This window comes from Mixophyes fleayi, chromosome 1 (assembly GCF_038048845.1).
Source record: "Mixophyes fleayi isolate aMixFle1 chromosome 1, aMixFle1.hap1, whole genome shotgun sequence".
Taxonomy (NCBI): Eukaryota; Metazoa; Chordata; class Amphibia; order Anura; family Limnodynastidae; genus Mixophyes; species Mixophyes fleayi.
Window position 1 is genome coordinate 157,193,589 of NC_134402.1, and position 72,089 is coordinate 157,265,677.

General features: G+C 40.5%; 1 protein-coding gene across 2 annotated transcripts; it reads left to right on the forward strand.

Moving 5' to 3' along the window:
• Positions 1–2,527: 2,527 nt before the first annotated feature.
• Positions 2,528–38,509, forward strand: COX18 (cytochrome c oxidase assembly factor COX18). 2 transcript variants are annotated; one of them, XM_075202307.1, is made up of 7 exons: positions 2,528–2,651; positions 5,195–5,678; positions 11,458–11,558; positions 13,249–13,415; positions 36,464–36,585; positions 37,649–37,756; positions 38,280–38,509. In XM_075202307.1, the coding sequence occupies exons 1-7, from the start codon at positions 2,533–2,535 to the stop codon at positions 38,451–38,453; spliced, it is 1,275 nt and encodes a 424-aa protein (XP_075058408.1). In that variant the 5' UTR covers positions 2,528–2,532; the 3' UTR covers positions 38,454–38,509. The 2 variants fall into 2 exon arrangements, with proteins under 2 accessions (XP_075058408.1, XP_075058417.1); XM_075202316.1 differs by lacking the exon at positions 2,528–2,651 and adding an exon at positions 2,655–2,739.
• Positions 38,510–72,089: the final 33,580 nt, after the last annotated feature.

Genomic DNA, 72,089 nt, shown 5'->3' on the forward strand with positions numbered 1-72,089 from the left:
GGGGTTGTTGAGCATTCAAGTGCAACAAAAGCACCAGGCATGCCCCTTGGCATGACCCGCCACTCCTCTGCCAGTTATGGATTATAGGTGCAGTAAAAAGTACAGCTTGGTTTTATCATTGAAGGTGCTGAAGTGTCTACGCAACAGAGGCAACATTAGCGATGTTACTTATATGAAATCTCAACAATTAATAGAGACAATGTAATGTCATAGGGGGGTCTTAAAAAGCCAACACCTAAATATGGTCCATGTTGATATGCATTACATACTTCTTTTATTTATAAGCAATATTTTTTATTTATTTTCACAGTAATTAAAAAAGTATCAGACAATAGATAACAAATCGGAGTCATGTACAGCATAATGCATAGGGACATCAGAGTCATGAAAATACTCTAATTAATAACATTTCTTGGGTCAGACAGTCAGTGGTATTATATTAAACTTGGGTAAGGGGTCTTATCTAAAGTAAGCACTACATGAGTTAATCCTGTTCACAAAAACATGGCTTGTACAGATAATATCATACATCGGTCATAGGTCTCTCACACTTTAAATATGACATATTAACATAGTACCAAGTTATATGTACAGTTATAAAGCTTATCCTAAACTTTACGATAATTCCATAGCATGCCCTGCCCACATGCTTGGATTTGTAGTTCCACATCAGGAGACAGAACATATTTGGACTTGTAGTTTTTCAATTGCTAGATTAAGGTTATATTATCTCAAGTACAACACACAGGGCTCCCTTTTCTGATGAGATTGCAATGTAATGCAAACAGAGCTGCAAATTACATCAGTGGTAACCAACTCCAACTGATATTAACTGTACAAGCCAGTGGTTCCCAAACTTTTGCAATTCGCGGTACCCTTAGAGTCTCCAAATTTTTTCAAGGCACCCCTCCAAAATAATTACTGAGCAGTCCTGTTTTAGAAGTAGTTGGGTCAAAAAATTGTAATAAGTATTTAGGTCACGACAGAAATACTAATTTAGTTGTATGCAAAAATGCCCCTCTGCCCCCAGACACTCTGTCCCCTCTGCATCCAGGCACACTGCCCTCTGTCATGCTGTCCCCTCCACTGCCCTCTCTCATGCTGTCCCCCTCCTCTGCCCTCTCTCACGCTGTCCCCCTTCTCTGCTGTCACACTGTCCCCCTCCTCTGCCACGCTGCCCCCCTCAACTGCCCACTGTCCCCCTCCTCTGCCACGCTGCCCCCCTCAACTGCCCACTGTCCCCCTCCTCTGCCACGCTGTCCCCCTCCTCTGCCCTCTCTCACGCTGTCCCTCTCCTCTGCCCCCCTCCTCTGCCATGCTGCCCCCCTCCTCTGCCCACTGTCCCCCTCCTCTGCCACGATCCCTCTGACTCTGCCCCGCGCCAGCCATAGAAAAAAGAAAGAACACAGAAACTTCCCAATCCGCGCGGTGCCGGGACCCAGCTTCCACCTCTCTCCCGCAGCTATCACTGACGTCGATATTCAGTGACAGCTGCGGGAGAGAGGTGGATGCTGGTTCCCGGCGCCGAGCGGATTGGCAAGTTTCTGTGTTCTTTCTTTTTTCTATGTCTGGCCCGCGGAACCCCAGTGACAGCGCCGCGGCACCCCTGGAAACCGCCGGTACAAGCCATGTTTTTGTGAGCAGGATTAACTCATGTAGTGCTTACTTTAGATAAGACCCCTTACCCAAGTGTAATATAATACCACTGACTGTCTGACCCAAGAAATGTTTTTTTATTAGGGACTTTTCATGACTGATGTACCTATGCAAATTGTAATATTGTAATGAGGTACAGGTGTGGGGGAGCGTATATGCAAAGGGTTTAGTGTGTGTGATTAGGGGATGTGGGAGAAATGCAAGTTTTTACTGATAATTCTGCATTGACATGGTGTATAAAACAGCTGTCGTTCCATAGTAATCGGCTGTCATTCCATATATAAAACATGCCCAACTACCTTAGCAATAAGTGTGTGGAAGATATAATTTAGAAGATTTTTTAAAAATATACATAAAATTTCAATTTGCTATCATCATAGTAGTCTATTGGTATTCCTTTTAGTACACCCCAAGACATAATCAATGGAACAAAGTAAAAAGGCGAATGAAATAAACAGAAAGAATGAACAAAATGACATCCCTCAAATGGTATGGGCTGTCCATTACAGCTCCTGTTGCCTATAGAGTGAAGAAAGTCATAATGTTAGCAGAGGTAACAATCAATAGAATGCCGCTTCTCAATTTATTTTGAACTGGTGATATCACTGCCAAGTTCCTTCAGTAAAGCTACTAATTTCTAGTTAATCGGTAAACTGCGTTCCCCTGAATACTGTTTCAGTCTACAAAATATGTGCTTCCAGTGTATGAATTTAACAGGTGCACTTTAACTGTAGGAAGCTGGAAACAGGAAGTTGTTATGGTGGCACTAAAATGTATCCCTCCTCCTAACTTGTGCGAATACAGCGTTTGGTGCCTCTGGGAACCTCCCGAGATCATAGAGTTGGAAAAGCAAAGACCGAAATTGCTAGTCTCATAATGTGCTGTCTAGCAAGGTCAGCAATGTACTTTTTTAAAATTAGTTCAGCTCCATCTGCCGGCAAAAGGTTAGAATTGCTGACATACTGTGTGCGATTGAATGGACGTATTTCCTACTTGTGAGTATGCCCTGAATTTCCTTCATTACAGTTCTGTAATTTGCCTGTTGTAAAACCAGACATCGTTGCACGTTAGAGGAAAAAGGCGGTGAGTGTACTGGAAACTGTGTCACACTTGCTGTGAAATCTGTTGTCGAGACAGTGTTCAGTGCTTTGAGGCTTCCTATACACTGAAGTAGATTCTAATGCTACATTTTCATATTTTTATGCGAAAACATGGAGTTTTCCTACGTAGTTTTTTGGCAATAATAATGAATCATATTGAGGATTATATTGGGACTGACAGGCAGATAAGTAGCAAAATGGTCTATCAGAGCTGCCGCATTAGGACGAGAAAGTATATGTCAAAACCTGTCATGAAGACTGGGCTTACATGTATGATAGACTAGCACCTACTTCAGTAATAACTTGCCTAAGGAACCATACATAGATGGCGTGATCTGTATCAGTCAATTATTAATAGCTGCAATTCAGTGCTCAACAGCGCAGGTTTACACATTGGAATTGGCTTCAGTATCAGTCACATTTATAAACATAAAACTGAGAGAAAATTCTTAATGAAATTAATAGTGAGCACCTACTAGATTCTCATGTGTAGGCTACCTTGTGGTTAGCAGGGTTGTAGCCAATTATTTAATTGCAGCATTTCCAACCCAGTTAAACTTAATTTGAATGAAAAAAAAAAAGCATCAATTGAAAACAATACTGCATAGTTAGCCCTTTTTCCTAGGGCTCTTATGTTCTTCTCAGCCTGCCCAAAATCCGAGTCCCAAGTTGCAATCAAGAGAATCTGCAGCTTGTGATTGTTACATCCACTGGTGGAGTGTTTAAAGTGCTAGTCCATCCCCAATACCTCATCCTTACATGCACCAGAGTTAGCTGGGAGTGGCACCCGCTCATCATGGTGATGTCTGACAGGGCAGTCTCCCCTTAAGTGTGATATGTCACAACTAAATCAGGACAGTTCAGAGATAGGTAGAAGCGCTTTTTTTTGTCTCCAGCCACACACACAAACATGAGTTTCAAAATATATGGATATGTAGTTTTTTTTTGGGAGGGTCAATTAAGGAACAATTATACCCCCTAATTGAAATGTTCATACATGAATATGCTGTTCAGTGTTAACAAGGAAACTATTACAAAGTTAAGTGGCATCAAATATTTCCTCTTCCTTTTATAAGACACAGCTGAAACCATATCCTGTATCGAATTTGGTTTCAATAGTTATCAGGTATTTTTGTAGTTGTAAGTGATTGCAGATCTCGCCATTGGCCTTTGAATGTTATATTTCAATCTCACAATTTGCCCATTTACATGTGTGTCCAAAATAGACTTTATTAATTTTGGTAGGACTGAGTAACAGGCTTGTACTGTGTTGTTAGCATAACTTGCACTAGACAAATGATATGCAATGGTTTTAGTGCAGATTTGCAGCTTTGAGCAATGATGGTAAACAACCATTACTTTCCTGCTGTATATCATCATCACCATTTATTTATAGAGCGCCACTGATTCCACAGCGCTGTACAGAGAACTCGCTCACATCAGTCCCTGCCCCATTGGAGCTTACAGTCTAAATTCCGTAACATACACACACAGACGGACACACAGAGACTAGGGTCAATTTTGATAGCAGCCAATTCACTTACTAGTATGTTTTTGGAGTGTGGGAGGAAACTGGAGCACCCGGAGGAAACCCACACAAACACGGGGAGAACATACAAACTCCACACAGATAAGGCCATGGTCGGGAATTGAACTCATGACCCCAGTGCAGTGAGGCAGAAGTGCTAACCACTAGGCCACCGTGCTGCCCATGGTATATCTGGTATAGTACAAATATTTCTAAGATGCAAAGCACTTGTGTTGCAGTGATATCCCTAATCCTGCCCCTGTATATCTGCCCATCACTATTCAGCCTTTATGGAACATTTATTACTCTAGATATCTGTTGTCCAATCCTAGCTGGTCTGGGTTTGCAATGCTGCAAGTTAAAGAAGCACCACTCTTTGACTGCAATTTCTGAAGGATAGAACCAACAGCATGTTGGACGGAATTAATCAAGCGTGGTCTGGCATTGTTAGTATTGTTACTCCATTTGCCATAATGATCATTATTCTGACAAGCTTTTAAGGTGCGTTAATATTTCAGTGAATGCAGAAAACCAGGGGCAATCGGTGAGCTAATAGTAATAGCTTGCCTAAGGAACCATAGGCTGTGTTATGTGTCAGTCAATTATTAATAGCTTTACACTGCACCCCCTAGAAAACTTATTCATTGAATTTAGCAGACAATTTGGAAATGGCCTCAGTATCGGTCACATTTCTAAACATAAAACTCAGAGAAAAATCTTAATGAAACAGGCCCTAACTAATAGTAATTATTAAAATATAGTTTAGGTATTGCTAAAATATAACATAGTAGCCATACCCACATGTAGTTTAGTTTTTCAAAAAATATAGACATTGAAATTGCCTAGCTTTTTATCATGCAAAGCTGAAAATTGTGGATTTTAATTTGTATAATGGTATTTTCTTGTTTAGATTTGTGGCAATGTTTTGTCAATATGTGAAGAACTCCATGATTTGGATCAAAAGCAATGAATTCCTTTCGTGCCAAAAACTGTTCCCAAGAAGATGGCAGTATGCAAGTTTTTTTGGGACTGTTAATTTCAAAAGCCAAAATCAAGGACGAAGAAAACATGTGCAAATCTTACCAGGTGTCCATAGATCTGGTGGTGGTTATAGCAAGAGTTCTTTCCTTGCACCAAGTCTGCCTCCGTCCAACAGGACTGTTATATCTGCAGCCTCTCTTGCAGCAGCATCTCCAGGGCAGCTAAATGACGATCATGGTGTGTATGCAAAACTAGCAGATTCTACTCCAGTTCATTTAGCCGAGAATGTGCTTATATCTGTACAAGAAGCTACAGGGTTGCCATGGTGGGCCAATATTTTGTGCACAACAATATTGCTCAGAACAGCAGTAACCCTCCCTCTGTCAATATATCAGATGCACATTCTAGAAAAGGTGCGTATTCTACCTGTCAGTACTTGTTTTTGTTTTTTTCCTTTTTTCATTTTAAAATGTATTCTATTTCTTCAGTTGCATTAAAGTTTAACTCCACCCAAAACTAAAAAAAATCAGTTTTAGGTGGAGTTTCATAAGTTAAAGGCTTTTCCCAGTTTCATGGAGTTTTTTTTTTTTATAGCAGTTACATGCACAAATTAGACCCAAAAGATCTGTTTTGCAACTAGAATCCCTATAGTGTATTTTGCACTTAACATTTCCTCAAGTGCTTGCTATTGACTGGTGGCGGGCCATCATGAGTTATGGCCGGACACATCAAACCCAATGTCATCAAGTTTGATATGAGTAGCACAATAGATCTACACACTTCTAGAAAGTGTATGAAGACAATGGTTGCTGACGAAATAGGGACTATATTTGCAAAATAGGTCTTTAGGGTCTAACCAGTAAGAGAAAAAAATGCCACAAAAGTGGAGTTGACCTTTGCCTCGCTGCTAACGCATTTTGGTTACTCCTGTTTTGAGCCTATTTTGTAGTTTTTGGGCACATCGCATTCCAACATCAATATCAGTATTTTTTTTGTACAGTACCTAAACAATTCATACCTTATGTATTTCCGAAAATACCATTGGTTTCTTTATAACCCTGCCCTTCACAGTTTTGGGCTGCATTTAGAAGACAAATCAGTTTTGGGTGAAATTAATAATTTAGTACTTCCCTGAGGAATCAGCATGCAACTTGGTGACTCTTACAGCCCCCGTCATCATAATCATATTTATTTCTCTATTAAATTAAAAGTATCACACCATGACATTATGTTGGTGCTGTCCATTAGACCTAAGCTTGGAAACATTGCTTGTTTATCATTTAAAAAGAAAAAAACGCAACCATGTTTTTCCATAAACATTGTTTTCATCTCCTGGAAAAATGTTAGTCTTATTCCCAGTGAGGTTTTTTTTTATCTGCAGATGTTTAAAATAAACTTCTTTGTACATATCAGTTCTGAACTACAACATTTAGGCCAATATTTACTAATGCTATTCATTGTGCTGTATATAAAACACATGATTTACTAAAGGCAATACTGCTGTAGCACTGCCCAGTCCTCTAGAGGGGAGTCTGAAAAAAATGAGCAGGCCACCTCACCTAGATAGTACCAGCCCAATGCTGAATAGTAATGGGCACCTTGTGTTACCTATAGGTGGTGGATACCAAAGTAATAAGTGTGTGTATGTATGTACACTGATCAGCTACAACATTAATACCACTGACAAGTGAAGTGGATAACTTTGACTATCTTATTACAATGACACTTTCCATGAGGTGGGATATGTTATGCAGTAAGTGAACAGCCAGTTATTGAAAATTGATGTGTTGGAAGCAGGAAAAATGGGCTAGCGTAATATCTGAGTGACTTTGACAATGGTGACCATGCTCATTGATGAGTGTAGGGAGCAAAAGCTAGTCGGTTTGGTCCAACTTCACAGAAGTTGACTATGATAGAAAGGTGTCTGAACAGTGCATCGCAGCTTGCTGCGTAGCTGCAGACTGCTCAGAGTGCCCATGCTCATCCCTGTACACCACTGAAAGTGCCTGCATTGGGCACATGAGTGCCAGATTTTGACCATGGAGCATTGGCAGAAGGTGGCCTGGTCTGATGAATCACTTTTTGTTTTACAACATGTGGATAGCTGGATGCGAGTGCGTTGTTTACCTGGGGGAGAAATGGCACCAGGATGCGCTATAGGAAGAAGGGAAGCCAATGGACACAGTGTGATGCTCTGGACAATGTTCTGCTGGGAAGCCTTGGGTCCAAGCATTCATGTGGATGTTACTTTGACACGTACCATATACATAAACATTATTGCAGACCGAGTAGACCCCCTTATGCCAATGGTATTCCCTGATGGCAGTGGCCTCCTTCAGCAGAATAATGGCCTCTGCCACACTGCAAAAATTGTTCAGGAATGGTTTGAGGAACATGACAGAGTTCATGTTGTTACCTTGGCCTCCAAATTCCCCAGCTCTTAATCCAATCAAGCATCTGTGGGATGTGCTGGAAAAACAAGTCCCAGCTATGGAAGACCAGCTTACAGGAATTAAAGAATCTGCTGCTTAGGTCTTAGGTGCCAGATACCACAGGACACCTTCAGAGGTCTTGTTGAGTATATGCCTGTCAGAGCTGTTTTGTTGGCACGAGGAGGGCCTACACAATAATAAGCAGGTGCTTTTAATGTTGTGACTGATTGATGTATATGTATTGTTGATATAAATATATCCTAGGAAGGATTGCATTGTGAATGTTTAAATAGTGTGAAGGTCACAGTGTCTGCCTTACACACGGAAGATCCATCCTCTGGTGAAGTTGCTATTTAAATTTTATGGGAGACATATATATATATATATATATATATATATAGATATAGATATAGATATAGATATATATATAGATATCTAGTGTGCCTAGTGCCAAGCCACTACCTCTGATGGAGTCTCTGTGATAAAATGTGTCAGACCTGACTTTGTGCACTACAGGTTTTACCTGATCGTTCTTTGGGGGGTCATAAACCAATACATTATAGTGTTCTAGTAAGCATGTCAGTTGTTTTTCATTAAAGCCGAAAGGTTGGTATAGAGCGCACCTTTTTATTGTGTTCACAGATGGTCTAAAGCCTATGAGGATTCAAGTAATTTCTAAAAGGGAAGCGTCAGACTTATCAATGAGTCTGTGTGGAAAGCACTGGAAGATATGTGTGCTAACCTGTTTAAAAAGACAGATTTGTCTTAAGTAACCAGTGATTCTTGGATCTGTGTTACTAATCTTTTAATGTTTAATTACACATGTTGAACACTTTTTTTCATTGATAATATGAAAATAGTCAGTGAAGTATTATATATAATATGTACACTCAGTGGTGTCACACGTCGGACCCGCAGACCCAATGCTCGGGGTATTGCGCATGGTTTTTATCACCTCCTCACATTCTTTGGGAGACTAATTATCCTACAGGATATTTAAGGAATCTGTTCCACAGGGAAGGTGCCTGTTCTTTGAGTCAACTCTCCCCAGTGCTCAGCCATGGCTCCCACTGTTCTCCTGCCCCTTTGACAGCAGATTATCGCTCCTGTCTCCAGCAACTCTGCAGTTATCCACAGTGGTCTCCAAATCCGCTGCAGTCTATAGCTCCTTGACTCCTGATACTCTGCAGCTGTCCTCAGTGGTTTCTATACCTTCCACAGACTATCTTACTGGGCCTTTTCCTGTCTGGGTTGGATCATCACCTATTCTCAGCCTCTGGGTACTCTCTACTTGTCTCGCCTGGCACTCACTCAGAGGAACAGAGGCTGCAAAGTCCATACCTCCATGCCGGGTGTCCCTGGCGAAAACTATATGCCTCGTTTTTCTCCACACCTCTCAGAAACTGTTGATCTCCTTGGATTGTAATGTATTACAGTCTAGAGTTTACAGAGAATGGTGCACAACACAAAAAACATACAGCGAGCTGCAGTTTTGCGGGTGAAAATACCTTTTTAATGAGAGCGGTCAGGAGAGAATGGCCAGACTGGTTCAAGCTGACAGGTAATCAACTGTACCTCAAATAACTGTGCGTTATAACACTGGTATGCAGAAGATCATCTCTGAATGCACAGCACACCGGACTTTGAGGTAGATGAGCTAAAGTAGCGGAAGACCACATAGGGTTCCACTAACTAAGAACAGGAAACTGAGGCTACCATGGGCACAGGCTCACCAAAACTGCATAGTTGAAGAGTGTAAAAACATCACCTGGTCTGACAAGTCTAGATTTCTGCTGCATCATACAGATAGTAGGTTCATAATTTCACATAAACAACATGAATCCATGGTTCATTTTGACTTGTGTCAGCGTTACAGGCTGATGATGGTATAATGGTGTGGAGAATGTTTCTTTGGCACACTTTAGGCCACTTCAAACCAATTGAGCATTGTTTAAATGCCACAACCTACCTGAGGATTGATGCTGACCATGTGCATTCCTCTATGTCCATATTCTACCCATCTTCTAATAACTATTTTCTTCAGGTTAATGTTTCATGTCACAAAGCACACTGCTGGTACCATGAACATGATAATGAGTTCAGTGTACTCAAATGTCTTCCATAGTCAAAAGATGTTAATCCAATAGATCATTTTTAGGATGTGGTGGAACTTTAGGATGTGGTGGAACGGGAGATTCACAGTGCAGTTAACAAATCTGCAGCAACGGTCATGTCATCATGGATCAGAATCTCTAGGAATGTTTCTAGCGCTTTGTTGAATCCATTCCATGAAGAATTCAGGCTGTTTTGAGCACAAAGGGCGTCACTACAAAAAGGAATCTAATAAAATGGCCCCTGAGTGAATATTTTTAAAATATATGCTCACCTAAAATCTGCTAACATTCCACAGTATGCAGTAGTCCAAAGAGAATACTTGCTCTCTGGCCAAAAACTACACATAACAAAGTCACCATGTTAAACTGGATATTTCACACCCCGTTTTACCATGCATAGTGGCCTAAACTGTATGCGGTTTAGTGGTCTTCAAATCCAAGGTATGGGGGTTTGCAAACTGCAGGCAGAACCCCCATTGGTAAGTGCCATCCAAAAGTTTATTTCTGTCCTGAATCTTTCAATTTAAAACAATGGGGGGTAAATGTATATTTATAAAATTACCCCTGGGAATGTTGCAGAAAAGTTTGCAAAGAAAAGTAACATTCACCTTGATAGTGAACAGTGTTGGGTGACAGTTGAAATTGGACTATAGGTACAGACAGGGAAGGAGAGGATAAGCAGAGAGTTTCAAGAAGGACCAGTTGGTAGATAAATGGAACTTGATGATACAGGGAATGAGATGGATAATATTGAATGGAGAGAACAGCAGGGGAGTCATGGATAAGCAGTCAGAAGCAAAGGGTCTTATTTAGGGGGAGATTTAATTAATAAAATAATATGCAACGTGTCTCTGGAACGGCTGTGGTGACGCCTCACACGTATTTTTTTTTGCGAAATACCCGCTCCTTTATGCTCGCACCTCCATAGAGCTGCGAGGAAAAATGAGCGGATATTTTTACCATACTCACAGTAAAAATGCACAGCCGCGATGTTTTGTGCACCTGCACAAACTATGTTGCGATGCAAATGCATTTTTTTTTGCATGCAGGGAACTGCCTGCTTTTGCCTGCAGCATATAAATTTTGGCCAGCTTTATATTGTGCAACCCCCTGCCCCCCCCCTTCTTCTGGCTGAATTTACTTCTATCTCTCATTGAGCCCCAAAGGGGTTAAACAGCGTTAACATGGGAGGTTAGAGAGCTATAAAAGACAATAAGCACGGCCTGGTTTCAGGTGTAGGTAAACAGGCAACGTGGCCAAAAGGGTTAACATATTAGCCAATCACACATACAGGCAAGGACAGAAGGAATCACTGACAAGACACTAAGGGCACATGGGGTCACAGTGAAACCGTTAGGGAGCAGAATGCTAAAGGAAAAAAGAATGGACTTACAAAGGCAATAAATATGTCCATGAGCCTTATAAATCTTGCAATATCTGTGTTTTGTTTTGAGAAACTGGGGAATGATCTCAATATGTTCTCTTTAACAGCCTGTCGCAAGTCTAAATGGGAAAACACACGTAATATAAATAATGTGCTTTCTTTATTAATTCTGCACAACACACTATATAACATTCTGTAATAATATACTAAGCATTTGCACATGAGTTGCTTTATCTTCACCTTTTGCTTTATCTTTAGCTAGGTGGAAAATTTACAGCCAGAAATAGATAAATTAGCCAAGCAACTGCGATATGAAGTGTCTGTTTATGGGAAGCAGCATAGCTGGAATGACAAGGTTGCCAAGTAAGTTTTTCATAATTACATTTGTAATATTTTTAGATCAATTGTTGCTGCTAAAATATGTAGTCAAAACTTTTTCTAATTTGTGTGAAATGTAAACATAAAGTTGGTTATCCATATATTTGTTAAATGTGCAATGTTAGTGTTCTTAAAGTGTAAAGAAAAAGCAAGAAACCTAGTCCTACTAATTATAAGGCTAGGATAGTTCTATATAGACACAAGATTAAATATATTGCAGAAACCAGTAAAAAAATCATTATATGATTAAATATATAGATTTATTGGCTTAATCAGGATAAAGTGGATATTTATATTAGGAATACAAAGTCCCAAAATATGAGTCATTAGGAGAGAGACACAAGCTTTTTTGAATTCAAAGATAGTCGGTTATTTCTATTGGAACATTCGTTAGTCCCTCCTGTATGTTAGCTGTCAAGTATATATAAACTGGTGTTTTATCTTTCCACGTCTATGTAATAAAGGCAGACTCTAGGATTCTTCAAATATATGCTTGTTTCTTTCCAATCTCCAATAGAAGTAGAAGAATCAGGGTACAGGACCACTTTCTTTGTAATTCAAAACGTATGCAGTCTCAATTAGTAGACAAAAACCTTGACACGTTTCTCTGATCCTATGTGACTACATAGCAACAGCTTCCTTTGTAATGACAGTGGTGCAGAAGGCCAGTTGTGGAAACTTCTGCACGTCAGAGCTATGATTCGGAGTCAAATGTGTACAATATAAATGTTGCTGGTGGTGTCTTACCTGCTAAGCCCACCCTAGCTGTTTGATTCTTGGTAAGTTAGCCTTGATTGGATGAGATGGAGGTTCTTCTCACCTCCTCAAACTCCCAGTCTATGGTGGAGGAGCCTGATGAGCCATTCTCCTCACGGGGAAAACACTATGGCTCATGGTGCAGTGACAGCTAATGCTGATAGAAAGTGACGTCATACTGCCAGTATTGGGCAGTATAAACATACCAGAAAAAAAATAAATGCATTGGATATTGAAGGTTATAGTGGAATAAAATGAGAATGTAAAGAAGATGGCATCCATTGAGAAAATAAGTATAAACACATTTTTATGAATGGGTTATATAATCTAGGACCTATTTATTGCAAATGACATGTGTTAAAGGTAGTAAACAATTTCATGTGGATATAGATAGAGCGACAATATTTAATATATCTAAAAGAGATGCTTGGTATTACCAAAACAAAGTACTATATAATTTTTTTTAGCTGTCTTCAACAGTATATTCCTTTCAAAATCTCTCTGGAGGGAAACAAGTATGGCTGCCAGACACAGACACAGACACTCAGACCTCTGCATGTCATGATTAGCCAGAAGGGGGAGAAGGTTGAAAATAGATCTGAGTAGCTTTACAAAGGCTCTCTGTTCATTGCATCATGTGCCATGTGACTGTGGTTTCCATGGTAGTCACATTATACTGTGGAAAGTTTGCAGAATTAAATATCATTAACAGTAGTTTGAAGAAACAAACCAAGGTAAAGAGTTAAATGTCAATAGCCTACCAGAGTGATTCATGTAAAAAACAAACACCTATTTTTCATGCCACTGCTGCTTAAAATTATTGTTGGGGTCAAGTGTGAATGGTGAGATCCAATGAAGAGTACAGAGCACAAAAAATATCTTTAACAACAGTGTTATTATGTTTTACTTTTAAAAACAGGTTTCATTTCCGTAAAAACTTGAAAAGGATTATAAATGAACTCTATGTGCGAGATAATTGTCATCCAATTAAGGCCAGTCTGATTATGTGGATCCAAATTCCAATGTGGATTTTTGTTTCTCTGGCTCTGAGGAATTTCAGCTTCAATACAGGTGGCTCAAGTGCAGGTACACAAACATTTATTTACCTATGAGATGTTGCTGTGCAAATGATATTGGAAATTAATAGCAAATAACAAGTTTTGCAACTATATAGTCACTCCTGTTTCTCACCCTCTGAATTCTCTTCCCCTCAACTCCATTTAACTTTGCTCGCTCTTCCTGCTAATCTCTCAGTGTCATGCTTTTTTCATCTCTTTAAACTCTCGTCATCATCAACATTTATATAGCGCCAGCAGATTTTGTAGCCCTTTACAATTGGTAACAAGCAGTAATAAAACAATACAGAGAAGTAAGAGGGCCCTGCTCGCAAGCTTACAATCTATGGGATTGCATTTTACCACTCCCTGTTCTTCTTTCCACCACTCCTGTCAGGCGTTCTCTGATGTCAGCTGTTCTCACAATTGTTAATTGGTTTGAGGCAGTTACTCATTTAAGGGCTTGATAATGATCCGATTGATTTCATTTGAATTATTGGGCATCTGGCTCATTTTCAGGCCACACTGCATTATCAGACCATTGCTGCTGACATCTCAGCATATCTGGCCAACTTTAGCTTTACAGTTACATTAATCAATTATTCAGTACATCTGAAGAACAGAAATTTAAATTACTTCCTTGCTTTCTCACCATTCATGTGGCTGACCTTTGTTATGAGCGTTTTGTCGCTATCCAATAACGATTGTCGAATCTCGATTTGTGTTTCCAACGCACAAAGATTTATTCTCAAAAAGTAGCAGTATATATATCTTAGCGAAATAATAGTAAGTACAGCCGTTACTTATCGCAGGCGCTCTGGATCCAGTGAACAGTCATTCAGTCCTGAAGTCTGTGGTCTAGGTGACTGAACACTAGATGAGGAATTGCTGCTTATATGCAAACAGAGATACAGTAAAACAATGCAAAGGTGTGGCTTGCTTCTATTGGTCCAGGCATCAGGAGGGTCCAGGGGGTAGCAGATCATAGGCTAGTTTAAGCTCAGGAATCCAAAGGAGGGGATCATCTCTCAAGGGGATGAGCTCTGATCTTCCCGCCAAGAATACTAATCCTAATAGTCCATAATTCCTTAACATTAATAACTTGCGTATGCGCTCTGCGATCCCTTCGCAGAGTGAACCGGACAGTCGCAAATGTGAAGGGGATTAGTTTGATACCACACATGACATGATTCCTTCAACGTGTACCATATGTTTTACTGATATGCATATAACTCATATTACACATAAATACTACTATATTTCGACATAAATGACTGTGTTGCAACTACCATTAATGTGTACTATTTTACAAGTGTGCGTGTTTGTGCGAATGTATGTAAAAGACTAAATACTGTTGTTGCCACGTGTTGCAGCTGCGTACGCCCTTCCACGCCGTAGCGTGCCCTTTCACGCCGTAGCGTACCGTATGCATCTTTTCAAACAAAGACAACCAAGTTTGCTCGATTTTAATTGAAATGACTTTATCCAATTTGCTGACTTCGACAGCTCCACCCTTTTGATAGTATAATAAACTCGCCTAATCACCGTTTCAAGTTCAGGGTTATACAACACTTCTTCACATACCATGATCTCGGTGTCTTGCACCACCCTTTCAGTCTCTTTCTCAGTGTTTCTCCTAGAAGACTTTTCCACACTTTAACACAGTAGGAACACATTTGACACATAAACCAATTGCTAAGATGACACCCAGTATAAGGAGAAGGAGCTTACCTACACTAGCAACCATTTCCTGTACCCACTCCCCCAGACCAGAGAAGCATTTCACAGGGTTCAACCATGAGAACCAACCTGACACCTTTTCCCCGACCTCATATAACGAAGAATTATGGTTCCTTCGAAATTCCCATTTCAGTTGCAGAATTTCATCCATCGTCCGGTCTATAACATCCTTAGGGTCATCCGTATTATTGGTGATGTACGTGCAACATTTTACACCGAACTGGGTGGCCAGTGTCACACAGTACCCACCAGTAATAGAGGTGAGATAATTTAGTACCAGTCTATGTTGCACCAACTCCTTCTTGTACGCTTGTAGCTCCCTTCCAGTATACCTGAAAGTGTCATCATACATCTCGGTGATATTGTCTATTAATTTAGCTAGGTCTTGGATATATTTAAAGTTTAACGTTCCCCGAGCGGTCCTGGTGAGATCTAGAGCGACCATAACTTGGAAATCCGCGGTTTCACTAAGCAATTTTGTAGCTATGGGTTCCTCACCAGGAATCATATTTCTCTTGTCACGGTGTTCATACTGTGTGTGTCTGTATGGTGGTGATGTAGTCTTGTGAATACCAACCATTTCTTCATTAGTAATAGTCATGATTTCAGGAACCAGTTTAGCTAAGAAACAGAAGCCCTTGGAACTCAGAGTCACCCAGGAATAAGCTTTCCTCCCACAAAGTACACATCATCAGGGAGAACATAAGGAACAGTATGTCCATTAATTATATCACACAGAGTTTCGATAAAACTACCCATGCCTAGTGTCTCCATTTGCTCAAGACACGTGTTAGCATGGATGACATTCTTACAATTATCTATAGAGACTTTTCCAATGGATACGTTCTTATGTTTGGTTACACGCCCTAATTTGTGACTTCCATCAACATTCCTGGTTATTGGTGGCCTCAGTCTCCCTCCAAAATGAGCGTGGCGAGCCATTGTCTGATCTGATAGGTCAGCTTCCCAATTCTACAGACGCTTTGCATGAGAGATATTTAGACACAGCAAAGATTTGTCTACCGAGTATTGTCAAAGCGTTAGACTAGGGAACCTAGTGTTATTGTACCTCCCCTCTATGGGCCTCCCACCCCTCAATTCGAGTACTTCGGAGATGTTTAATGGGAATAGCACTAGTCCTATGTTATGCTGCCCCTGCGGCACGTGAGAGCACACCCAGCTTGGTTTAGCAACTTACCCACCAGGGAGTGATAATCCTCCAAAGGATGCCCGCCCACATTCAGATTACCGGTGGACTGACATCGCTGGATGCATCTCTCTTCAACTAGGGAGTAACAGAACTTGCAGATACAATACTCATCAGACAATAGTCCCTCACACTGTCTCCAAGTTCCCGAGCTAGCAGACCTTTTCATAACCCCTGGACCAAGCTTAATAATTGACTGCTCTGGGTATTCTAATAACTTTTCCTCGATTTCCATTTCATCCGTATCACTGCCAGAACCTTCCTCTGTCCACCATCCTCCTTTACAAAAATAGAATATCCTAGAAAAAGTAAAAACCAGGAAAATCCTGGAACAAAAGAAAAACAAAAAACCGCCACTCCATAGCTGGAAAGATAGTTCTGATGCAACGTCTCTGGCTCAGGTGTCTTGACTGGCGGGCCTTAAGTCTCCCGGAACAGATTTACGAGTGACAGATCTGTGTCGTCGGTCTCGGTTTTATCTCGCACTTTCTCCGGGTTATTGACTCTCCTGCAGTGGGTGGAATGGACCCAAGTGTCTCTCTCTGCAACCTTCAGTGATGTAGTACTGGTCAGCAGCACTTGGTACGGGCCTTCCCAACGGTCAGTTAAACAACCTGAGCCTAAGAAATTATGGATCATAACATTGTCCACAGGTTCAACATCATGACAATTCGTTTCTGGCATACCAGGTGACAGCATTTTGAGTTTTTGTTGTTGTTTCAGCTGTCTGCTCATTTTTATAAGATATTGCACAGTCACTTCATTATTACACTTCAAGTCGTCTTGCGGACTCACGATCAAATCAGGTTGTCGTCCGAACAGTATCAAAGGGGGACAGATTAAGAGGAAGTCTAGGAGTGGTTCGAATGCTATGAAGGACTAGTGGCAAAGCTTCAGGCCATGCCAACCCAGTTTCAGCCATTATTTTACCAAGCTTGTTCTTTATAGTACCATTTACTCTTTCCACCTTACCACTGGCTTGTGGTCGGTAAGGGGTGTGAAGTCTGCTACTGATTTCCATGAGCTTACACATATTCTGGAAGATATCACCAGTAAAGTGGGTACCCCTATCACTTTCAATGATTCTAGGGATACCGAACCTACACACAAAATCTTGTACAATTTTCTTTGCAGTGAACACAGCAGTATTAGTGACTGCCGGATATGCTTCTACCCAACCGGAAAACACATCAATACACACTAACACATATTTTAGATTCCTGCACGGTGGTAATTGGATATAGTCAATTTGTATTACCTGAAAAGGTCCGTCTGTAGGAGGGATGTGGGATGGCTCAGTTGGAATAGTTTTCCCGACATTTTTCCTCAAACAAGTAAGACATGACATTGCTTTCTTACCAGCCTGAGAGGAAAATCCAGGAGCACATCAGTATGCTCTCACCAGTTTGCACATACCTTCTTTACCCAGGTGAGTCAGACCGTGTGCTGCTTCAGCCAGGCTTGGATAGTATGTTCGGGGAGCTACAGGCCTACCTTGTCCATCCCTCCAGAGTCCTGAGGACTCTTGACCACATCCCTTCGCCTTCCAGACCGCCTTTTCCTGCAGGGAACACAAATCTTGCATTTCAATTAATTTCTGCATGTCTAATGTCTGAAAAACCATCATAGTCTCGGTCGATACAGTCATAAATTGCCCTGCCGCCCATTTAGCAGCTTCGTCTGCCCTGTTGTTGCCCAATGACACTGGGTCTTCTTCAAAGGTATGGGCTTTGCACTTTATGATGGCTACTGTTCTGGGTAACTGTATCGCTGTCAGAAGTCCTTTTATGTGTTGTGAGTGTGTCACTGGCGTACCTGCTGCTGTCGTAAAGTTTCTAAGACGCCAAAGGGCCCCAAAATCGTGCACTACCCCGAAGGCGTACCTAGAGTCAGTATATATATATTTGCTGATTTACCCTCTGCCAACTCACACGCTCTCCTTAATGCTACTAGTTCCGCCCCTTGGGCTGAGTGAGGTGGGCCAAGGGGTTCAGCTTTTACCACATCCTGATCGTCTACCACAGCGTAACCAGTACATAGCTCTCCCGTCTCTGTCTGTCTTTGACAACTCCCGTCTGTATAAAACGTAAAATCTACATTTTCTAAGGGGCTGTCACGTATGTCGGGCCTTGCAGTAAAGTTCTGGTTCAGGTGTTCCATACAGTCATGTGTGTCAGTACACTTGCCTAACTAATCATCAACCAGGGTCTCCTCACCTCCCACCCTTTGTGTCTCTAGAGACACATATGGAAGGTATGTAGCTGGATTTAAGGTGCTACATCGTTTGATGGTGATGTTTGAGGGTGCCGTCAGGGCTAGTTCCCACTTTGTGAATCTAGCTGAAGAAACATGTCTGGTTTGGGCTGAATTTAACAGAGCTGATACAGCATGGGGTGTATAGACAGTTGAATTATTTCCTAATACTACGTCTTCGCTTTTACTTACCAGAAGAGTAGTTGCTGCTACACTTCTGAGACATGTTGGGAGTAATCTTGCCACAGTTTCCAATTGTGCACTGTAGTATGCTACCGGTCTGCTAGCGTCCCCATGTTTCTGTGTGAGGACACCTGCTGCACAATCATCAGCTTCTGTACAGTATAGCTCAAAAGGCTTTTCATAATCAGGTATTCCCAATGCAGGTGCTCTAGTCAGACTATCTTTAAGATTAAAGAACGCTTGCTCTGACTCTTCTGTGTGTACAACACGTTCTGGTTTTGAGGAAGAGACTAGCTCCTGCAATAATAATGCCAGAATAGAAAAACCTGGGATCCAGGATCTACAGTATCCACACATCCCCAGGAAGGTACGAATCTGCTTCTGGCTCTGCGGCAGAGTCATGTGTTGTATGGCCTCAATCCTGTCTGTTGTCGGGTGTCTTAGCCCCTTGGTGAGGCAGTGTCCTAAGTATTTGACCTTAGTCTGACATGGCTGTAATTTATCCTTTGCCACCTTGTGCCCTGTTTGTGAGAGATGAAGCAACAACAATTTAGTATCATGTAAACATGACATAATAGAATCAGAGCACAACAAATCGTCCACATATTAAATTAGAACAGACACATTACAGGGTTGAAAGGATTGCAAACAGTCATGTAAGGCTTGGGAGAAAATACTGGGGCTGTCAATGAACCCCTGGGGTAGTCTAGTCCATGTGTATTGCAATCCCCTGTAGGAGAATGCAAATAGGTATTGGCAGTCAGGGTGAAGAGGGACTGAGAAGAAAGCAGAACATAGGTCAATGACCGTAAAATGACTAGCAGACGGTGGAATCTGCATGAGGATGACAGCTGGATTCGGCACTACGGGGAATTGGCTCTCAACAACTTTATTAATTCCCCTTAAGTCCTGGACTAATCTATAGCCCCTCCCCCCACTCTTCTTCACAGGGAAAATGGGACTATTTGCTGTGCTCGATGTACGAATTAAAATCCCTTGTTGTAACAGCCTTTCAATAACAGGATATACCCCTAATTCCACCTCTGGTTTTAATGGATACTGTGGGATTTTTGGAGCTATCCTACCACTTTTTAGATTTACCATGACAGGCTACATTTGCCATCAGTCCAGTGTCCTGTCCATCTCTGGTCCATAGTGAACCCAGTATTTCCAGCAACATCCCCTTTACTTGAGATGGACTTTGTTTTATAACAGTAGAGTGTAACATTAACCTTTGAGGGGTGTCCAATATATCCTGTACCTCATGTGCGACTTTCTCTGGTATATCTAAGAACACACCATCTGACGTACAGTATATGACACATCCCATTTTACATAACAAATCTCTCCCTAGCAAGTTAGTAGGAACCGCTGCAGCTAAAAGAAACGAATGTTTAGTATGGAGGGGCCCGATAGTAACTTCTGTGGGTTTAGTTATAGGATAATGTAACACTCTTCCCGTTACCCCCATAGCTGGAATAGTCTTACTGGTCACCTGTAGATTAAAAGGAGAGGTTATCATAGATCTGGCCGCCCCTGTATCTACAAGAAAAGTTTGTTTCCTACCAGCTATGTCAACTATCATTGTTGTTTCTTCTCTCAGTTAACCTCACTGGCTGTAGACTACAGGTATGACCTGACCCCTAGCGCTGACTATCGCTTTCCCGCACAGCATTTGCTGCTATAATATGTGCGGGTAGATGTGAGTCTTCTAGTCTATGTGAGTTCTTCCTTGGAGGATATCTATGTGTCCCACCTTTAGGGTTGTATCTGTCCTTTTTACAATCCCTCCTAACGTGTCCTCCTTCATTACAATTGAAACATCTGATCACTCTATGTTTCTTATTATGTGGGTTGTATGCTGGTGGTCGTGTATGCATCCCCTCTAGAGCCTGTATACTCACTGTTATCAGCCTATCACTTTTCTCTTCCTTCTTTCAAAAAAGGTTCTTGTCATGCTCCACAGCAGACTCCCTAAGAGAATCTACTGTGATGCCTCTCCAATTAGGTAATGTGGTTTGTACTCTGGTTTTTAAATTTTCCCTAAGACCATCCATTAGTACTCCTACAGCTACTTCCCTGTGATGTGGGTCCTCACCTATGTTTGATATCCCAGTGAACCGTGTCATCGCTGCTATAGCTCTAATGTAGTAATCTGATGCTGTTTCACTATCTTTCTGTTTGATGGTGAAAATTTTACTCCAATTCGTTACTACTGGAAAATAGATGGCTAAATGTTTGACAATCTGTTCTATATTCTCTTGATTAATCTCATCTGTCAAGGTGTCGTCTTCCTCCAACGAACAATCTTTAATAAATTGGTATGAAAGGGAAAAAAAGGGGGGAAATGTGCTTATAGAGGCACTCTGCGATCTTTATTATTGATAAAATATCCAATTCTTTATTAATATTGTTTAAAATAAGATCCCTCTAATTGTAAATAGCGAAATATAAAAACAACAAAGTGAAACAAATGTGAATTAAAATAGCAAAAATAATTTGCTATGCCCCGCTACTTTGTATATCAATTGTTATGTATATCAATAATTCATACTGTCCAATCTATAATATGATACTATACTCCTTTCTCATACTGACTTTGTTAGTGATTTCTTTACATAATTGATGGAATAATCCTGCTGTTAATAGTATCACTGTGATTGATAACTTCAGTTCATAGGTTACTCTAAATAGTAATTGGTAACCCTACATATAGACTTAATGAGATTAATCGTTGGCAATAAATTAATAGTTGCTTGGTTTAATTATACCTTAACCAAGTAATCTTGTATAATCACTTAATTTGCCAGTGGTAAAGTACCTAATGTGATATTGTAACAGCTGTTGTGTCTTAGTCCTGTCTTTAATAAGATCTCACACACACACACGCTATTGTATCTCACTGTTGAGGATTGATCTAAATGTAGCTAATGATATACTGCTAGGCTGTCATGAGATTATTCCCCCGTAATAGTAGGTCACATATAAAGATTAAGCTAATCAGCTACGTTGGGATTCTTATTGTTAAATGCTGAAGGCTGCTGCCAGACCCCGACCACACATTGTCACGATCTCACACGCACACCATGCATACAGCCTATTAGAGTATGAACGCTATCTATAATCTCTTATTAATAGAGAGGAGTAAGGACATTCAGTAGCGAGGCGGACGCCAACGCGCGTTTCGCTACTCGCTTTCTCAAGGCAACCCGATGTGAGGAAAGATAGAAGTATATATGCAGTAAAACACGCCCCCTCATCTGACGTGTAACATTTCAATAGGTGGAACTTCATGTCATGCAATTCCTAGATTGATAGTATATCAGACCAATCCTATTAGGTAAAATAGTTTAGATCCACCCCCTCAAGCTCGTTATTGGTAGATCAAACCTCCAGGTTATAGGATGTAAACAAAGGGATATACAATACCTTATATGAAAGCCTTTTAATGGTATACTCTTTCCTAATATAACAAGGTAAGTATTGTTGTGAATTTCTTAAAGGTGTTAATAAGTAATAATGAAAATAATAAATATTTAACTTGTGTGCCTATTAAAATTAAGATTAATACCCATATAAACAAAAATAAGAGGGTATGATGTGTGACTTAAACTATTATGCCAATTTTATTAATACCTAAATATATATAAAAAGTGATGATACATATAAAAAGTATCTTACTTAATATAACTGTTATATCAGTTTTATTTATATCTCAATTCTGATAAAAAGTGATGATATTTATAAGAAATATCATACTAAATATAATAGTGAAAAATACCTTATGCAATAATCCTGTACTGTTTTGGTACATAGTGAACAATTTAAAGGTGCACTAATTGTGAACACAATCTTATATTATAAAGAGTAAACATTAGATAATATATTTACCATCTTATAAATAAACCATAAGATTATTAAAATCATTAAGGCCATGTGGAATAAGACTATTCATCATAAATATTTGTCTAGCTTCTCGTTTAAGGAGTTCTTGATGGAAATCACCTCCACGAATCCCTAATGAAACCTTTTCCATAGCAAAAGCCTGTAAGGACTTGGGATTGCCCTCATGATATAATAAAAAATGCTTGGCAACAGTTGTTAGCGGTTTGAATTTATCTCTATCACGAGAGGTATTCTTAATGTTACTTACATGTTCTAAAAGGCGTTTTTTAAACGGTCTACTTGTCATACCAATGTACTTCAGACCGCATGGACAGGTCAGACAGTAGATCACCCCAATGGAATTACAGTTCAGAAACTCTTTTATACGCCAGATTTTAGAATACCGATCCGTGTATTCTTTAGTCTGTATAGAATAATCACACGACTTACATGTGCCACATTTAAAAAATCCTATGGTTTTCTTGATGATCCTTTTTTTAGGAATAAAATGACTATGGACTAATTGATCCTTCAGATTCTTAGATCTTTTCCAAGTCATTGATACTTTATTATCCAATATTTGTTTAAGATCATAATCTAGTAACACCACATTCCAATGTCTCTGAAAGATCTCTGAAATTTCTTTCCACTCGTTACAGAATGATCCTATCATTCTTACTGCAGAATCCTGAGTTTTTACAACCGGAGGTGGATAAATTAACGAATCTCTTTCTTTCTTGAACAGAATGTACTGCTTTTTTTATTACCTTGTTACTGTAACCACGCCGTTTGAATCTTCTCTGTAATTCCTGTGATCTAATCTGAAAAGTCTTATCATCTGAACAATTGCGTTTGGTCCTGAGAAGCTCACCCTTAGGCAAACCTCTAAGGACGGGAGGAAAATGTGAACTTGTATAATGTAGTAAATTATTGGTAGCTGTAGATTTCCTATAGATGTCAGTAGACAGTCTACCATCTCTATTTATTTGGATTTTTAAATCCAAAAAATTAATGGTATTTTCATGAATCTCTGAGGTTAATTTCAGATTTAAACTATTTCTATTTAATACTCCAGTAAATTCATGAAACAATTCTTCATGACCATCCCACAAAATCAGAATGTCGTCTATATAACGAAGCCATAGCAAAATATGACTCGTATACATTTCATTGACATCGTTAAATACATATTGCTGTTCCCACCAGCCAAGAAAAATATTTGCATACGTTGGTGCACAAGATGTGCCCATTGCAGTCCCTCTGATCTGCAGGAAGAACTTATCATCGAATAAAAAATAATTTTTCGTCAAGACAAAATCAAGAAGTTCAATGAGGAACAAATTAAAATCATTATGGGCCTTCATGTCTAAGAAATATTGCACTGCCTTAATGCCTTGTTGATGTAATATATTAGTATAAAGGGCAAATTAAGTGATTATACAAGATTACTTGGTTAAGGTATAATTAAACCAAGCAACTATTAATTTATTGCCAACGATTAATCTCATTAAGTCTATATGTAGGGTTACCAATTACTATTTAGAGTAACCTATGAACTGAAGTTATCAATCACAGTGATACTATTAACAGCAGGATTATTCCATCAATTATGTAAAGAAATCACTAACAAAGTCAGTATGAGAAAGGAGTATAGTATCATATTATAGATTGGACAGTATGAATTATTGATATACATAACAATTGATATACAAAGTAGCGGGGCATAGCAAATTATTTTTGCTATTTTAATTCACATTTGTTTCACTTTGTTGTTTTTATATTTCGCTATTTACAATTAGAGGGATCTTATTTTAAACAATATTAATAAAGAATTGGATATTTTATCAATAATAAAGATCGCAGAGTGCCTCTATAAGCACATTTCCCCCCTTTTTTTCCCTTTGATACCAGAATGTTTGTGTGTGAGTGCACCATCCAGTAGTAACACGATATCAGTAATTAATAACTGTTAAAATTATCTGGATTCTGTTAAAGCGATCACCTGGTGCAGTGGTATCTTTTTTCATTCTAGCTAATTATAGTGATTTGGTCACTACTTTCTTCCACTAGCACAGGCATTAAAAAAAAAATTTTGGGGAATTTTTTCTGGATTATTATATCCCCCTCAAAATTATATATTATCTTCATTTTCTTAATAAAATATAATGGCATCATTCAGTATTAGTCAAGAGTTAAATCTCAGACAAGAAAAATGGTTAAAGGATATGGAAATTGACTTCCTTGATGGTAATTCACTAGAAGGAAGTGACATCAAGGGTTGGTCCGATTATTTGGTGGAATTAAAGAATGTAATGTTTAAACAAACCAAAGTGTATTGGAATAAAACTATGTTCAATAATTACATCAAACAAAAAATGATTCCCAGAGGTCTAAGACCGAAATTATACCCGGCCTTTGAGTTAGCTACAATAGACCTAAAAAAGAATGGGAAATCATTTTAACAAAATGTTCTACTGACTTAATTAATGTACTATTGAAACATGATAATCTTTTGTTGGAGCAATACACAAGGGACCTTACCAAACTTGAAGACAAATTGAAGGAGTTTGAAGGAATAGACCATTTTCAGAAAGCCTATGATAAAATCAAAGTAGATCTAGACGATTATGAAAAATTTATTATGGAGAAAAAACGTACAAAATTTATGCGTGATAAAAATGATTATGCCCATAACAGAATATTCAAATGGGATTCCCATAAATATAGAAGACCCACTACCTCCCTCAGTGCTTCCGAAATGGAATCATCGGAAGGTGAGATATCTGAAACCTCTCCTAATAATAGAGATCAGTCCCTACAATCTAGGGATTTTTTAGGACGAGGACTAAGGGATATGGAAGGAAGTGGAAAAATGTATACAAACCGATACGAAGGGGGAGGGGCAAAGCCCAAAAACAACAAAAGGAAAAAGATGGAAGGGCAAGAAGGTCCTCAAACGTTTAGGAGGAACAACAGACGACAGAAACAATAGAGGATACATTAAGAATCGTTAATTTATCAGATAGACAACTTGACACAATGCATATTAATGTATTAAGCAAGGGACTCACTTTTTCTCCAACTAATACGTTTAATAGGTTCGAATGGGAAAAAGACCTGACATTTTTTACAAGAAAACTCCTTCTTAAAAAGTTTTTTCCTAATAAAGAGAGACTTAACTCAGACATGAATGATGCCATTTCACAAGAATTTAACTTGGAAACTGAGGAAGATAGACAAGCATTGCAGATTTTACAAGAATTGGACACCAATACTGAACAATGTAGATCTGAGGGCACTAAGATTCTGAACTCACAACTTAAAAAGAAATCCAAATTTTCTCCAGATCTTTCAATATGCCCACAAGTCAGAATATATAGGGATTTAGTGTCAAGGGACCTTGACAAACTAATGGAAAAATCTAAACTTTCAAAATCTATAAGTAATCTCACCAAACAAGAAATGAATGCCTTAAGGGACCTTGAGACTTGGGAAGACCTAGTAATCAAACCCTCTGATAAAGGGGGAAGTATTGTCTTATGGCCAGTCTCAATGTATAAGGCTGAGATATATCGTCAACTTGAAGATATCTCATGTTATAAAAGATTTATTTTCAATCCCACTGCAAATTTGTCATTATATATGAATTTGATAAAACGAGCGTATCATAATGGAATAATATCAAAAACAGACTATGAATTTCTAGTGGTGGAAAATCCGAAAATTCCAACCCTTTACGCCTTACCAAAATTTCATAAGAATGACAAAATTCCACCGGGGAGACCCATAGTCTCAGGGGTGGGTAGCTTAACCGAAAAAGCTAGTCAATTCATAGATCAACATCTACGTGAATTTGTAACAAGTCTACCCTCTTATACAAGGGATACGCTAGATGTACTATCAAAGATTAATGACTTATCGGTAAGCCATGAAACAATGCTGGCATCTTTGGATGTGGAATCCCTTTATACTAATATATTACATCAACAAGGCATTAAGGCAGTGCAATATTTCTTAGACATGAAGGCCCATAATGATTTTAATTTGTTCCTCATTGAACTTCTTGATTTTGTCTTGACGAAAAATTATTTTTTATTCGATGATAAGTTCTTCCTGCAGATCAGAGGGACTGCAATGGGCACATCTTGTGCACCAACGTATGCAAATATTTTTCTTGGCTGGTGAGAACAGCAATATGTATTTAACGATGTCAATGAAATGTATACGAGTCATATTTTGCTATGGCTTCGTTATATAGACGACATTCTGATTTTGTGGGATGGTCATGAAGAATTGTTTCATGAATTTACTGGAGTATTAAATAGAAATAGTTTAAATCTGAAATTAACCTCAGAGATTCATGAAAATACCATTAATTTTTTGGATTTAAAAATCCAAATAAATAGAGATGGTAGACTGTCTACTGACATCTATAGGAAATCTACAGCTACCAATAATTTACTACATTATACAAGTTCACATTTTCCTCCCGTCCTTAGAGGTTTGCCTAAGGGTGAGCTTCTCAGGACCAAACGCAATTGTTCAGATGATAAGACTTTTCAGATTAGATCACAGGAATTACAGAGAAGATTCAAACGGCGTGGTTACAGTAACAAGGTAATAAAAAAAGCAGTACATTCTGTCCAAGAAAGAAAGAGATTCGTTAATTTATCCACCTCCGGTTGTAAAAACTCAGGATTCTGCAGTAAGAATGATAGGATCATTCTGTAACGAGTGGAAAGAAATTTCGGAGATCTTTCAGAGACATTGGAATGTGGTGTTACTAGATTATGATCTTAAACAAATATTGGATAATAAAGTATCAATGACTTGGAAAAGATCTAAGAATCTGAAGGATCATATAGTCCATAGTCATTTTATTCCTAAAAAAAGGATCATCAAGAAAACCATAGGATTTTTTAAATGTGGCACATATAAGTCGTGTGATTATTCTATACACACTAAAGAATACACGGATCGGTATTCTAAAATCTGGCGTATAAAAGAGTTTCTGAACTGTAATTCCATTGGGGTGATCTACTGTCTGACCTGTCCATGCGGTCTGAAGTACATTGGTATGACAAGTAGACCGTTTAAAAAACGCCTTTTAGAACATGTAAGTAACATTAAGAATACCTCTCGTGATAGAGATAAATTCAAACTGCTAACAACTGTTGCCAAGCATTTTTTATTATATCATGAGGGCAATCCCAAGTCCTTACAGGCTTTTGCTATGGAAAAGGTTTCATTAGGGATTCGTGGAGGTGATTTCCATCAAGAACTCCTTAAACGAGAAGCTAGACAAATATTTATGATGAATAGTCTTATTCCACATGGCCTTAATGATTTTAATAATCTTATGGTTTATTTATAAGATGGTAAATATATTATCTAATGTTTACTCTTTATAATATAAGATTGTGTTCACAATTAGTGCACCTTTAAATTGTTCACTATGTACCAAAACAGTACAGGATTATTGCATAAGGTATTTTTCACTATTATATTTAGTATGATATTTCTTATAAATATCATCACTTTTTATCAGAATTGAGATATAAATAAAACTGATATAACAGTTATATTAAGTAAGATACTTTTTATATGTATCATCACTTTTTATATATATTTAGGTATTAATAAAATTGGCATAATAGTTTAAGTCACACATCATACCCTCTTATTTTTGTTTATATGGGTATTAATCTTAATTTTAATAGGCACACAAGTTAAATATTTATTATTTTCATTATTACTTATTAACACCTTTAAGAAATTCACAACAATGCTTACCTTGTTATATTAGGAAAGCGTATACCATTAAAAGGCTTTCATATAAGGTATTGTATATCCCTTTGTTTACATCCTATAACCTGGAGGTTTGATCTACCAATAACGAGCTTGAGGGGGTGGATCTAAACTATTTTACCTAATAGGATTGGTCTGATATACTATCAATCTAGGAATTGCATGACATGAAGTTCCACCTATTGAAATGTTACACGTCAGATGAGGGGGCGTGTTTTACTGCATATATACTTCTATCTTTCCTCACATCGGGTTGCCTTGAGAAAGCGAGTAGCGAAACGCGCGTTGGCTTCCGCCTCGCTACTGAATGTCCTTACTCCTCTCTATTAATAAGAGATTATAGATAGCGTTCATACTCTAATAGGCTGTATGCATGGTGTGCGTGTGAGATCGTGACAATGTGTGGTTGGGGTCTGGCAGCAGCCTTCAGCATTTAACAATAAGAATCCCAACGTAGCTGATTAGCTTAATCTTTATATGTGACCTACTATTACGGGGGAATAATCTCATGACAGCCTAGCAGTATATCATTAGCTACATTTAGATCAATCCTCAACAGTGAGATACAATAGCGTGTGTGTGTGTGTGAGATCTTATTAAAGACAGGACTAAGACACAACAGCTGTTACAATATCACATTAGGTATTTTACCACTGGCAAATTAAGTGATTATACAAGATTACTTGGTTAAGGTATAATTAAACCAAGCAACTATTAATTTATTGCCAACGATTAATCTCATTAAGTCTATATGTAGGGTTACCAATTACTATTTAGAGTAACCTATGAACTGAAGTTATCAATCACAGTGATACTATTAACAGCAGGATTATTCCATCAATTATGTAAAGAAATCACTAACAAAGTCAGTATGAGAAAGGAGTATAGTATCATATTATAGATTGGACAGTATGAATTATTGATATACATAACAATTGATATACAAAGTAGCGGGGCATAGCAAATTATTTTTGCTATTTTAATTCACATTTGTTTCACTTTGTTGTTTTTATATTTCGCTATTTACAATTAGAGGGATCTTATTTTAAACAATATTAATAAAGAATTGGATATTTTATCAATAATAAAGATCGCAGAGTGCCTCTATAAGCACATTTCCCCCCTTTTTTTCCCTTTGATACCAGAATGTTTGTGTGTGAGTGCACCATCCAGTAGTAACACGATATCAGTAATTAATAACTGTTAAAATTATCTGGATTCTGTTAAAGCGATCACCTGGTGCAGTGGTATCCTTTTTCAATCTTTAATAAATTGTTGTACGTTAGTATTGGGAGGAAGACACGCCCTCAACACTACACGCCAATCCTTATCGGTTGGTTCGTGTGCATTTCCTAAGTCTTTAACAAACTTCTGACACTTGGCCAACTTTTCTAGGATCTGGGAATTCAGTCATAATGGAACGTAATTCTGATCTAGTCCAAGGACAATGCATTGTAACATTTCTTGAAGGAACTACACCTTCCTTATCCGCCTTCCCATTGGGAACTGATATTGTGCAGACTGGATATGTACCCACTGGTTCACTATCTTCAGGGTTAGCTACTTCAGTACTTTGGATATTATCTCTCCTAGTGGTCACACTACTCTCACCTATCTCAGCCATTGCCCCTTTTCCATACTTACGCTGAACCTCTAACATATTAACAGCATGGGCAATGGCTGAAATTACCGTGGGTTCATCCTCTTCAGAAACACTTGCTTTATACTGACTTAAAACAGGATATAACTACGCAATTTTCTTTTTTTCATTTTTAATAACGGCTGTACTTACTCCCCCCGCCACATATGGTGGCGGGGGCGCGCTTGCGCTGAGTTCTCCACGCTTCTCAACGGCTACTTCCATTCTGCGCGCGCTTTTCGCCACGCCTACTTCCGCTGTGCACTCGCTGCTCTGCCACGTGTTGCCTTCCATTTGCCAGAATTTTAAACAGTCATTATGTCTATTTCTCACTTTTGTTGACTTAATCAACCACACTTTATCTTTTACATTATTTAGTACCTCTAAATTAAAACTCCCTATTGTTGGGAAAGGCCTAACACACTCTTTGGTCATCTCGACCCACGTGTCACAATACACAGTTGCGTACGCACCATATTTCTTGCACATAAGAAACCATGCTGAACCAATAGGCCCTTCCTTAGGCAGTACACTGGCCATCTCTAGCGTATGCTTAGCACCCATGTTGACCAGTACCAGTCTATGCAGACCACACTTCCAAAAAAAACACTTTCAACCCTGTGCTACAAACACTCTACCGCTAGAGATCTCTTACTGCCCGCGGACGTATTTGCTCAAGCCGCGTCCATTCGCTTTTTCTCGTACCAAACGAGGACCCCTAACACAGAAAATATCACTGTGGGACCCAAGGGCTATCCGCTCCTCGATACCCTGGCTAAACCACAAAAATCTGTTGAGTTTATTATAACTGTTAGCACAAAGTCGATACAATCAACCAGCCTTTCCAATGTAATTCCTCCCCGCTGCCTTCCCAAGTTACAATCACGGCTTTCCTTGCCGTGCGGTCCAATCGCAACGCTTACAAATACTAACTATGAATAAGCGTTGCGATGGCTCTTGGGAGCGCGCGCGAAAACTTCCTTTGATTTCACTCCCGGTATACCTGCCCCGTATACCGTCCTTCAGTTGGGCAACCTGCCTCGTCGGACAGCAACTGAGCACCTCAACAATAAACAGTGTATCTACGTCACAAAATCACACACTATACACCTTTTCTGCGCAGAAAATCAAAAGTTCCCAACAATAGTAATAATGTCCCAGAGGCTTTCACAAGTAATTATAGTATTCACATATAATAACTATCAAAACGATTGTTTAACCACGTGGCAAATCTACCGGAAGTTCACATACGCTATGCAGGAAGTACACACGCTATGCAATACAATATATCAAAACGCAATATGACAGAAAAAGAAACAGTTTTCTCTTTTGTCCCTTGATTCTAGTTAGCGCACCTTCAGATTATGCAAAACGGACATTCGGTTTCACAACACAGAGTAAAATTCAGGTTTTGAACACATTGCGTTCTTACCCGTATGTGACGCGTCTCCACCCTTTGTTGCGGAACCGAAATCCGTTGGTCTTGCGTATCATCCGGTGACGAAACCTCCGCTGCGAGCCCCCAAATTGTTATGAGCGTTTTGTCGCTATCCAATAACGATTGTCGAATCTCGATTTGTGTTTCCAACGCACAAAGATTTATTCTCAAAAAAATAGCAGTATATATATCTTAGCGAAATAATAGTAAGTACAGCCGTTACTAATCGCAGGCGCTCTGGATCCAGTGAACAGTCATTGAGTCCTGAAGTCTGTGGTCTACTAGACTGAACACTAGATGAGGAGCTGCTACTTATATGCAAACAGAGATACAGTAAAACAATGCAAAGGTGTGGCTTGCTTCTATTGGTCCAGGCATCAGGAGGGTCCAGGGGGTTGCAGATCATAGGCTTGTTTAAGCTCAGGAAGCCAAAGGAGGGGGTCATCTCTCCAGGGGATGAGCTCTGATCTTCCCGCCAAGAATACTAATCCTAATAGTCCATAATTTCTTAACATTAATAACTTGCGTATGCGCTCTGCGATTCCTTCGCAGAGTGAACCGGACAGTCGCAAATGTGAAGGGGATTAGTTTGATACCACACATGACATGATTCCTTCAACGTGTACCATATGTTTTACTGATATGCATATAACTCATAATATTACACATAAATACTACTATATTTCGACATAAATGACTGTGTTGCAACTACCATTAATGTGTACTATTTTACAAGTGTGTGTGTTTGTGCGAATGTATGTAAAAGACTAAATACTGTTGTTGCCACGTGTTGCAGCTGCGTACGCCCTTCCACGCCGTAGCGTGTCCTTTCACGCCGTAGCGTACCGTACGCATCTTTTCAAACAAAGACAACCAAGTTTGCTCGATTTTAATTGAAATGACTTTATCCAATTTGCTGACTTCGACACCTTTGTGCAAGCCCAGGGGAACACTATTACTAATGTTGCATTTGCAACAAACCGTAGCCGCCCCTTCCTCGGTAAGTTGCTTAGGAAAAATATATTTTGACAGATACTGGCCTGAGATGTTATCTTATTTTTGTCTGGAGTCAAAAATAATATTATAGTGCTTTATAGCTATGTATACGTGTGTGTAAGTGTAGGCATGTTTGTATGTCTGTACACACACACACACACACACACACACACACTTTTTTTGTATTGCATCATGAGGGGCTAAGTCTGATGCATAGGGACACCCCTTTCTTAATGCCCTATCAACAGAACAATCATATGGGTATGTATAAGAGTTGTTCGTTACCACTTGAGATTTACACTAGGACTTTGCTTAAAGTACTGACACAGAATGCATTGTGGGGAAAGTTTCATGTACTTTGATCGTCTGAGGACGTTCACATACATACATACATACATACATACATACATACATACATACATACATACATAGCAATACTAATAACAATAGTGGGGAAAGTTTTATGTATTTTGGGCGTCTAAGGACAGCCGCATGCACGCTTACACCGACACTTAGCCATGGGGGTTACAGCCCTGTTCAAACACTGCGTATCATTTCATCAAGTTTGATCCCTTTTTAAAGCTGTTATTCAGTTCTTTATGTAGAGTTTCATTCCCAACCAGTTCCGAACTTTCAGTATTGATGGTTCAGCCATGAGGCATACAACATATTCATGCTTTCCAGGCACCCGGCATGTTTGGATAAACTTGTCATCTCGACAGCTTGGATCTCCTCTCTGTCCCAGTTTTTTTCTTCGCACTTCTGTACAACCTGAAAGGAAGTACAACGGTCCATTACAACTCTGTGAAATACAGAGAAGGCAAAGTGCTTTTGCCTAACAAAACTGTGTGCTACACCACCCTGTGTAAGCCTTGACTGGGCACTGGTCTCGTGTGCCGGGTCCCTACACCGCCTCTCTTCTAACGTGGAAGTGTCGACCAGACGCTTGACCACTGTCTCTCTGTCACGGGATTGCTCATCTTTCGCCCTGTCTCTCTGTAGCTGGACCGGTTTTGAAAAGAAACAGATATGTAAATGACCTAGGTAAAAGTCGAAAGCTGATCTTGGTGATTTGCAGGGTACCTTCTGGGTAATACTGCCGGTGCACCCTGTTGTGCCCAAGGAAGTTCGCCAACTGATCCAGTTCTGTGTTGTTTAGGTTGAGGACCTTTGAGAGAGTGGCAACGTGCTTTCAAAGCTTTGTGAAAGACAGCATGTGGGGATGTTTGGCCCCACACTCTTGATGGTGTGGCAAATGTAGACATTTTGGTTATCCAGTCAACCTTCTTCATGCTTCTCTGCGAGAAATTGCATTGCACCTTACATGGTCGGTGTCAGCAGGATAGGGACTTTTCTTCCTCATTTTCTCTGAATTTCAATGCGAGTAAAGTTCCGGAAGAGCTTCCTCTCAACTTCGGAAGCACTAGGGCACATCTTCGTGGAGATCTGAAGTATCTCTTGAGGAGAAGGTAACATCTTGCAAACTTCCCCTTCCCTTCTTCGATTGAACAAGATCACCTGTGCCAGGGTGACTTTTGCAAGCAGTGCCCAGTGATTAAGTGTAGGCTCAGTGAATAGACCAATTTGATATGCTTGCTGCTTTTCATCAAGGTACAAATGCATCTTTTTCACAAACTCAACTCAGTCCATCTTGCCTGGTACATCTTCCTAAAGTTGCGTGCGTTTTCAACCACAGCAGTGCAGCCCTCCATCCATTTTGCATCCATGGCCGACCTTGAGTGCCAGTGAGGGTGTGCGCATCAGCTGAAAGTTCGATAGTAAAGTAAATTCTTCCATCCTCTCCAAAAGGGTAGCTCTTCTGGCCTGTAGTAGTAGTCTGCCCATTTCTTTAAGCTTCTGACAGATGTACTCATGTTTGCCAACATCTGAACCGACCTGGTTCAAGAGATGCTGCATCATTTGTATAATACATTGGTCATTTTTGAGTTCCAGTAAGATTTCATCTGGGGTCATGTCGCTCAAGAGCTTCCAAAAGCCACCACTGATATCGGATGCAACAGAATGAGCAAAAGTGCACAAATATTTTCTTACAAACAAGCCTTGGCAGGCTGCACAGTGCATGGAACCTTCAGTATCCATCTTTTTGTCTGGAAGTTTACCCAGAACCAGAACGCCATGTCTTGTCCTCATCATCTCAGCATTGTGCGCAAAGTTGCCCCTTTTTCGAAGATGTGCATGCGCCTTTCTTTCGAGTGCTTGGGGAATTTCATGGCCCAGACTACTTCAGTCTCATTGCGGTGAACATGCTCTATATGCCGGACTATTTTTGAGAGGGGCTTCTCACCGTACAGGAAGTACTTCTTTTTGTTATACACCCTGGAGTCATCACTGTTTCTGGATAGCATTTGGACAGACACCTCTTCGTCTCTCCTACCCTCTGTGTTTAAAACATTGCTGTTAGCAGGTCGAGAATGGTTGTGCATAGAACATATCTGGGTACCCGCAATTTGCCCCATTGGCAGACAATGCGGCATAACCGCTGGTGTCTGAACCGCTCTCCTCTGAAGTGTTGGGGGCATATTCATCTCCTCTGCTCTCCAAGCTATAATCTGAGCGTCCGGTGGGCTCTGTCATGCTCCACTGCCCCACTTTACTTTCAGCAGCAGACGGATGTGACTGTCTCTTTATTCTCGTAGAGTGTAAACAGTGTGGGAACGCTGCATGTGCCTGCTTATATATGACCTCTAGCGGTGGCACGCACACTCAAACACTCTCCCCTCCACATCAGACATACACTTTTGATCTGACAAAAGTGACATGTGGGGGACTTGCCAGATTTTTAGCCCACACAAGTCCACTCGTCGTGCCGGTCGAGAACTTGCGATCCTTCATACTACTGTCTGGCACCTGCAGGTTTGATGTTTTCTAAATGACACAGTGCCTCAACGTTGGATAGGTTGCATCGGGACCCCAAGACATAGCGCTACACTTTTCTCCCCCAAGATCCCCAGACATTAGACCCTGCAACTTTTTCTTGTTAGGGATACATCAAAAAACATGTTTCTATGCCACCATTAGCGACTAATCTGAATGACCTTGAAAACAAATTCATGGCAGCGGTGAATTCAGTGGAAAAAGACACTCGGAGAGGTGCTTGAGATGAATTCAACTATAGTCTCTGTCCATACAGCAGGTGGAGGGCACATAGAGCATTTATAAAATGCTCAGTAAAATTTGATAACTCATTTAACCATTTGTAACTTTTATTGTAATTTTAACATATTGCCATCTTGAAATATATTGCTTTGAAATTGGGTCTATCTTTTTTGAAACACCCTGTATATTAAACATAAATGAATTGACCAAATATATAAAAGAAGAAAAAATTCTAATGTTATATTTGTTAGAATGTCTATGAATATATATATATATTTTTATAGGCAGATTTTTTTGTAATTTTTATTTATCTTTAATGAACTTAAAAGCAAATAAATAAATCTGCATGGTTTACTGTGGTTGGATTTCACATATGGCATTTCAACCACTTGGTGGCGTTTTTACTCTATACAATATTTTTTAAACCGTTGCATACTCTGGCTGTGTAAATGCAGACAGATGCCCCCCTCTAGTGACTATACTTCCACGCATACAATATAATCTAAACAAGTCTTCAGCCTGTTTTAATAAAAATAATAAAAAAAAGTTTGTTGGCCATTAAGGTTTAAAATAATAACAATAAGTAAAAATGTTGAATTATAGTATGCATGAAGGTCAACAAATTAATGATTCTTGATTCTTAAATGAATAGCTAATGTTTCATTGTGGGTGCTAATATTCACATTTTTTTCTTTTTTTTTTTTTTTTTAAAATTCCCTTTTGTTTTCCGAACTTTACCGAATTTTGTGCAGGCTAATAGAGCGCCATTTCCATTTAATTATGACAGAAATTTACCATGTGCCTTTGTTTTAGGGGAGGCAGTCCACAGACAACTACAAGAAGGGGGAGCACTCTGGTTTTCAGACCTCACAATGCCAGATTATACTTGGATTCTTCCAGTGTCTTTGGGCTTGATCAACTTGCTGCTAGTAGAGGTACATATATCTTCATTGTTCTTGATAAAATTAAATTTTATTTGAATAGTCTCCGTTTAATACTCCTTTCTACAAATTTCATTAGTTTGTATTTTAGTAATGGATAGACCTGCTTGAAATGCATAAGAAACTGTAAGAGTAAAATTTAGCAAACACGAAAAAAAGGAATGTAGAACAAAAACTAATACATGTATATATTCTATGAAACAGGAAGTTTGTCTTTTTGAATGTTGTTCATTAAATTTAGTGTCGTGTAATATTCTATATTTTTTCCACCACTTCCGACGCCTCTTATGATAGTGAATAAAAAGTGTGTATCTTTTAAAATTAACTTTTGTATTGTAAACTAAACCACACACACACACTTTTTTTTTTAAACATATTTATTATGATATTGTTTAGGCACTTCATATTTTTTTGCTGAAACATTTTATTAAAAGATTTTTTTTTTCTTACCACACATACTAGACATTAAATTTACAGTTACATTTTACAACTACATACATACTGCAGCGTAGCATATATAAGCATTTTATCGTGATCCTATTCTTTCTTTAAATTGCACACAAAGTAAAAAAAAAAATTTCAGTAAAATGAGTGGATAGAAGAACATGTTTATTTTACAGAACAACTGTTCAATTAACACAAAAAGCAAAATAAATACCCATATGATTGTCAACTGTATTATCATTTTATCAAAGGCACAACATGACTAAAATGAAGTGCAAAAAATCCCCTTTGGGATACTGTGATCTTAAACTTCCAGAGGTACACCTTATTGTTTTACATTGTTTTGCGGAAAAAGTTGCCAGTGTCTGTGGAGAAGCAGAAGTTTGCACCTGCGGTAAAGAGGCATTGAGTGAACTGTCCATTCAATTTCCAGCACATTAGATTGGGGTTTTTTTTTTATAACTCTTTTTGCTATATACACTAAAATGTCAATCTAATTACTGGAAATTGACCAAATTAGTTAGGAATATGTGTGTGTGTGTGTGTGTGTGTGTGTTTTGCAACCTTTAAACTAACATAAATATTCTAAATATTATTTTCCACTTCCAAACAGTTGTTTGCATTGCGGAAAATGAAAATGTCTAGATTTCAGAAATACATAACCAACATTATTCGAGGAGTTTCTGTTTTAATGATCCCTGTTGCTGCCAGTGTTCCCTCAGTAAGTACCTGACTGTTGTGCCCATGTTTGTTTATGTATTAAAATGCAGTCACAGTCTTGACTTCCAGTTTGTACTGCAATGGGAAATGTATTGAATTTATCAGTAACTAGCAGAAATCCCCGGCGTTGCCAGGGTTTAAATCTTCAAGTTTTTAAGAAAATATATATATATATATATATATATAATGATTTATTGTTAGTTGTATTTTCTGTAGTGTAACACCAACATGACTGTATGTTGGCACTTTTTATTATTGATTACATAAATTTTTAGCTATATTTTAATTTAGTGATGTTCTTGTTTTTAATGTTACTATTGAATCGGCTGTGTGATGTAAGTAATCTTTCACAAGGAAAGTGGTTTCAAACCGTTATATCTGCCTCCAATCAATATGACAGTAAAACTTTCCCATGTTTGAGCACAAGAAGAATATTAAGATAAAGGTGTGCAGTGCCACTTTCTGTCCCTGTTAACATTACTGGATTCTTTATTATTTATTGATTCTGTTCTTGTTTCCTACAGTGCATGGCACTCTATTGGGCTTCCTCCAGTTCTGTGGGCCTAGTCCATAATATCCTACTCCGATCTCCAGCTGTACGCCGTCTTTTCCGGCTTCCACGCAGCAAGTCTGACTCTGACACTCCCTACAAAGATCTACTGTCTGCATTTGTAGCAAAATACATTCAAAAGAAATAATTAGTTTTTACTGCTGTCAATCATTTATGTACAAAATACACCTTTTAAAAATTGTCTTTATCTTAATCTCTTTTTATTGCTAATTCGGGATTTCTATGTTCAAAACAATCTGACGTTGATTATCATAATTTATTAATAAAGCACTTGTATATTACACAGAGCTGTAGATTACAGGGATCATGACACAAACAAATTATTTACAATGAAATTAGGTAAAGATTGCCCTGTCCAAATAAGCTTCCAATTTAAGAGGTGTGGGGAACACTTGATATATAAGGTAACAGAATAACAATTGTAGCTGCTGATGGGGAGGAAGGTGTGTGCCTCTAGTAAGGAGGCTGCGTTATCAGCCACCAATAATAAAGAAGCCATTGACAACTAACATTTCTGTGCGACTATCGGTGGTGTGGTACAGTTGGAGTGAAGAGAGAAAGCGCAAGGTGAAGACATTCAACATGAAATAGTCACTGTACAAATCATAACAGGCAGCTGCTGGCAATCATAACCATTGATTGTTACTGAACCTCGTTCCTCTTCAGCATCTCCTAGCATTGTGCTTGTTGCTATAGACACACTTGTCCACCATGTTCGGCAGCATCTGCTGCCACCAAGGAGACACAGAGTTGGCAACAGCAATGACAGTTAAACTGACTGGGCCCAGCAGCTGAAATACAATGGTATTCAGTAGATCTTCTAAACAACCCTAACCTAGGTGTGATGACACTTCTCAGCCCTGCCATCATACGTTTTGTAACTGTTTTATGTTTATGACAAGGTGGTTAAGTGAGAGTTAGGTCACAGAGCTGATCTAAAGTGCAGCCATCACGGTCATCAAACTGCCATCCACATGCCAGTCGATGTGTAACAGCAAAAGGTGACAATTTTCTCAATGATTTTGCACCCATTCAATGCAAAAATATTACACACCCTAACCTGCAACAAATAACCTCAGAACAAGAAAAGAATGCACAGACTATCTTTCAGAAATATATATTTAAATTTAAACTTGTTAAAACCATTATAAAATGTGATTGCAAAGCAAAATCTGAAAAAGTTTTGTGTTGCATGTGTGTATTAAATATTCTCAAGAGAGTGTCAGATATTGCTCTCTATATACAAAATTTGTAATAAATTCTATAATTATAGAGATCAATAGGGAGGTAGTTTTTGTAAATTTCACATTCATATGACTAGTAACATACATTAGTGTGACACTTGTGTACTCTTATCAACTAGAATTCGCTGGCAGCACTAAGGTTGGTTATGTTGTTTGGAGGGGGGGGGGGGGGGTGCACACAATTTTTGATTTTTAAATTCATTGACTTTTTTGCTTACATCTTAAATTTTAACGTTGTGTGTCAAATGTGTACACATTTTACATGTCAACATTTTGAATGTGTAGACGTTATGAACATGTAGATATTTTGTTGGTCAGCATTATAACTGTAGAAATCTCTACAGACATTATGGTGTAGACATTTTAACTACATCCCTCTAGAAATTGCACAGTTGAAGATAACAATAAAATTGGTGTCATGTTTATAGCTGCGTCACTCAGTGCCTATACAAAGTGGGAATTTTTTATTGAGACTATCTCCTGCAGGGAGTCCTTAAGGGGCTGGAGCATGTTCCTTGGAAGTATTTTAGGCGGAAGATTTAAATATGTATTGTCACTTCCTAACGGTGTCGAGCAGAGGCTGAGCATTCCTAAACCTGACATATTGTGTACAGGGGGAAGTACACAATCTCCTGACACCAACAACAGTGTTAAAGGTGTAAAACCCCTTCAGACTGATTCAGGCACAAGCTGCATGAATCAGCCTGGATTGGTTAAAGTGACAAGAGGCTGGATTACTTCCTGCCAGCATGTGTTGTAGAAAATGTATAAAAAGAACTGCATTGTCCATGTAAAATGTATTTCAGTATATAGTACATATGATCACCAGTACCACTTAACTGGTGAAACAGTCCTTATAAGGACCATTTAAGAGCAATAAATTGCATTTTGCTTTCAGTATCCTACATGTTGCTTATTTACTGCCTTATCCTGTGACCTACAGATAAGAGCTAAACTCTGTCCTTCCCTTGCTTTCCTGTGTTGAATCCAGCACCCTGTGTAAATGCGCTGCCTGCCACTTGCAGTCCTGGTTCAAAATAAGTAGGAGGAACCAGCAGGTCACCAGCAAAGGACCTGAAGCAGCCAAATTACACACAGGAGTAAAGGGGTTAATTTGCTGTGAAAGAACCAGGTGGTGGCAGTACAAACTCTCCTACAACTAGTGTTTGGTTGGCATTCACAGTCGGTGAGTGTCTGATGTCCAAGAACGCCAGTATGAGTGATCAGTAATAGCAATTTACTGACCGTAAGAGGGAATCCCAGGCAAACTGTAGTAGACCTATAAATAGACAGGTGACAGAGTAAGCCTTTCCTGTCACACTCTCAGCAGTAGGGGCCTCCTACCATATCATTCATTGAGATGGAAACAGATTGCGTTTGAAAGTCAGTCTGTTTGTCAGGTGCTTTCTCCACTATTTGAACAATACCGTGCTGTAATCTTGGATCAAGTCTACTCTCTACTAGTCACTTCTGGTGTCTGAGATCTGTTGCACTTGCAAGCTGCTCTACAGACTTACTATCTCAGACTGTACAGTATGCAGCAGTTTAGTCCAGCTGCCAGTTTAGGACAGCAAAGGTACAACTGAAGCACAGCTATACCAGTTGTATGTCATAAAAAAAAACAACCTTTTTTTCTCAATGTAGTGTGCCACAACTAATATATTACTACAGCTAACACATATTGATAACTGAGAATTGTTCTGTCCTTATTGCAAAATTATATAATTTCACTGTTTTAGTAATTATTAATTGTATAAAATTAGACAGTCATTGTGTTAGGAACTCTTCCAGCCGGCACAACACAACCCGGAGTCTACTCTGTCAGTCAGGTGTTCACTGGAGCCCCTGATGGTGGGGACAGACTGGGCTGCAGACTGACAGAGGGTCGTGAAGTGTGTACCGGCTGGGGAGAACCCAGGCAAGAAGAGTCAGGTCCACGCAGAGGTCAAAAGGCCGGCAGCAGGTATCAGTATCGATGAACAAGCTGAGGTCAGAGGTCACAGGCAGAGAAGCGGAACGGGTAAACGAGCCAAGGATCAGGGTCACAGGAAACACAAGCGAAGTCCAATACAAAGCCAAGGGTCAAACACGGGTAGTCAAAACGTAGGTAACAGGATACAGGAACTGGAACAAGCAGGTCAGCAGACTGGAGCACAGAAGCTATAACCGGCAATGAGGCAGCAGACCTCATTGCCTTAAATACAGACACAGACCAATCAGCAGTTGAACACACTCCTGCAGGCTAATTTACTAGTATCCAGCAGGGCCAATCAGGGCTTGCCCCTGACCTACACAGTTGCAGGCTAATGCCTGTTAATAAGCCTAATCAGCCCACAGGCTGCCTGCTATGCGCATGCGCCCGGCTACCAGCACCGCCGGGATGCAGCGCTAGTGTACTAGCGTCTGGCCGTTGCCCTGGTGACGGCCAGACAGGAAGAGGAAATGACGTCCCGGTCGTCAAGGTGACGGCCGGGACGCTGGGGCGCATGAGAAGCGAGCCGCGGCGGCTGTGAGTACCGCCGCAGCTCGTGACAGTACCCCCCCCCTTGAGGAGGGGTCAAGGGACCCCGACACCCAGGTTTTCTTGGAAATTTCCTGAAGAATTCCTTCAATTGTTTGGGAGCATGGAGTTGTCTCCGCGGAACCCAAGAGCGTTCTTCTAACCCGCGGTTCCTCCACTGTACCAAAAAGTGCACCTGTCCTTGCACTTTTTTGGAATCCAAGATTTTCTGAACACTGTACCTCTGTGGCTTGCCTGAAGACTGGGCTTGAGCTGGATAAAGAACTGGTTTTAACAGAGAACAATGAAATGTGTTTGGAATTCTTAACGAGCCCGGAATTTTTAACCTAAATGCAACAGAGTTCACCTGCTTGATGATGGAAAACGGCCCGATGAATTTAGGGCCCAACTTCTTGCAAGGTTGCTTCAGCCTGATATTTTTTGTAGACAGCCAGACTTTCTGGCCAACCTTAAGAGAGCAGATGGTACGGTGTCGGTCCGAATTTTTTTTTGCAACAAGTGAGGCTTGTCTTAAAGGTGAGTGCACTTTCTTCCAGATAACTCTGAGATCCCTGGCAGTGGAACGGATCTCCTGGATACCAACGGACTGGAGAGAATACAAAGAGTTCGATCTGGGGTGAAAACCATAATTGCAAAAAAACGGAGAGGTTTTGGTGGAGGAGTGACAGGAGTTGTTACAGGCAAATTCCGCCCAGGGCAACAAGGAGGACCAGTTGTCATGGAACTCCGACGTGTAGCATCGCAAGAACTTCTCCAAAGACTGGTTAACCCTTTCCGTCTGCCCATTTGACTGAGGGTGGTACGCTGATGACAAACTAATCTTGATTCCCAGGAGGGTACAGAATGATCTCCAGAACTGCGCAATGAACTGAGAACCCCGATCGGAGACGATGTCTGTAGGAAGTCCATGGAGGCGAAAAATGTGTTGAATGAACAGGACGGCCAAATCTTGAGCAGAAGGAAGCCTGGCTAGTGGAATGAAATGCGCCATCTTGCTAAACCGGTCCACCACAACCCAAATGGTATTGTGTCCCGCAGAGGGTGGTAGATCAACTATAAAGTCCATGGATAGATGTGTCCAAGGTTTAGCAGGATCGGCTAACGGAACTAACTGCCCTACCGGGCGAGTCCTGGGAACCTTGTTCCTGGCACAAACTTCACAGGACAGGACGTGACTTTTGACGTCGGCAGATAGAGACGGCCACCATACGGTACGGGAAAGTATCTCTAGTGTTTTGTAGATGCCAGGATGTCCAGCAGTCCGACTGTTGTGTGCTTCAGAAAGAACTGTCTTCCTTAAATGAACTGGGACAAACAACCGTCCTACCGGAGTGTTGTCAGGAGCCAACTTCTGAAACCTTTGTAAGGTACAGCTCAGATCTTGAGTTAATCCGGCATTAACCATGGATACAGGAACAATAGGCTCTGGGTTAGTGACTGGGGCATGATGTGCCAGAAAACTTCTAGACAGGGCGTCCGCTTGAATATTTTTAGAACCAGGACGATAAGTGATAATAAAGTTAAATCGGGTGAAGAACAGTGACCACCGAGCCTGACAGGGGTTTAGACGTTTAGCTGACTGAATATACTGCAGATTCTTATGATCCGTTATAACGGAGATCTGGTGTGCAGCGCCTTCCAACCAGTGTCGCCATTCCTCAAAGGCCCATTTAATTGCTAGCAATTCTCGATTTCCCACGTCATAATTGGTCTCCGCTGAGGAGAATTGGCGGGAAAAAAAGGCACATGGATGCAAGCGGTGAGTCTGAGGATCCTTTTGTGACAAGATAGCTCCAGCACCGACGTCAGAAGCATCTACCTCGAGAATAAATGGTACCTTTGGGTCCGGGTGTCTGAGGACCTGAGCGGACACAAAAGCTTCCTTTAAGGTTTTAAATGCATTTATTGCTTGCCGTGACCAAACAGCCGGATCACCCCCTTTGCGAGTCAAGGAAACGATAGGAGCCACGATGTCAGCAAAACCGCCAATAAATCTCCTGTAATAATTGGCAAATCCTAGGAATCTCTGGAGCGCCTTGAGGTTATTGGGTTGTACCCAATCCAGGATTGCCTGGACCTTGGTGGGGTCCATGGAGAAACCCTCTGAAGAGATTATATAGCCAAGAAAGGATACCTTCTTAACCTCAAACTCACATTTTTCGAGTTTCGCGTAGAGATGATGTTCCCGTAGTTTCTGTAGGACTTGTCTGACATGACTCCGATGTGCCGGCAATGAATTGGAATATATGAGAATGTCATCTAAGTAGACAACAACAAAGTGTCCCAGGAACTCACGTAACACCTCATTAATCAAATCCTGGAACACAGCAGGAGCGTTACTAAGGCCAAACGGCATGACCAAGTATTCGTAGTGGCCCGAGAGCGTGTTGAACGCCGTCTTCCACTCATCACCTGCTCTAATGTGTATGAGGTTATAAGCACCACGAAGGTCGATTTTTGTGAAGACCGTTGCTCCTCTTAATTGATCAAAGAGTACAGAGATTAGAGGAAGCGGATAGGTGTTTTTAACCGTAATCATATTCAGTCCCCGATAATCGATACATGGTCTGAGTCCACCGTCCTTCTTGGACACAAAGAAGCACCCAGCCCCTACTGGAGACTTAGATGGCCTGATGAAGCCTTTCTCCAGATTTTCATCAATGTACTCCTGCATGGATTTGGTCTCTGGACCGGAGAGAGAATACAAACTTCCCTTGGGTAGTTTAGTACCTGGAATTAACTCGATGGCACAGTCGAACTCCCGGTGCGGTGGTAGAATATCAGCAGCCTTTTTAGAGAAGACATCCCAGAAGTCATGATACTGGGAGGGAAGCTGCTCCGGAATGGACCGAACCACACGTAGAGGTACTGTCAAACAGGACTGTGAACAATGAGAGCTCCACTGGACAATCTCTCCTTTTGCCCAATCTATGACAGGGTTATGACAGGATAGCCAAGGATGACCTAGAATCAAAGGCACTGACGGGCATTCAATGAGACGAAAGACTATAGATTCGGAGTGGAGAGCCCCAATCCTCAATTGTAGTAGCGGGGTCTCCCAGGTAACCTTACCGCCTGGCAATGGAGCACCATCTAAGCCACATACCGTGATGGCGGATTTGAGTTTAACCCGCGGAATTCCAGCAGAGCGGGCGAACTCGAAGTCCAAGAAGTTACCTGCAGCTCCACTATCAATGAAGGCTGCCAGACCCACAGAACAAGCACAGAACGTGAGCTGTGCAGGAACCAATACCGCATTTTTTGGGGAGACAATTTGTAGACCTAAGTGAACTCTCCCCTTGTTCCCTAGGCATGCTCGTTTCCCGACTTGTTTGGGCAAGAACGGGAGAAGTGGCCTCTTGCGCCACAATATAAACATAAGCCTTGTGACCGTCTCCTGTCTCTTTCCTCAGAGGAAAGACGGTATGCTCCCAATTGCATTGGTTCCTCACCATCCTGGGAGATAGGAACGAAGGCGGATGGAGGTGATGACGTTTCCTTTTCAGTTTTCCGCTCTTTATATCTCCTGTCAATTTTAATGGAGAGGTGCATCAGATCCTCCAGAGAGCTAGGAGACGGGTATTGCACCAGCGAATCTTTAATCTGTTCAGATAGGCCGACACGGAACTGACTACGTAAGGCAGGGTCGTTCCATCCACTGTCAGGTGACCATCTACGGAATTCCGCGCAGTATTCTTCTGCCGACCGTCGGCCTTGTTTCAAGGACCGTAGATGAGCTTCCGCGGAGGCCACTCGATCCGGGTCATCTTACAGTAAACCCAATGCCTCAAAGAAGGAGTCTACGGATTGCATGGCCGGACTGGTCTGTGACAAAGAAAACGCCCAGGACTGGGGGTCACCCTGTAGAAGGGAAATAATAATCCCAACTCGTTGCTGCTCTGAACCGGAGGAGCGGGGTCTCATCCGAAAATAGAGCTTGCAACTCTCCCTGAAGTTCCGAAACAAGGTTCTATTTCCGGAGAACCGATCCGGTAAATTCATTTTGGGCTCACAGATGGGATCTGGAGGAGATTGTGAAGCTTTTGTGGCTTCTTCTTGAACAGACATACGCTCAGCCAATCCCTGCATCATCTGATACAAAGACTCAACATGGCCTGCTAGGGTTTGTGCCGGAGACGGTGTGGATCCACTTGCATCCATCCTAATCTTGTCTCCGTGAGTGGGCCGGTTATAATGTTAGGAACTCTTCCAGCCGGCACAACACAACCCGGAGTCTACTCTGTCAGTCAGGTGTTCACTGGAGCCCCTGATGGTGGGGACAGACTGGGCTGCAGACTGACAGAGGGTCGTGAAGTGTGTACCGGCTGGGGAGAAACCAGGCAAGAAGAGTCAGGTCCACGCAGAAGTCAAAAGGCCGGCAGCAGGTATCAGTATCGATGAACAAGCTGAGGTCAGAGGTCACAGGTAGAGAAGCGGAACGGGTAAACGAGCCAAGGATCAGGGTCACAGGAAACACAAGCGAAGTCCAATACAAAGCCAAGGGTCAAACACGGGTAGTCAAAACGTAGGTAACAGGATACAGGAACTGGAACAAGCAGGTCAGCAGACTGGAGCACAGAAGCTATAACCGGCAATGAGGCAGCAGACCTCATTGCCTTAAATACAGACACAGACCAATCAGCAGTTGAACACACTCCTGCAGGCTAATTTACTAGTATCCAGCAGGGCCAATCAGGGCTTGCCCCTGACCTACACAGTTGCAGGCTAATGCCTGTTAATAAGCCTAATCAGCCCACAGGCTGCCTGCTATGCGCATGCGCCCGGCTACCAGCACCGCCGGGACGCAGCGCTAGTGTACTAGCGTCTGACCGTTGCCCTGGTGACGGCCAGACAGGAAGAGGAAATGACGTCCCGGTCGTCAAGGTGACGGCCGGGACGCTGGGGCGCATGAGAAGCGAGCCGCGGCGGCTGTGAGTACCGCCGCGGCTCGTGACACATTGTTCACTCTTTCAGCACCCGTTTCCAACATATACTTTTATTTTATCTATGAATAATAAGATTAATTAAACGTGGTAAAACAAAAAAAAGTGTGGTAAAAACACAGACCCAAAATATGGACTGTAAAAGAATTCATTAACAATATATTAAATTATCAAACACAAAGGGATGCATCTGCTGTACATTAATTTTGAGATCTTTATTTACTGGTTTTGATACTGTAGACAAACCACACTTGCCAATCATTAAAACACATAACAGCACTGGCAGACAAAAGTGTACAACTACCAATTCTTAAGAGCTAATGATGATGTTGAGAAGGTGTCAGAGTAGGAAGGGATGGATAGAGTTTACTTATATTTGGATAAAGATCAAAATACAGATGTTAGTTTGCTATTTTCACCCCATTCATTATAGCCAAGGCTGACATCCACCCCTATTCTCCTAGGATACAGTGCTTCTGTATTCCCCATATACAGTTCTGCATAGGGCAATGATAATATTGTTACTGCCGTTGCATTGCATGCTAATGTCAGCAGATATGAACCGGCTATATTTAAAATTGTTAATTGTATTTCTAGTGGCGTTGATAAGTCAGACTTTGTTGAGTAAAGTAATAGTGATGATACAGTGATAATTAGCTACTTCTTGATAGAGATAGGGAGAATGGAATGAGATCAGAAAAGAAAAAGTTCTGAAAGTGTTGAAACAACTTGTATCTATGTAACCTTTAAAAAAAGAAAGCAAAATAAAGAATGTTTTTCACAATGTAGTGCCAGTGCCTTCAAATCCAAATCAAGAGCAAAATTCTTCTTCTTATCCTTTATTTATAAGGAGCCACAAGATTTCCACAGCGCTATACAGAATGCAAATAGTAGACCATACAGGGTGAAACAGTACAGAACAATAAACGAATAATACCAAGATTTCAAAAGCTACAAGCATAGCTAGTACAGTGAAGATGGAGCAGAAGAATAGGTATAGAGACAGGAGGGAAGAAGGCCCTGCTCGTAAGAGCTTACATCCTAAAGGGACTGCAAACAGGCAGCAGACACAATGGGGAGTCAGTGGAGGGGATCAAGTGCAAGTGGAGCTAGTAAGGGGACTGGGGAAAAGAGAGGTGAGTAGATCTAGCGTGAAGAGGTGATTAGGTGTATGGCTGGAAGTTTTTGAGGAACAGATGAGTTTTATGTGCCCGTTTGCAGGTGCACAGATTAGGGGACAGTCGGATAGAGTGTGGAGGGCGTTCCAGTGGCGGGGGGAAATCCCAGGAGAAATCTTGAATTCTGGAGTGGGATGAGGTGCTCAGAGTGGCGGAGAGGTGACAGTCATTGGCCAATCGCAGGGCATGAGAGGGAGTGTGAATGGATATATGTGGCAGTGGAGAGGAAGAGGGTCTTGTAGGTGTAGGTAAGGAGTTTGAAAGGAAAATAAGTCTCACAGCTGCGTTGAGTATAAAATGAAGGGGGGCGAGGTGAGAGAAGGTGAGGCTGGTGAGGAAAAGGTTACAGTAACCAAGAGGGAAATGATGAGAGCATGGATAATGGTTTTGGTAGCATCCTGAGATGAAAGGTCCGGATGCGGTCGATGTTGCTTAGTTGGAAGCTACAGATTGGGCAAGAGATTGAATGTGGGGGGGCAAAAGAGAGGGAGGAGTCTAGGGTGACTCCCAAGCAGCGGAGTAGGGGAACAGATGAGATGGTGGTGTTGGTAACAGTGATAGAGAGATCATGATGGGATACAGATCTAGAAGGAGGAAAGGCAATGAGTTCGGTTTTGGAAATGTTACTTTTGAAAAAAAGTGAGAACATCCAAGAGGAGATGGCGGTAAGGCAATACTTGAGAGTAAGTGTTATGGCTGTGGGAAAATCAGCCAATGAAGGATGGACTGTCCTAAAACCCAAGCACCACACACTTGTGTCCCTAATCCAAATCCTGGGGCCTGGCTGACTTGCTAATTGGCAGAGGTGAGATCAAAGAGACTGTTCCCACACAAGTCAGTCCAGAGGAGCGTGGCGGTGAGGAAAGTAGCTCAGCAGACAGAGTCACTTGTTTGACCAAAAGACCCCCCAAAAACATGTGGAGTAACCTGCAGCCAGTACAAGTGGGACCCCTGCAGGGGGAAGGACTTAGAGACTCAGGGGCCTCAATCACTGTAGTGAGCCCCCATCTTATTGATCCTGCAGCAGTATTGCAGGATCGCACTGCCAAAGTTACTTTGGCAGATGGACTGGAAAAAGAAGTGCCTGTAGCAAAGGTGTATCTGAACTGGGGAGATTTCCAGAGTTTGCGAGACATTGCCATTATGGATGGCCTCCCAACTGATGTTATCTTGGGCAACGATGTTGGGGGTGGAATTGTCTCTGCATTTCTCAATTCCATAACCCAGAGCCAAGCTGCCAGACTGCAGGATCTACACCTGCACAACTCAGCTCAAAGGAAGAGACCACAGCTGCTAAACAACAGCCATCACCAACTGTCAGATCTTCAGAAACCAGTCTGCTCTTTGCCTATGGAAAGACTACGTCCCCTAGCAATGCAGAGGATGTTGTCCATGGCCAATCTGATCTTGTGGGTGTGCCTAGTGATGCTTCTGCCCCTATCAGTATGCCAGCTCCAGTGGTGAGTACGGCTGACCGCAGTGACCTCCTTTTGACTGAACCCGCTTTAAAATCATCTGTATGACAGCATATGTTAAGAAGTGAGTCCCATTGTAATGTAGAATGTACTGGCCAGTGTCACATTCATTAGTCTTGCTTAATTCTATGTTTATAGTGGGCTAGCTGATGTGCCATCTATCTGATATTTTTTACTCTATAGCGATGACCAGATTTGTTTTTTTTTTACTATACATCACACTAAATGCTAACATACAGATACATGTGATCATTTCCCCAACAAAATATACAAATCCTAGATTAATAAATGTGTGCAATCTTCTAAAGTAACATGAGCAAAATAATTCCATATTTCTACGCGATAGATATACTTCAATCATTTTTCAGTATTACTATCTTCTAGAATACTTATAAAAAGTCTAAGAAAAATGTAATACCTTCCGTTAAGTCTCCATAACATGCAACACAGCTAATTAAGAGCATCAGACCTTTCAGTGTGTTGCAGAGAGTCTCTTTCCGCTAAATATAAGATATACAGTTCAATCTCTTTGTTGTCTCTGCCAGCAACAAGCTAAAGTTACAGTAAAATGAAAATCCCTATTTTCTAACCAGAGACTTTCATCTACCTTAAACCCTAATCATCGCTCCTTTGTAATGAATGTTACATTTCCACATTGTTGCTTGATGCCTTTGATGTGACTAAAAGTATTCAAATTGCTGATCTTTAAAAGATTAGGAGCTCTGCTGATTTGTGCCTTTTGACAAGGGACATTAGATGAAACCTTGACAAGTGTTAAAAGGTAACTCAGTCATATTAAATACACTACCTTAACAGCACTTATTTTTTTAACTTTAACTTTTTTGTGTTTACTAGCTCTTGTTTTTTGTAACCAGTTAAATGCCTACATAAATATCGTTAATGGCTCTGTATTAGATTCCCAATGATGGTAATTAAATAGTTTTAAGTACTGTAAACTATCAAGGGAATTTGCTTTGAACTACATATGAAATTGTGTTCAGCAACAGTTGGAGTGCATTCAATAGCCCATCAGTAATTTACTCAACTCAAACTCAAGCAGTTACATCAAACTGAAACAAACCCACCAATAAACTAGTAGAGGATAGTAAATTGTATTTTATTGTTTTTTTTATTACACTGAAATACATTTCACATTGTTTACTAATTAAGTTTAAGTTGCACAGTGCATAATACAGCACTTTGAATCAGTGGTTGAAGTGGGGGTGTATACGGTGGTATACCATACCGCTACTTCTCCTACTGCCTTCATTGTAAAACTATAAAATACATTCCTATTACAATTGTCATACGTCACTACTAAATTTCCACTTCAACCACTGCTTTGATTACAAATTAGTTATTACTAGGCACTAGCAACCTATGCAAAATATTAAGGAGGCAGACCATAAGAGGAAAATGCATGTCTCTCCTGACCTTTCAGTTTGGAAACATGAAATCAATATGCAGCCATACAAGTTGCAGTACTGCCTCTCAGGCCTAAGAGCCAATCAACAGAATCCAATTTAGTCACACGTTGAAGGAGCCGGTGCCAGTTGGACAGGCAAAGACAGATTCAACAAGACTGAGCAGGACAGACAAGACAGTGCAATTTGGCAAAACAGGCATTTAATTAGGGTTGGGAAGACAGCCAGCAGATAACACATTGCTTTTCAGGTAACACCACAGCATGGTGTTAGGGAAGCAATGCCTGTACGCCAATTCTTTAGGGAAGCAATGCCAGAGCCTCTTATTTATTATTTGCTCATAATGGTGCTACAATGCTAATGCACGATTATGCTGTTTTAGACCTAATTGGCCACAAAAGCACTGTGTGAGTGATCCTAATCACCTGTTCAGGATCTCTAAAACCTTGGTTAGGATGGAAAGTAAGTCTGATCAGAAGATGGCGACATCTGACCACGTATGCTATCATCGTCTGACCGCAGTAATAATCCCCTTTAACTTTATTGTATGCATGTGTATGGCCAAATCTGTCAGAGTTCTGATTGTTTGATGGTCGGTCACATAGGTGGGGTTGGGCTTCTTCTACTGCTAAGTTATATGAGCTGGATGCTTGGTTTTTTCCTCCATCCCAGCTCTTTTATTTTTGCTTGTCTGTTACCAAGGTGAGGTGCAGCTAGTTCCCAGCCACATACAGGCCTTTAAAATAGTTTCCAGAACTTCAGATATATGCTGGTTTATTCTTTGGATTGTCCAGAGTTCCAAACCACTAGCTTCTTTCTTTTTTGTGTAGTTCCTCCTTTCATTCCTGACCTACAGCCTTGTACTTTCTGCTCATCATAATCTTTTTCTTTGCCTTGGTCAGACTTTGGTTTTGATCCTGTTCTATCCTTCTTCTATGGGTCCTGCTCCTTTTCTCTAACAAAGCTAACATGATGTTGGCCAATAAGCTACAACAAAAAGAGGTTGCAGTCTGATAGATGAGGAAAGACACCAAGGCGGTAATGTTCTTTCATATGATCCTGCAGGAATCGTTAAAGAATTCTAAGATTACTATGAGGCTTTTTATAATCTGACAAGCTCCTCTCCCCACCTGACACTCAGACGGACTTGATTGGGAGCTATTTAAGTACTAAAATTTTACCAAAGTAATTGCCAGATTACAGGATCCTTTTAAGTGAGGATATCAATCAGGAGGAAACCCAGCAGGCAATTATATATTTGAAAATATCCTCCATTGCTGTGTCAGATGGACTAACCCCCTCATTATAAGAAAGTTTCTGATATCCTGGCACTGAAACAAACAGACTTGTTCATTGCCTTCGACTCTGCAATTAGCAAGCATTACTATGGTCCCAAATTCAGGAAGAGACCCCACTCTTTGCTCCAACTATAGGGCCATTTCAATACTCAATGTGGATTTAAAAATGTTGCCAAGATTTTTGCAAACTGGTTGTACACTCTACTTCCCTGTTTAGTTCTCCCTGGTTTTCCCAGGCTTCCAAGCCTCTGACAATAATAGGCAGACAATAAACTTAATCCACTCTATACATGAACACAAATCTCCCACTCTAGTACTAGTGCTCAAGCCAAAAGGTATTGGCATTTTACAATATATTGCTCTCATTTGGCTATGGTGTTGGCAAACAGGGTCATCTCAACTTAATTTGTTTTCACCAATAGCATAAGACAAGGCTGCCCTCTGATCTTTGGATTGGTAAAGTGCTATGTAATTTACTGGCGCTATATAAATAAATGTTGATATTGAGGATTGGTCATAGAGTATCTGTTTGAAAGGAAATATTTCAGGTAGCTTGGAGCATAAAATCATGTTATATGCAGTCAATATTTTCTAGACAATTACACAGTTTCATATTTCTTTGCCAGCTCTTCTAGAGGAAATTCAGGTCTATGACTCCCAATAAGTATAAAGTATAAAATTAACACTCAAAAAACAGACATGTTGGACTTTTTCTTTAATCCTTGTATTAAATCAGCCTTGGATAGTCAGTTTCCTTTCATGTGATATCTGCAAAAACAGAAATATCTCAGTGTTCAGATCATGAAACAATATCATCAGCTTTATTAGGCTAATTACCTACAACAGTAAGAATGATTTACTAGCTTGGACTAACAGTATATCGCCTCGGTTGGAATACCATAATGATGAAGGTCCTCCTCAGGATGCTGTATGTATTTCAAGTACCTCCCATACTAGTCCATTCCCACACATTTGAATTTACTCAACATAGCACTTCCCAGTGTGGCGGGCTGGCCTTCCAAATTTTAACAGATATTACCTGGATGCCCAACTCCCATCAGTGTGTGCAGTGGAATGTAGCTGCTACTATGGGTTTCTATTTAAACAGAAGCCACTAAGATGTCAACACTATATTGACTACTCTGGTTACCTTGTGTACATTGACCTCTGCTCATATAGACCAATCAAGTAGTTGTCCTCTCAATGATAATCTGGAATTGGACAAAGCTAACTTTATTCTTTTGCTCCAAATCAATAACCATCAATCAATATCTTTGATAATTCTAATATTGCACCAGGTTTTAATTGCTCCCTTTTTCTGCCTTGTGGCTGGCAGATGGCATCAGATTTCTCAGTGACCTAAAACTGTCACTACCATTCCCATTCTGTGGGATATACAGTTAGGTTTGGAGGTCTCTGACCTCCAAACCTAACTGTATATCCCACATAAACACTTTTACAAGTTTCTACAGCTGAGAAACATTCATGCACCACAAAAGTCCCGACTAATGGCGAGATTATTTGAATTGCTCTGTCTGAGGCGGGCCTTAAAAGTTTAGCCTAAGTACTTAGCACTGAGCTCTCTCCTGGTGCCCCTAACTAGAGACCCTCATGAAAATGCTCAGGAGACTGACATCAATGAGACACTTAATGGAGAGGACTGGGCTTAAATATAATAATGTATGTATTTCCTCCAGCTTTATCTGTGTTAAAAGAAAATACATATGAATGCTGTAACATTGGTACTACATTTCATTTTGGTTAAATAGCATTTTTTTTTTCTGATACATCTGGTAGATTCCAAAGGGGCTGAGCAGAGCCTGGCATATTCTTCCACATATAGTGGTCATGCCCGGAGCTATGGGGGTTTTGGTGTGCATTGAAAAATTTAATCTTTATCTACTCTCCCAGGCTCCCCATGGAACAGCAAAGCATCAAACCAAGCTTATTCAACAGCAGCAGTTATAAAGAGAATTTGATATATGTACTGAATGGAATACATATCTATTATAAACAACCCAGCAAAGTCCTTCATTAAGATGCGGGAGCCCTGGGCTGCACATAATAACATACGCCTACTCCCAACCTCTTAATTTCACTGACAATAACATCTTTTCATGCTTTCCCCCTGAACAGGACCTTCCCTTGTTCCCCTGCTTCCTCCCCTTTTGTTTCCACCCACATTTAATTAAAAATCCTGGTTGTTAATCCCTTCAAGATTTGGAAACACTTTTTTTTAACATAATTTTACCATTGTCTCTTGTTTTTTCTTGACTTGTCACTAGTATTTTCTGAATTGTTAAACTTTAAATTAAATAAAATATTTAAAAATAAACAAGTGCATAGCACATGAACATGTGACAGTGAAGTCCAAGTGATGTCCCTGCTTATGTGTATACTTTTTACTAAACCTTTCCAATAAAATATTAAAGGTAGATATTAGAAATTAAATTAGTGCTTAAATTATATTTTTACGAGAGGAAGACCTAGGTAGGGCACTTAATTAGGAGACTCAGAAAGATATTTGCACGAGGCAACCAGAATCTTTGAAAATGTTATTTATGATGAATAGATGAACAAGAGTGTTTATCCGTGCTACTGTCATGCTAGGTATTCTTAATAGCCAAGTCTCTTCTCTGTGTTTCGAGATTACTCCTGGCTGGGGACATTGCATAACATTTGTTGACAATGCCTAGTTGACTTGGGATTCTGACATGTAAATTTTTATTTGGTGAATGATTTACATAAACCTTAGCCTTCCTGTTTGTTCAGTCAGATCACTGCACACATTCCTTCTCAGAGTTATACTAGCATACTGGCTAGTCTCTTCTTAGCCTCTCTTCACGTTAATGTTGCACAGTAACTTCTATTTGCACTTTTCCATTTGCTTACTTTTGGTTTCAGTGCCTCTTATACCCTCCATTTATTGTGGATTACCAAAGCAGTGATACTTTCCACATTTCCTTCACAAGTTTCTCTGTCTCCTCTAAAGACCCCTTACACACTTTTTTTTTTTAATCACATTTTGTCTTATGTTTATACTTTGTCTAAATCTTTTCTTTGCTGTCCTTTTGTGAAAAAATACCAAATATTTATTTGTTGACATATTTATCAGTGGATTTACATTTTCATCAAATGATTATTGACCGATCACATTGACTCTACAGGAAAATTCATTAGTAAAAATAAAAGGAAATGTAAAATGTTGCAACAAGTATTACATAAGACATCAGTCTAACAAACAGAACTCCTATTTATGCATACCTTAATGTAAGACACATCAAGAATATTTAGTTAATAAGTGTAAGGTGCAATAGCGATAATTACCCAGCCACTGTGATATTTACTTAGATAAATACTTACATAACTCCCCTAAACATTTTCTTTTGGGTTCATTGGACAATGTTAGGTGCAGTGTTAGAGAAAGGATTAACTCTTGTCATAAGGTAAAATATTATAAAAATTCCCACTAGCATTATATTAGTGTGTTGTTTTTAAGATATGTTTTATGATAAATTCTGTATGAAAGCCTTCCCATATTTTGGGTCTATAATCCACTATGGACTATAGTAGTGTTTTCATAGATATTAACACACAGAGTAAGAACTGGGTCAGCAGTGAATACTCAAATAGTGGTGTGGGTGGGGGAGAAGGTTTTTGTAAATCAGTAGCCACCAGAGATTAAGGTCTTTATTGCATTGTAACTATATAATTTGGGTGTATATTGAATAGCAGTGATCACAGTTTGGGGTCTGTATGCTAAAGTAGGCAATTGAAAACTCATATTGGGACATTTATTATATGGAAACTTTCAGATTAGAGTCTGCATTGTATAGTGGTCAACCATGGTTTGTGCATTATATAGAAGTCACTTGAATGCTCTCTGTATTGTATATATATTGGCTCATTAGTATGCTCTATGTATTGTATAGAGGTCAGTAAAATGGGTTCTGTATTGCATAGAATGCTCTCTATTCTATTATCATGTTGGCAGGCGCGGGCTGGGAGGTATCAGCCCGGGTGGCGCACAGACGGCCGCATCGCGTGTCACTTGATGCGGCCGCCTGTGCACTGACGCGGCCGCATCGAATGCGGCCGCCGGTAACATAAAGATTATTACATCCACGGCGGGGGACGGGGGAGGTGGCCGGCCCGAACAGCCGCTAGACTGAGCGGCCCGGGACCCCGCTGCCCCCCGGTCCAGCCTGCCCCTGCATGTTGGTCAACAGAATGGGATCTACATTTAATACTGGGAAAATAGGACATTAGTATATTTGGTTATTGTTCTTAAAAAAGGTGATTTTACAAGATTTATTGGCTACATAAATTGTACAAACATCAGACAAACCACACTTACAGTTCTCGGCCACACCCATTTTTGTAATTTTCAGCTTTCCAGGTTTATATCTCTGTAGTCAGGAATTTGACCTCCTTATGAACTATCAAAATTTCACAATTCAATTCTCTTGATACTAATTCTTTGAAAAGGAAAATTTGGAGCTGCAACCTTTTGTATTAACCTAGCAATTACAGTTTATTGCAGGTGCCTCTGCCAAGAAGAACCCAGCAACTCTGTACATTCTACAAACCCCTATAGGTATAAACAAAAATATATGCTGCTAACTAGATTAAATCATTTCCTGACTAATAGCTCTGGATTGGTTCCTTGTAAAACGTGTATGTTACTTTACATCAGCCAGTTTTCAGCCAAGCATACCAGTGGGAAGTCTGGACACATCCTGTAACTGAAGAGCTAAATCTATTTTTTAAGTGGTTGGGTTACACAGCTAAGCAAACTGTTCATTACGTGGAATATTATAAATGTGTAACAACTATTGATTGCTCTACAACAAAATACTAAAACTTCCCTAAACATTAAAAACTGGCTTATATAAAAGCTATTAGTGGCATTCAGGATAATGTATTACACTCATGAGCTCAGAAGTGACAATATCAGAGAATTCCTGTAAGTAATCCAATCACATGGCACTGCAGCCATTCTCTTAGCCACTTTTGGAGAATAAGAGAATAATAAAGTCACTTATTAACTGTGGAAGTGCAGAACATATTAACTTGGCCAAGTGCTGAATATGGACCATCAGTCTGACGCTTGCACATTGTGAGAGTCTACATAATAATGCTATCGTGGAGTCTGAGGCTCACTATAGGCATTATTGGAACTCCAAAACTATTGCATATAATCTGCAACCTAACCAATAGGGGAATTTCTTTTTACCACTAGTCTTCTACTGTATACCAGGGACTAGCAATCCTATCAAGCTTTTGTAATGTTAAAACTTGATTACCTATATAAACAATTTTGCATTCTTGGTTACAAACAAACATTTAGCTTTGCCACCAGTGGACTCGCCCCTATTAGGTACTATTTTGAGGCTACTATTGATTAGCAAGCAAGGACACTTGTTTCACATTATATATCGTTAATATGTGTTTTTCTCATCATTGTGATATTTGCTTTGTCCTTTTACATTTAGTATTGTTCTGGCCAGGACAAGATTTCTACTGAATACTGTTTTAATCTATTTGTGCACACATTAAAGTGTCACTTATATCCTTTGCTTAGCTGTATTTAGAGCTTTACAGTATTCAGACCACATACAGCAAATTATTTTGTGTATGCGCATGCCATTACTAACGGCTGTAATAGTACTATACGATATATACCCTTTCCAGACCTTTAGCAGTGCCAAGGAGGTTCACTACATTCTGTTCTTTCTATTAAGATATAGGGGGTCACCTTTCTCCTTTAGGCAGCTTTTTTCTCAGCTAGCTTATTCAAGGGAGCGCATTTGACCACACCCCTATCTCCATATCTATCTATCTATCTATCTATCTATCTATCTATCTATCTATCTATCTATCTATCTATCCATACACAAATGTTTTCTAGTGTTTTAGAGTGTTTTAACCATTAAATTTTACCTAATTTAATTCAGAAGGATTTAATAGAAAAAGACTACTAATTGCAGGCATTAAATAGAGCGGCTTTTCATGTGTCTGGATCTTTTCTCATGCTTCTGGGCAGTGTTAAATAAACAGAACAAACTCCTTAACTCTAGTAGTGTTTAAAAGCAAAAGAGAAATCTTCCTTGTGAACAAGCCATTTATAAAGTCAGTTAGTTCTCCAATAGGGCTCATCTACATGGGCGGAATAGTCACCTTTTGTTGCAAGTAACTCTCGTTAATGCTATTTTTTCACTGTCAGTTGTGTTCCTCATGTTTTATTAATGTGCATGTGGACAGTGTAGCTGCAGAGTATGGTATAGACATCAGTAGATCCATTTCCAGTGGTATTTATTAGGGTTGTATTCGGTTTGGAAGAAAATGCAAGTATTCCACTATTTAGATGAAACCTTAAACATCTTTGATATTTTAATTCAGCTTTAATGTGAGTATGTTGGTGATATATTTTTGGTTTCTTTGTTTATTATCTCACGTGTAATTCACTGGGTAAATCTGCCTTTTATGTGGGATTATTAGAGTGACAAAGCTAAAACTAAACTCACATTAAAAACAAACTAAAGACCAAGCATTCATGTCTTGTATTTATATGGCCCCATCCTCACCTGCAGTTTCTAAGTTCATGGCGTCTGTCCAATCCATGTTACTGAAAAAGCAGATAACAGGAAAAAGAGCTTGAACACCTGCTTGATTTGGAAATCGCTCTGTCTCATGTCTGGCAAGGACTGGCCCTACACAAACAGCACAAACATTTATGAGAGCAGTTTCAGTTTCCTAGAGATAGGCTATTATTATGTATCTAAAAACAAAATGAGCAGTCATTATACTATCATACATGATATATTATTAACTTTACTAAATAGTATTTTTTTTATATAGCACATACATTTTTTCTCTTACGTCCTATTGGGGGACATTGCGAAACATAGGGGTATAGTAGATGGTACAAGGAGTCCAGGCACTTAAACAGATAAATCTGTAAGTGCAACTCCACCCATGCTATACCCGTCACACAGGAAGGAGTACTCAGTTTAGTTTTAGTGCCCTCAGGAGTCGGGCATGTTTTCCAGGGCTCCTGCCCTGGATTTAGATTTCTTTAATTTTATTTTATTTTATTTTCTTTAGAGGGGAGGGGGGAGGTGATGCTGGGTTCAGTGATGCCTTGTAAGGGGTCCCTGAGCCAGAGTGAGTGGCCTTAATTGCTGTCTCACCCCCAGGATAGCCGGCAGGTCACTTTTAACATTTCCGGCAAAAGTGTTGTCAGTGCTAATCAGCGCTAACAGTCATGACCGCAGCACGCAGACAGGCACTGCGGTTGCTTTCTCCTCTCATATAGGCAATGAGCAATTGCTGGACAAATGAGGACCACTAGCAGCCACAACAAGATCTCCGGTGGCACTTAGAGTACAGCTGTGGCTGCAGCACACATAGCGGGAGCAGAAACGGAGCGTTACTCCGTTCTCCAGCAATGCAGTCATTTTTTCATGTAGAATGAAGGGGAGGTTCTGTTCTCCTCTCCTGCTTTCTGGCGCCATCTTCTTAAGCACAAATGGAACCCTGCCGTGCTCCTCCATTCAGGACAGGTTTTTTTTCCTGCTAAATCACTCTTTTTAGCAAAATTTATTGTCTTTTAATAGTGTGTTTGTGTGTGAGCTCTTACTGAGAATTACACAATATATATATATAAATATATATATATATATATATATATATATATATATATATATATATTTATATACACATATATATATATAAACAAATACAATAGATAGTACAGCGCGTAACTCTGAGAAGATAAACAAGTTCCAATTCAAATATTGTCCTTTGGAAGAAGTGGATATCCTATGTTCAGGAGGCTGCCAAAGTTCCCACAGAGCCAGTTGGTGGACTGGAATAATCTAAAACAAAATAAGTAGGAGGGGGCGCCACATAGTATAATACTGTATTCAACAATACAGATAGGTGTACCACAAGCCAGAATTTAAATCACCAAGTGGACATAGGCACTCAGGTATTAGAAGTGAATCAGTCAGGATAAAAACACACAGAGGAGGAAATATTTCCAAGACCACCAACACCATACCAATATGCGTACCAGATAAAAGAACTTTAAAGCTTATCTGTAGGTATAGTTGGTCCCTTCATAAATTAGAGTAGCTTTGGTTCCCCTTCAGGTTGGTGGAGTGTTATTCTCAACACTTACAGGATCATAAACAGGCACTTCATATATCCTCAGTGGTAACCACGTTTATATAGAGAAAAAAGGGGGAGGACTCTCATAGTGTAATATCATATGGTTACACATTTATTGCAGAGTAAAATACAGATGTACACTTACATTAAAAAATAAAGATATATGCTTATCTGGGTATCTTTGAGCTGGAACAGGACAGCAGGACACACCCTGTCTGTTTGCTGAGAGGAAATCATCGTGGCAGCGTATTCTGTGTTGAACCTTGCTGGAGATTTATTCTTAAGGACTCAGTGATCTGTATCTTTGGCAACGTGGTAGCGTGATAGTTACTGAATCCTGTTCCAGCTCAAAGATACCCAGATAAGCATATATCTTTATTTTTTAATGTAAGTGTACATCTGTATTTTACTCTGCAATAAATGTGTAACCATATGGTATTACACTATGAGAGTCCTCCCCCTTTTTTCTCTATATAAACGTGGTTACCACTGAGGATATATGAAGTGCCTGTTTATGATCCTGTAAGTGTTGAGAATAACACTCCACCAACCTGAAGGGGAACCAAAGCTACTCTAATTTATGAAGGGACCAACTATACCTACAGATAAGCTTTAAAGTTCTTTTATCTGGTACGCATATTGGTATGGTGTTGGTGGTCTTGGAAATATTTCCTCCTCTGTGTGTTTTTATCCTGACTGATTCACTTCTAATACCTGAGTGCCTATGTCCACTTGGTGATTTAAATTCTGGCTTGTGGTACACCTATCTGTATTGTTGAATACAGTATTATACTATGTGGCGCCCCCTCCTACTTATTTTGTTTTACATATATATATATATACACATATATAGTGCCTTTATCACAAACAATGGCAGAAATGAGGGTCCCCGAATCTGTCTATCTTAACACTTCTCTACCCATAGGCTCAGAGTCTAAGAAGGCAGGTTGTCTTTGCAGGTCGCGGCCTTCAGAGAGTGTGCTAGACGAGAACCGTTAGGAGAATACAGGAATAGGTTAAAGTCTGCAGAGAGATTCTATTGCACAGCAAACCAAGGAATCAGTGGAACATCAAGGTGAGCACAGGAGGTGATAGTCTGCGGATGAGTTCCACTGAACAGCAAACTGAGGAATCACCGGAGGAGTGAGCTGAGCTCAGGAGCTCAGGAGTCTGCAGAGAGGTTGTCAAAGAACAGCAAGCTGGTCACTAGAGGGAGATAGTCTGCGGAGAGGTCTACTGAGCAGCAAACAGAAGAAAGAGCAGGTACTGCAGTAGTAGTGCAGGGAGTCAGATGTAAATCAATGTCATACATAGACAGACATAAAGAGCAGGCACCTGACTGCAGGATCAGTCTTAAATCCTAATATCCAGTGGATGGAGAGGAATCCAATAGTAGCGGGAAAGAGGAATTATAAAGTCAGACCATTGGAGGAATGCGGTGCATAGCGCTGGAGGGGCGACCTGCACGTAGCAGGTAAGTATGCCGGGATCTGACAGCCTTTATTTATTCTATTCCTGCAATAAGTCTAAATAAGTATTATAGTCTCTGTGAAAGAGTATAATATATATATATATATATATATATATATAAATAGTTTGTTTTTTGAGACCAAATTGGTGCAATATAACCCTATGATCATGTACATATATACATCATGACAGACAAGGGAACCTTTAAAAAGGGAACTGCTTCAAGGTCTAGTATGCATTTTAATTGTGCAAAATTTAAAGCAAAATTGTCTTGTGGACAGTCTAACTCGGAGGGCCTGTGTGCAGCTTGTGAGACGGAGATCTGGGACCCGATACAGACCCAGTCTGCGTCTATGTCCGCGGAAGAACCTGATTGGCTGCGTCCTTTGACTTCAACCTTAGCAGAGCTCATGAGGGTATAATATCACATCTTGAGGTAGGTCAATCCTCTACTTCTGTTTCTGCACCACACCAGTCAGGCTCACAGACCAGCCAATCCACTTCTGAGATGTCCCAGATGGAATCCTTTTAAGCACAAACTCTGCGGTCTTATCCCATGGTTTGGTTAAAGCCACCTCTCCACTGGAACGCTTGATGAAGGTTGCTAATCGACCATCTCAAAAGCGTCAAGCCTCACAGGAAGCTAGGGAATTAATCTCTACTTCAGATCCTTCATCCAAGAAGGAAGGTGAAACTTACAGAGATTCTGGTGACGAGGATTCTACTGGGGGGTAGAGGACTTGGTTCTGGGAGTGGGGCAAACGTTAGGTTTTGCAAACCCAAGATATCGCGGGAAGCTGGATTCTCTCTTTTTAAAATCCAGATGAAACGCCTGATCGACGTTTTAACAGGTCTGGAAAATTTAAAGCTCTCTACCCTCTTCCAGCAGAAGATTGTGACAAATGGGAGGCGTTTCCAAAAGTAAACCTTCCCATAGTCAGGATGACTAGAACAAACACTACCAGTAGAAGGGGGTATTTCAGGATATGTCCACAGTGTGGGTCAATAAGGCTAATTAAACTTGGACATAGCAGTTAGCTAAGGAACTCTGGGATGGTTTCCCTACCGACAACTTATTGATCCTAATGGATCATATCATAGTGGCTTCTGATTTTGTAAGGCAGGCATCATTGGACTTTAATTCCGTTGCTGCAAAGTTTTCTGTGCTAGTTATAGCAGCTAAATGTTCCCTATGGCTGCACTCTTTGTCCGCAGATGCGGATTCCAAACGCACCTTAGAAGCGGTACCATATGATGGCCTCTCCCATTTTCGAGCCAGGTTAGACCAGCTCATCTTTGGAGCTACGGGAGGTAAAAGCCAATTTTTGCCTGTCATATAGGCCAAGCCTATACATCCTAGGTTGCCAGAGGTCAGTCAAATGCTCCTGCTAGAGGAGGTTTTTGCAGGGGCAATGGCCCTTCAAAGAGAGAAAACCCCAAGCCGACCGAGTCAGCATCCGCATGACGTGAACCCCATACACAGAAATGTTGGTGCGCATCTTCTGCTTTTTCAGGACAAGGGGCTGGAATCATCGTCAGACCCCTGGATCAGGGGCATTATCACAAGGAGGTATGTCATAGACCTGCCCCTATTTCCCGATTGCTGTTTTTTCACCACGGGGCTTCCAGCCTACGGTATTCCGCGCAGAGCACTTTAATTAGAATTCCACAACTTGCTAGACTGGGGGTTTTCATTCCGGTCCTGCTACCGGAAAGGGGTTTGGGGTTTCACTCCAATCTTTTCCTAGTCCCAAATCCGAACGGCTCTTTCAGACCAATCCTAATTTTTAAAGACTGTGAACCTATAGGGCATAGTCCGGAAATTTAAGATGAAATCTCTCATATCAGTGATTGCGGCTATTGAACAAGGAGAATTCATGGTCTCTCTGGATATAAAGGACATTTATCTTCACGTCTCCATATGGCAGGGCCATCAATGCTTACTACGCTTTGCAGTAAGGGATGACCATTACAAGTTCAGGGTGCTACCCTTTGGTCTGGCAACTACCCCAAGGGTTTTCATCAAAGTGATGGCAGTAATGGCGGTCCTTCTCCAATCCCAGGGTATCGCAGTAATTCCTTATCTGGACAATCTTCTCCTGAAAGCTCTGTCCTTCCAGACCCTGTCCCACCACATTTGGTTGACCATATCATTCTTAGAGGTGCATGGTTGGATAATCAACTTTCAAAAGTGTTCTCTAATCCCAGTGCAGAAAATGTGCTTTATATGTCTGGATTTCAACACCAGGGGGTAAATGTATTATCGTCCGGTTTTGTCAACTCGCAAGAGTTCGGCGAGTTGACAGCTTAAATTTAAAGCAGCGCTGCCTTGTAAAGGGAAACTTCCCTTTGCAAGGCAGCGCCGCTTTAAATTTAAGCTGTCAACTCGCCGAACTCTCACGAGTTGACAAAACCGGACGATAATACATTTACCCCAGGTGTCAGAGAGTGTTTCTCCTGGAGGACAAGATATATTATAGTCAAGTGTCCCTGCTGCGATGTATGAAGCTGTTGGGCACAATGGCATCAGACTTTGAGGCAGTACCCTATGCTCAGTTCCACTTTCGAGCGCTTCAATGGGAACTCCTGCACAAATGGACAGGATCCCACCTGCACTTAGATAAGCAGAGGATCAGACTATCATCCCAGGTCTGCCTGTCCCTTATTTGGTGGCTGCTCATGTCACATCCTTCCACACGTGGGAGTGGACTATTGTCATCAAGGATGACAGTTTGTTGAGATGGGGAGGATTCATATTGACTCGTGGGACCCTCTGGAGTCATCTCATCCCAGCAATGTGCTGGAGTTACTAGTAATTTACAATGTGCTAGTCCAAGCTCAGGCATTTCTGCAGAAAAAAACGGTTAGAGTTCAGTCAGACAATGCAACCGCAGTCGCATACCTAAACCATCAAGGCAGCACCCACAGTGCCAAGGCCATGAAGCAAGCGACCAGGATAATGCTGTGGGAAGTTTGGCACATTCCAGTAATATCGTCAATCTTCATTCCAGGAGTAGACAACTGGGAGGCCGATTATCTAAGCCACAAAACGGTCCATCCAGGAGAATGGTCACGACATCAGGAGGTTTTTGATATCCTTGTGAAATGATGGGGTTGTTCAGAAATAGAACTTATGGCATCACAGTTGAACTTCAAGGTTCCGCACGATTCATGGATACTATGGTGACTCCCTCGCAGTTTCATCTGGTCTATTTATTTCTTCCCCTTCCCATACTCCCGAAGGTTCTCAAGAAGCGGAAAAGGGAATGGGTGACGGCCATCCTGGTGGCTCCGGACTGGCCACGCTGAACCTGATACTCGAATCTCCATTAAGACTACCTCTCCAACCAGATTTACTCACACAAGGACCTCTTCGCTCCCACTGGTTAAGTTGGCTGACTTTGACAGCGTGGCTATTGAAACCATGATTCTGAAAGTAAAAGGCTTTTTCTGCGGAAGTGGTGAAAACCATGATCAAAGCCAAGAAGCCATCATCTGCTGCCAAGTACTATAGAATCTGGAAGGCATTTGTTCTTTGGTGTGAAACAAATTGCTTTCACACATATCATTTCATTCTTTCTAGGTTGCTTGCCTTACTTAAGCCCAGCTTGGACAAGGGATTGAATTTAACTTCCTTAAAGTTGCAGGTTTCAGCGTTGTCCATTTATTTCCAGCACAAACTAGACTCCCTGGTGGAGGTTCACATTTTCTTATCAGGGGTGCTTCATGTCCTTCCTTCATTTGTACAACCGGTGGAGCCATGGGATCTGAACTTGGTTCTTCAAGTGTTGGTAAAGGAACCATTTGAAACATTAGAGTCTGTGGATCTTCATTATCTCACTTGGAAAGGGGCGTTTCTTCTAGCGGTGTCTTCAGCATGCCGGGTATCCAAGTTGGGGGGATTGTCTTGTCCGCCTTCCTTTCTTGTTTTTCATGCAGACTGGGCAATGCTACGCACCAAGCCCTCCTTTGTTCGGAAAGTAGCTTCTCGTTTTCATTTGAATCAAGAAATTGTAGGTCTTCAAGTTCTCGGTCTTTGGATCAGTGTTGCTACTTTTGGATGTGGTCAAGGACCTTAGGTGCTACGTAGACTGCACTGCGGTACTGTGCAAAACCACAAATCTTTTTGTGCTTTATAACACAATTGTGGTTGCCGGCCTCAAAAATATCCTTAGCTTGGTGAATCACTTCTACCATCAAATTGGCTTTCATAAGGTCAGCTAGGCTGTTCCCAGGAGGTTTGTCAGTTCATTTGACCAGGGCTGTGGGTGCTTCCTGGGTGGCGCATCATGGAACTTCTGCCGAACAGCTGTGCTGGGTGGCTACGTGGTCACCTGTCAACACTTTTGTGAAATTCTACAGGTTTCAGGGCTTTGCATCCCAGGATTCCAGTTTTAGCCGTAAGGTTTTTACGTTCAGAACAGTCGCTCCATTAGGAGCAGCTTTGGTATGTCCCCTATGTAATGCAGTGTCCTCCAATATGATGTAAGAGAAAATAGGATTTTTGTACTTACAGTAAAATCCCTTTTTTGTAGTCCATTGGGGGGACACGGCACACCCACCCTTGCTCTCAGTGTTGATTGGTTGCCTGTGTTGTTGTGGTTGGTTAACCTAGATTTGGTCCTCCTTCAGGCTTTGTTAGACATAAACTGAGTACTCCTTCCTGTGGTAGGGATATAGCAGGGGAGGAGTTTTACTCACTGATTTAATTGTTTAAGTGCCTGGACTCCTAGTACCACCTACTATACCTCTATGTATCGCAATATCCCCCTATGAGAAAGGGATTTTACAGTAAATACAAAAATTCTATTTTTGTAGTACCATACACTCACAATTTGCCAGGCACAGATTCAAGAGAGGCAAAAATGACCAGTTACAAAGCTGCAATAATGAAGGCCCACAGCATAATGTACAATTTATGACATCATGTACCTATTTTTGCATAAATGGACCTGGTTATATGGGAGGCAAATAGATTAGCATGTCAACATATCAAGTTTGAATCTTCAGATGGGAAGAGTTGACTGATGCTAGGCAAATTGGACTGTTATTTATTGAATCTAGGCTGGATGAACTATAATGCCTCTTGTTGTCTTATTCCTCATAAAGTATTGTCCTGTGGCATGTTGCAGATAGCAGGCAGTGGTTTAAAAATTGAAACCACTCTTACTGTCTGGAAGCTGAGCAGTTTCACCAACAACGCTGCTTTTAATTTTAATGACTCATTTTAATGAGATGCAGCAATCTATTTTTCCAGTATCAAAACTGCTATTGCTGTTTGCCCCAAAAAGTGGACGGATTAATTGCGACACTACACAACTTCACCTCCTTATATCATGGTATTCTCATCTGAAGCTATCATGATTTATTTGAAAGGAAAACCCAGTTTCACTGGGTGAAATTGATATGGAGCCCTTTAATTTGTCTCTCTTTGCTAGATGGGGCACCTAATGCCTCTGTCATCAAGCATATCCAGAACTGAAAACTAAAGAGGTGTTTCTTAGCTCAACTAGAATGGAGTGACTCCTGACTATTTGGGAAAAAGAATTAACAGTAAAAAAAAAATTAGGTACAATGATGAAAATACAGACAAAAATGGTGGAACACCAGGAAATGTCACAAACTCACCTGTACCTGTCTGTATACATTTTCACTTTTCTCACCCTAGTTTCCTGTTTCTTATTCATGCCTTTCTTTGGATGTTGTTCCTTTTTGCAGAGGGATGACATCACTGTTCCTCTGTCAAGTTACTCTTTTCTTTTGCATTACATCAATCCTGAATCACAAGGGTGTGACTTACCTTTTCAACTCCAGGCTGCTGACATTGCTTAATGAGCCATCTCTAGACTCTATTTAAAGAGGGAATCTGCACTTAGTTTGTTAGCATAGGGCCATATATCTGAAGGGGTTACAGTTTCGCTATGCACAAAGCAGCTTGAAGATATTAGAGCAGTGATGAGCAACATTAGACCTGAGGGCTGCATGTGGCCCACTGAGCATTCATTTGCTACCCCCATATATTTTTTGCCTTATGACCCTAGCTCTTATACTCTGTGTTAGACCCCATCATGCTTCACCTGCAGCCACAGCTCATTTAATAGCTCTCTATTAAACTGTATAGGGTGGCTCAGTAGTTGCTTAGGGAAAGTCAGAGATCTGAGAGTTGTTTTGATGTAGTAAAGGGCATATGGATGTGTGGTGGGAGAGTGAGCATTGTGAGGGGTCTGGGGATTTTGGGGTTTCAGTGGCACATGGTGTTTCTTTCTTTGATTCATTTTCTTAGGTACAGCCGCTGAAACGGCTAAAAATATTTCATTAAAAAAAAATAGTATCTCTGCAGATGGCCTTTGATTTTGCCCTCACCAAAATTACAGCCAATACTTACCACACTGTAAAAATACACCAGCTACGAAGAAGATACAGTCTTGCCACTACAGAATGCTATTGAAGCATAAACAAAAGCTAACTGAGCAAGTCAACAGCCTTGAAAAGAGACACTGTCAGAATAGCCTGCTCTTTATTGGCATATGTGAAAGAGATAAGGACCCCGATTTATTTAATTGCTTATGTACAACTCTAATACAGCACTGGACTCGTAAGATGAAATTCCTTCCCAAAAATTTAATGAGTACATTATGTGGGGAAGGAGAGGGAGTGTGAAATGTCCAATCCACGTTTAGTTATAGTTGAGTTCCTTTATTACAGGACCAGAGAAAAGTTTCTAACTACGTCCAAGAATGCTAAATAGCTCACCATCAATAGTAGTAAAATCGTTATATTCCGGGGGGTGAGGGCTTTGGGCGGCACGTCTTTCTGCATGCTTTCTGTCCTCACTATCTGATAAACTCTCCTGTTTTGGTGAATTCCTGTCTCCGAACCCTCTACATTGAAGTTTCACTCTCCCTCCTGTTTGTGTCCATGGTGGTCTGTCTCATGGATCTTAGTGTTTCTCCTCTAACACTGCTTCTCTGCTTGTGGCTTACGATCCTACCAACCAGTCCCTGCCTACCTTCATGTCCTGCTGTGCCGGTGCCAGGACTGTGGTCCCACGAGGTGTCTGGACCCTATGCTGTACTGCCTATGTATCCTGCATGTGCCTCCAAATATTCCCTCCTGATTACCCTGTCCAGGTTTGGATATAAATATAAATTTATATACTGTGCTCCTTGGCTACAAGTAGTTGTACTTTGGCCCTATAGCCAGATTTATTGTGATGTCTGGTCCTTTACTATACTCGGACATCTAGACTTATTGACTTCATGCCTGCAGGGTACCATATTATCTACAAGCTTTAAATATAAAATACATAGAAAAGAGGAGCACTAGGTAAAACACTTAGATAATATTTATTATGAAAGTACACATATTAACAAGTGTTAAGTGAATATGGCCATAAACACCAACGGGTCAGAACAGTAATATAAATCCAATAGCGTGTATCTCCCTAAAAGAGAATATAGAACTTATAGTAGCTCTAAACAGATAGCAGGGCTCAATCAGAAATCGGTCTCTAGTAATGTATTGAATCAGTAATTGAGACAACAAATATATATATGAGTACAAAGATAATTAATTGTGTCAATCTGCAATGACTCCAGCACGTGGAAAGGGGAAAGAATAGTAAGAATCCCCCTTGTAATAAATCCGATGTAATAATTCCAGCCGCCAGTGATGTAGTGAGCACAGCTTCGTGTGTGGATATATGCTGTCAGTGATGTATTCAACACAGCTTCATAGACGGATGGTAATTCAATGTTCCAAACACGAAAATTCAGAAATATTAATTCCAACGATATATAAAATACCTTGTCTTTGTATCCAGCCTTGTCTTTGTATCCAGCCTGTGGAATTGACCGATACAGAGAACCGATTTAGACGTGTGTCTAGTCCTTATTTAACAAAACTGTTAGCGCCACTGTTGGATAGAAACCCCGGGGTTCACATATGCCAAATAAGCTAGAGTATAGTCTCATAATAGACAGCTTGACATGTTTCTCGGCACAGATGCCGTTTCCTCAGAAGCAGATTCCAAATCCAAACTTGAGCTAGTATTTATTACATCAAGCCGGTGTCGGATCATCCAATTAGCAAATTCATTCTCAAGCGTTCATGTGACCTTCAGTGTTTGCAGATTTAAATCATTGGGCTTATCTGTGGACATCTGGCATCCTATTAAGAAAAGGTCTCTGTTCACAAAAAATATCCATAATCAAATATATCATAGGCAACAAGCCATTATTAAAATAGGTATTCAAGTAAAAAACAAATATATGCATAATACAATAGTTGACATATATTATGTCCTCTAGAAAAAAAAATCAAAACAACCATAATTAGGATAAAAATTGTCTCAAAATCCCTGTATCTATTATTTTAGTGACAATAATCATTGTAAACAATAATAATGATAATTTATATCAACAAATATCATGTAGTCTAGTGTCTTGCTTAATAAAAGCATAAAATAATTAAATATAAATTGGGCTCTCCGAACTTGGGATTCTTGTGAGGTCTCCCATTCTAATAATAACCAAAGAGAGCTCTGCTTAGCTTTCAGAATTAGACTGTTTACATATCAGTATAGCTAAACACAAATATAGTAAAGAAAAATAGATAACATAAATAAATACTCTACTGAAAACATTAGATCAACATATATCATGTAGACTAATGTCTTACTGAATAACAGCATAAAATAATTAAATATAAATTGGGCTCTCCGAACTTGGGATTCTTGTGAGGTCTCACATCCTAATAATAACCCAATAGAGCCCTGTTTAGTTTCCAGAATCAGACTGTTTACATATCAGTATAGCTAAACACAAATATAATAAAGATAAATAAATAACATAAATGAATACTCTACTGAAAACATTAGATATAGTAAATGAATACTCTACTAAAAATAGGCTAATAATGGAATGATACTAAGGCAGTGGTTCCCAAACTTTTGCAGTTCGCGGCACCCTTAGAGTCTCCATAATTTTTTCAAGGTACCCCTCCAAAATAATTACCGAGCAGTCCCGTTTTATAAGTAGTTGGGTCAAAAAAATGTAATAAATATTTAGGTTAGGACAGAAATTCTTAGTTAGTTGTATGCAAAAATAATACACATAAATCCAAGGGAAAAGAATATTTTTATATATTTTTTCAATTATATTTCTGTCAAAGAATAATTTACAGCTAACTCACGCTGTGCCCTCCTTCATCTCCACACACTCTGTGCCCTCCTTCAACTCCACACACTCTGTGCCCTCCTTCATCTCCACACACTCTGTGCCCTCCTTTATCCCCACACACTCTGTTCCCTACTTCATCTCCACACACTCTGTGCCCTCCTTCATCTCCACACATTCTGTGCCCCCTGCATCCACTCACTCTGTGCCCCCTGCATCCACTCACTCTGCTCCTCTGCATCCTCTCACTCTGCCCCTCTACATCCTCTCGCTCTGCTCCTCTGCATCCACTCACTCTGCCCCTCTGCATCCTCTCACTTTGCCCCCTCTGCATCCAGTCACTCTGCTCCCTCTGCATGATTGCTCTGCATCCTCGCTCTGCCCACTCTGCATCCTTGCTCTGCCCACTCTGCATCCTCGCTCTGCTCCCTCTGCTTCCTCAATCTGCTGCCTCTGCATCCTCGCTCTGCTGCCTCTGCATCCTCGCTCTGTCCCCTCCTTCATTCTTTTGCCCCTCCATTGCTGTTTCCTTTCACCTTCCCCTCCGTTTCTTTATTTACCATACTTGACCTTCTTTCTACTATTTCTTTTGTCTTTTCTTCTGTCTTACCAATTCGGCAGTGTCTGGGACCCAGCATCCTCTCTCCTGCCTCTTGCCACCGAATGTCGAATGTGATGACTTCACGCCCGATATTCAGTGAGAAGCCAAGAGGGAGGGTGCGCTGCCGGATTGGTAAGTTTTGTTGTTTTTTTCTCCTCCTGGCCACGGCACCCCTGTGACAGCCCAGGGGTGTCGCGGCGCACACTTTGGGAACTTAGGCACTAAGGTATAGATATTAATTAATATGAGCGTACTGAT

Coding starts and splice junctions, on each gene's coding strand:
- COX18 (XM_075202307.1), top strand. CDS start 2,533: ATGTGCTGTCTAGCAAGGTCAGCAATGTACTTTTTTAAAATTAGTTCA. Junction 2,652..5,194: donor AATGGACGTATTTCCTACTT/GTGAGTATGCCC, acceptor TTTCTTGTTTAG/ATTTGTGGCAATGTTTTGTC. Junction 5,679..11,457: donor AGATGCACATTCTAGAAAAG/GTGCGTATTCTA, acceptor ATCTTTAGCTAG/GTGGAAAATTTACAGCCAGA.